The sequence below is a fragment of the Rhea pennata genome, chromosome 3 (genome assembly GCF_028389875.1).
Source record: "Rhea pennata isolate bPtePen1 chromosome 3, bPtePen1.pri, whole genome shotgun sequence".
In the NCBI taxonomy this organism is placed as follows: domain Eukaryota; kingdom Metazoa; phylum Chordata; class Aves; order Rheiformes; family Rheidae; genus Rhea; species Rhea pennata.
Window position 1 is genome coordinate 111,243,944 of NC_084665.1, and position 72,089 is coordinate 111,316,032.

Consider the following 72,089-nt stretch of genomic DNA (forward strand, 5'->3'; position numbering starts at 1 on the left):
TCTGGGGAGAGTGGCTGCAGCCTGTGCTCCACCATTGCTGAGCTCAGCTGCGGTTTCACTGAGCTATGACAGAGCAGATATCATCTTTTGAGAGTTTATGCTCCACCTTGGGGAGTGGGGTATGAAGAAAAGTTAGAGCTCATCAAAATCAAGCATTGGCGAGTATGTATTTTGACAAAGAAAAAATGGGTTCTGCATATGTATTTCATTTTTCTGTAAACAAGTGATGGCCGGGAAAGGGCTGTTAGTTCATTGTGCCGTAGAAGAAAGATCCCGTGCCTTGAACATCCTTGTCCCTAGGTTCCTAGGTACCCTAGGTGTCCTTCTCTTCAGGTATCTACTTTTGTCCACTGAAGGCAAGAGCTCATGAATTTCCCCAGTCAAAGAGGACTGTTATGTGCTTTTATATAGGGTACATATAGGAAGAACTGAGACAGATTTCTGGCCTCTCTGCATGTGCATTATGTCAGCCAGGATCTCTGCGATGGTGGGCAACAGACCAATGGTACAAAATTAGAATAAAGTTAATGAATTTGATTTTTTTCCCTTTACTGAGTGGTATACATCATATTTGTCACATTTGCCTTTTTGATTTTAATGAAGAAATAGAACTCTGTGAATAGCGTGATAGTAGACTTCTATTTGGAGCTTGGTACAATGTAAATCAGCTCTTATTCCAATAATTTGATTCAGCACAAAAACTCAGATGCATGAAGAAATCTGCCTAAAACCTGAATTCTACGGCATCATTAGGAAGAGTTGTTATGTCCAAAATAGTTACAATTGTAATACTTATCTCTTTCTTCCTAAACTCCTACCGATCATTAACTTCCAGCATGCAATTATTCAGAACATGTTTTCTCTTGAGCTGTTAAAGTCATCTGAAAAATGAATCTATCTATCTATTTAATATAATATTCCAAGGTCACAACTTGAGAAAATGCTTTGTTTCTACCCTTATCTATGAAAATCTCAAAATGATATAGATTATCATAAAATTCATGAAACTTATTATCATTTTTTGTAGACCAGTAGTCACAGCATTGTCTTCTAATTCAATTTTGAAGGTAGCCTATGCCACCTCCCTTTATTCTAATGAAAGAAGACATTAATCTTCCACTTTTATATCCCTGCGCTCAGCATATGCGATCATTTCAGCTATACTACTTCATGCAACTCTGCATGGAGGCTTGGACATTCATTTACATTGAACTTATTCCACTGGGACATCGGAGAGTGAGAAATCCTGCTGTTCTCTACTGTTGCTGGTTTCTTATGAGCATTTAGGGGAAAAAAAGCTAACTGCTGCTGTAGACACACTGGTGAAAACTCTGCTCAACAGATAAAAGTGTTTAAAAATCTAGCACACAAACAACCGTAGTGTACAGCAGTGGTATAGTGGGGCAAATGCATCCCGAAAGGGGTTTGGGAGAAGGGAGGAGAGTGAAGGGAGGAGGGACCATACATAGACATCTGCATGGCCACAGTAAGAGCACAGGCGGCCAGCCTGTAGCTGCTTTGTTCCCTTTGGTTAATTGCAAAAGGGAATTTCCCAACAAAATGGGAGGAAGAATGGATCATAAATGGTATGAAACAGAAATCATTATCAACAGACAAAAAGAAAGAAACTATGAAATCCACAGTGAGAAAATGAATTATGTACGATAACAATACTATATTTAATGGTGCCATTATTTCTATCTACCCACATAAACATGAGGAAACTGATGGCCAACTCATATGAAAGTAAATAAAGGATTTTGATTTTCTTACGTTACATGTAATTGTCCAGTGGAACTCACTGCCACATTGTCTTTGCCTAAGATCTAAGAGTATAGGGTTATATATATATATGTATATATGTATAATCGATTAGGTATCTAAAATATGGTGTAAATCTACATATTTACATTATAAGGCTTAGAACTGTGCAAAAGATGTAGGCCTGAGGCATACATATAATTGATTAAAAAAATAACTTTAGTCTAAATGTTACTTATAATTGATGATTATACGAAGGGGATTAAACAAGGATGCGCTGTCCCCTGAAGCATCTGGTGCTGGTCACCTTTGGAGAAAGAACACTAGACCAGATGAATCATTGCTCTGATCTACTGTGACAATTTCTGTGTTTCTAGTTAAAGTCCAAAGTAGTTGAGGGGAGAGCAGTGGACGTTGTATATCTTGACTTCGGCAAGGCTTTTGATACTGTCTCCCATAACATCCTCATAGGCAAGCTCAGGAAGTGTGGGTTAGACAAGTGGACAGTGAGGTGGATTGAGAACTGGCTGAAAGGCAGAGCTCAGAGGGTCGTCATCGGTGGAGTGGGGTCTAGTTGGAGGCCTGTGGCTAGTGGCGTCCCCCAGGGCTCAGGACTGGGTCCTATCCTGTTCAACTGATTCATCAATGACCTGGGTGAGGGGACAGAGTGCCTCCTCAGCAAGTTTGCTGATGATCCCAAGCTGGGAGGAGTGGCTGGCACACCTGAGGGCTGTGCTGCCATTCAGAGAGACCTGGACAGGCTGGAGAGCTGGGCGGAGAGGAACCTCCTGAGGTTCAACAAGGGCAAGTGCAGAGTCCTGCACCTAGGGAAGAATAACCGTAGGCACCAGTATAGGCTGGGGGCTGACCTGCTGAAGAACAGCTCTGCAGAGAAGGACCTGGGAGTGCTGGTGGATGACAGGTTGACCATGAGCCAGCAATGTGCCCTTGTGGCCAAGAAGGCCAATGGTCTCCTGGGGTGCATTAGGAAGAGTGTTGCCAGGAGGTTGAGGGAGGTGATCCTGCCCCTCTACTCAGCCCTGGTGAGGCCTCATCTCGAGTTGCCTGTGTCCAGTTCTGGGCTCCCCAGGACAAGAGAGACATGGAGCTACTGCAGAGAGGCCAGCATAGGGCTACAAAGATGATCAGAGGGCCGGAGCATCTGCCCTATGAGGAACAGCTGCGAGAGCTGGGCCTCTTCAGCCTGGGGAAGAGAAGACTGAGGGGGGATCTTATCAGTGTGTACGAGTACCTGAAGGGAGGGTGTCAAGGGGACGGGGACAAACTCTTTTCAGTTGTCCCATGTGACAGGAGAAAAGGCAATGGGCAGAAATTGAAGCACAGGAAGTTCTGCCTGAACGTGAGGGGGAATTTCTTCCCTGTGAGAGTGACGAGCACTGGCACAGGTTGCCCAGAGAGGTTGTGGAGTCTCCTTGTCTGGAGCTCTTCAAGGCCCGCCTGGATGCAACCCTGTCTACCATGCTGTAGGTGACCCTGCTGAGCAGGGAGGTTGGACTAGATGATCTCCAGAGGTCCCTTCCAACCTTACTGATTCTATGATTCTATGAAAGTACACTTGTAGTCCCCATTTTGTTATCACTGCAGGGTTAAAGCCCAGCACATTCTTCTTACACAGAAATGAATATGGTATCATTTCAGATTCCATATGTGTTAAGTAGATTTCGTACTTGAAATGCAACAGAATCATTTTCAGAGATGAACAGGGATTTTTCTGAAGCATTTCATTTCCAGAGAGGTCTGTTTATAAGACCCTAATCCAGAATATCCTGGAAAGTAGTTTTGCATAGTTAATGTACTGCACGTGAATACATCTGCAAAGTCTGAATGCATATATAAATCCTACAAAGTAAGACTCTGAAATTGCCTAGGTGACAGAATAAATCCATCCTGTACAAAAAAAAGTTAAAATTTAGCCTCCAGCTGCTTAACCTTAGTTACTGCATCTTGGTTACTGTGTGCATTCCTGACTTTTATAACTTTTTTTTTCTAGATAGGAAGACCACTTGAGTTTATTTTTATTGGCCATCAATTTTCTCAGAGGATCAAAATATCACCAGTTGATTAGGTATTAATGAGCGTTCATTAATATTAAGTTTCTGTCTCCAGAACTCTGAACATCTGTGATCTTGTAACTTAGTGAATTTTGAGCACTGATAAAATCTTTCTTTCCAATGAAGTTTATTAATAAATGATTGAGCAATGTAATTTATCACTGACTGTATTATTATTTCTTAGAGCTAAGGTTGCATTGTAAATTGACTCTTCAGAAAAAACGTAAAATGATTCGCTTACTTCAGGTCTTGCCTTGCATTCTAACATATGGTTCTGCTTAAATGTGTCCATGTTTGCAACCTACAGTTGACATTTTTGGCACTCAGAATAGTGTCTTGTAATTATGCTAAGTCTAGAAAGGAGGATTAGCTTTTATAGCTGATTTCATAAAATAATAATAAAAAAAAATTTTTAGTCAAATTTATTGGCTGCAATGAGCCCTCCAGAATGCAGACGTCTGGTCTGGTGGAACTCAATAGATTTCTGTTCGCTGCTTGTGTACACACACACACACACACACACACAAACGACTACTGTATAAAAGAGTTTGGTGCAATAAAATGCTAAATATTTTCACACTTAAAATCAGCTTCACCACCTGCAGTGATTATTATCAAACAAGCTTCATTTGATATGTTTTGAAAGCCTTTTTCTCCCTCTCCCCTACCCCTTCTTTGTCTCTTAAAATTCACAGTATTGGTTGAATTTGTTACTCAGCAAAGCCAGTCTTTTCAATGCTATTCAGCATTTTCCCTAATTCTCACCTCGATGCAGTTTTGTGGGGCAGTTGTGGTGCTTTGTTATGGATTTAAAAACACAAGAGTAGGTCAAACTGCGCGCTCATGCTGTATGCTGCTTGTAGAAACCATCACTTATCAGTTGTGAAAGGCACATTCCTGATAGCTGAGTGTTGGTATGAAACTCTGACTTTTATCTATTCACTGAAAGGGAAAGGTTTCGTTTGGGTTAGCAAACACCAGGCACCTATTTTCTTTGCTACAGCCTGCCTCCAAGTGCACATTAATTCTTGGTGATTCCTCTAGAAGATCAGACTCACACATATATCAAACAAATCTCATCACCCTCAAGCCTCCTCACCCCTTTTTGAACTCTCTCCTAGAAAAAAAAATATCCAACAGCTATTCAGCTGCCATTCCTACCCTTCCTTGTACGTTTTGAATATAAACACCTGTATTTTGCACTGGCAGAGGGACAGATTATGTTCTGTGGTACTATTCATTTTTTTTCTTCCATCTATTTACAATTCCAACTGTCCCTATTAGACACTGTAGGACAAAATCAGCATGATTACCTTCTGTAATCATAGTCAAGCATGAACCACCATCTTTCCCTTTGGGAAACAGTTAATCCACTGTTCATAGACAGAATTTAGAGGAGGGTTTGATTCTTTCAAGGATTAAAATCCTTCTGTCACTGCCTCCGTGCATTAGAGTAGGCTTTCAGAAGAGCACGAGTTCTGGTTATTGCCAGCAGCTGACACTTTAGCCCAAATTTTCCTATTTAACCTCAATTACCTGCTGCCCCTGAGCTAGGAAGTGACTGGCTTTGGGATGCTGCAGCAGCCTGTAAGGAGCAGACAGTACTTCCAGGTTGCCCTCTGAGTTTGAGTGTGTCTCTTCCTTTTGATGATCTACGCAGGAAGCAAGGGCAGTTAGGGTCCATGATTTAGATACCTCACTTAAACGTCTATGATGAGGTGGGAGTCATCTAGCCTATGGGTTCTAGCTGGAAATGAATGTGACGACTTGAAAAAGGAGGAGAAAAATATATCAAGAAATGGAGCACAAGAAGCAGGATCTCCTGCTATCTTATTTCTGACAAGGGAATTCTGGTCTCCTTTGCACTAATTGTGCAATATCTGGTAATCATCCTGGACAGTGCTGTAAAATGAGGTAGGATTGCTTAGATTTCAGACAAATTTAGTCATCTAAATTGTGGGTGTTTGGTCCAATTTAGAGGCTTAGGCTTTGTCAGTAATCAAAGAAGAGAAACAGACACCTCCCAGAGGTGATCTTCTCCTTTTGAAGGTAGGTGTTTCAGAAAGAGCGGGCAAATAAACTCCTTTGAGATAACTTTCTCTCTCCACTGATAACGAAGGGATCTTATACAACTACTTCAGACTACTCAGCTAAATTTTAGATTTCTAAAGTTAAGAAAGTTAATTTCTTTCTAGGTCTGTGAGTCCTGTATCTCTGGAAGCACAGGAAACTAAATGCAGGGCTTCGCAGCCCTAAATGAACATCCTGTCAATAAAACTATTTCTAACATAAGTTTTATACTGGAAGCTAATAAATTTTACCAGTATCTTTTTAAACTTTTAACCGTGTATTACAAGTGTTTTTTTTTTTTTTTTTTTTTTTTTTTCCCTTCCCCCTGTAAAACAGCTAAGCATATGCTTAGCCATCTGGTAGGAAACAATCAAAATCAAGCAAACAAGGTGTTTGAAAGTTCAAATGCACAATCACTCATACCTTTTAACAGTTTTTTTATATGCAAGCCTGAATAATAGTGCAGTAATATATAACAAAATAACAATGTAAAAATTAATTAACATGCTACACTGGGAAGTTTATCACTCCCATTTAAAATAAAGAAAATCTAAGGGAAAAAGGATTCTCTCTTTCTGCCCTTCCCTGATATTATGGCTGCACTGTTTTTGTTGTTGTTGTTGTTGTTGTTGTTTGTTTTGTTTTTCTTTTGTTTTTCTTTCTTTTTTTTTTAGGTCATTCAGTTTTTCTAGTTATATACAACCCATGTCTCCCTTGTCTCTCCTTTCTTCCAGTCTCCTACTTTTCCATAACACTATAGTAACTATCTTAATTTTCAAAGCTTTTTACTACCTGTCACCTCCTTATCTTTCATCATTTTGGTTTAGCTAGCTTCCCAAGTGCTCTGTCTCCTAAACTGGCCAATGTTCCTTACTTGCTTATGAAGGTCTCGAACAAACACCTTGAAGTCTTTCCCCACACATTCTTATACATGGAAGAATTTCCCCATAAATGTCTGGGTAGTCATGAATTTGTCCATTGAGTCAGGGTTTCTCTTTTTGCTCTAAGTTTTTATTGAAGAAAACGGAATGGCAGTGGAATCCTACTGGGGAGTCCAGGCACCATAGGCACCAGGCAGATAGTTAAATAGTAGAAGAGCAATAAAAGTAATATACTAATATGTGTTCTGATTTTCTATACACTGTGACTGTTAGGATTGGAAAGGATTTTAAAGCAAGCCATTTCATCAGAGTTTTGTTGGGTCCAGTTTTCTTTCACTAAGATTTTGGCAAACTCCTAGTCAGGTAGTTGTAATAAAATAAGAATAGCTTCTTTTGAGGGTTAGGACATGAAATGGGTGGTTAGGACATGAAATGAGTGTGTGTGTGTGTGTGTGTGCAAGAATTTGAAATTTTCTGGTTATGTAAAAGGAAAGAACAAGGAAACCAGTGCAGGAAGGTGTGCAGTGTGGGACAGATGTTCACTGCTGTTCACAAGAACAGCAGATTTGGTTTAAGGGGCATGTTGTAAAAAAAACATAGACTTTGAATAAAGAGTATTAAAACTGAAACAGAGCCAGGCCCATTAAAGATATTAGAGTGCAATGCAACACTAGGAAAGCTATATTCTTATTGTGAAAAATGAAATGTATACCAATAATTATACACCTTACTTTGAACCTGCAGAATCCAGACCATTTTCCCCCTAGAGTAGTTCAGCTCTGTGATATTTGGTTTCCTGGATTTACTGATGTGAGCAAAATCATCTAAGCAAGGTCTTTATAGGAGGAGATCCATGCTCAGCTTCAGAAACTGCCAAGAACAAAGGTAATGTTTTCTCTGACACATTTTAGCTTTGACTTCAAAATTGATGCTCTTCCTAAACTTGCCAGTACGACTCCTTACTGTGCCCATCTTCCTCTCCCACTCCTGGGGCAGGAGCTGCCTGCCCAGGAGCTATTGCTGCAGTGGTGCCCAGACCTCCGTGCTCCCCTCAGACAGTGCTCTGCTCGTGGCAGCCCTGCCAACCTGCCCTGTCCCCTGCCATTTCTGACAGCAGGCTGCAGAGGACACTGCACTTGGGTAGCATATACTCTCTGCTCGTATATACCCATATACAGCTGCCAAAATGAAGCATTTGCTAAAAGACAGAGTATGATAGCCTCAGACCCCCTTTCTCTACCATTGGTCAGGTGCTACAGTCTTTGTGGATGACAGATGTTTCCATCTGTCTGTCTGTCTGTCTGCACTGGCAGAGCCACAACCTGTGCAGCTTCCAGTGGAAAGGGTGTAAAAAAAAAATCTGCATTTCTGTGATTTATCACCCTGCTTGGCACTGGCAACTCAGGTCAGAGCAAATTCGTCTGGTACAGGTGCTGCACACATATGCAGAGTTTGCAGCAGGGCGACAAGCGCAGTACAAGCTGGGTCTCTGCTGTGGGGGAGATCACTGCATCTTCCACGAGTCATGGCTTAGTCTGAACTTACCTGTGACGGGGCCCCTTTGTGCGCTGGACCAAAATGCAGGTTTCACAGGGTCCAGCACAGTACAGACTGCGACAGGAGACTAGCCAATTTTTGTGGTCAAAGACATAGAGTGTTAAAAAATCACCCTAATAAGCTGTCATTCTCCTTCACTTTACAAAAGATATTGCAATGATAAAGCTGGATAAAATGATTTCTAGTAATCACCTTCTGGGGTGTAACTGGAAGTTTTCTTTGTTTTGCTTTTCACTCGTGAAAATGATACAAAAAAGGTATTCTTCTTCTCTGAAAAAAATAAAAAATCCTGAGTCAGATTGCCTTTTGGGGGGGGGTCTTTTTTTTTTCCCCCCTTTAAAAAAAAAGAAAGTTGATGCTCTGCACTGCTACATGTAGCAACTGTATCAGTTGCTACTTCTTTGCCCTCTTAAAATAAATAAATAAATAAACAAAGCAGAAAACAGACAGATGGCAAAATAGTAGTAACATGATTTAGAGAAGTCTGATCTTACAAATGGCATGAGATTAAATGAAGCATTATTTATTTATTGCCTTTTCTGGTCCACTTACCATGATTTGCATATGATACTAGTATTACGGAAACATTTTGAGACCCCAGGTGGATTCTTCCTTTTGCTAAATGTTGTATCTACATGATCTACACACATGATCCCTCTCCCCAAAAGCTTATCTGAGAAACAGACTCCAAATACCTTGCTAACACTAGTATTTTTTTCTCCTCTCAGCATCCCTGCAAGACAGGAGAGAATTATAGCCCGATTTACCTGTGGGAAAACAAGAATAAATAATTGACTCTCAGTCAAGAAGAAGTCAGTATCTGAGCTGTGACTAGCACCCAGATATCCTGACTCACAGTCTAGTGTCGTAACCGCCAGCCAGTTCTGTCGCTGGCGGCCTTTTCTTGATAGCAAGCTCACATTTCTGGACTGCATTCCCTGCAAAAATGCAATTAAGTGTGTGCTTGGCTGCTTGGAAGAGAGCTGCAAACCGCACCCCTGTGCCCAGGCCTTCCTCTTTTAAATTCCTGTTTCTTAGTTTACTAGGCACCCAAGAGGAAAAACGGAAAGTGTCTTGGTTTTTTTTGGTGGTTCCGTCTCACTTCAGCCCAGCATACAAATTCATTTTTACAAACAAACACATTCAATTAAAAAAAAAGAAAGAAAGAAAGATAGAAAGAAAAAAGCCCACATGTTGATCGCAGATGATCCTGCTGCTGCTGTGAGGGCTAACCCGCTCTGGTGGCATGTCCGGGGTGCAGAGCCCCTGCAGATGTGCCTAGGAGGTGTAGTGGCCAGCAGACACTTTCTCGCATGATAAAATCCAAGGTGTGCTTTTGTATTCATAGGTGTCAAGGTAGCTGTTGTCATTAGTTCAGTTGGTTTGAGCGTGGTGCTGCTAATAACATTACTTAATTTTGAAAGGATATGTTTCGTGGAGGACTGTTTTAGCCCATTTTGATATTTGATAAAATGATAACGTGTAGAAAATGGAATGTTTATAAGGTTTCATTCCTCTGCATCATAGCCTATTCTTTTTACAAGAGAATGAGGTAATATGTTATATTAAATGTATTTGTCTTCCTGCAAGAGCTGAAGTGTTAATTTTTACCTGTGTGTACAAGGAATTAGATACATTGCTCCAGTTGTTGTCCAGTCAACCCTTCCCATGCTGCCCTGAACATAATAGCACCTTGAAAAGAATATTTATTGTTACTAAGCCCCTTTAGACATGGAAGGTAATGCAATATCTTTTCGGTAACTGTTGTTCAAAATATCTGAAGCTCGTCGTCACACTGATCAGAGAACATTTTGGTGCTGATCGGAGCAGCATTTAGTTATAATTAACCCTGTACTTTATCTCTACTATACCTTTTAAAAATTTCTTATGCACATTTCATGTACTTAAATCCAGAATTTTAATTGTTTATTTTTTAAATTATCTCCACATAGCTAAATAATTTTAAGGGGCTGCCAGATCCTCCAATTATCCTTACTGTAAGTGCTTTTCTCAAGAATCCAATTTTATAAAGACAGGCAAAGCTAAAATGTCATTAAAGATGGCAAGCGTATACACACATATTACATGCTTCATGCATGCACTGCAGATATAATCATATAAACATGCATACACATGCTAACTACATGCAATACATCTGCAAAGGCAAACACACAGAAAACAATATATATTTAGCACGTAATGAGTAGCCTTCCTTTGCAGATAGCATAGCAATTTCCATCTGTGGTGAATTAGCAAATATTCTAAGAAGAGATCCTGCCTGCATGAGTTTTGTCAGAAGAAATTAGCTCAGTGCGCTGTGAAATCAAAACCAGAATGACACACGGTTGTTGTGAGTGCCTGGGTCATGCCTCACGGTGCCTCGATTCCCACAGACATGAAAATGAGCTCTGAAAAAAGAGGCATCACAGTTCAGTGCAACTGTGCTCTTTCCACTGTCATAAAATGATATTAATCAGCGTAAGCCTGAGCCCGCTTAGCCCAGGTCAAGAGAGGGCAGAGCAGCACAGCCAGCTCTGCGAGCTGCCCCAAGGCAAGCGGACCCTTCGTTCATACGCCAGGGAAGTCCTGGCCCCAGAGTAGTGCTCACTGGTGCTAGAGCACATTAAATTGTGGTGCTAAGAGTTTACATGAAACTCACATTTTTTAAAAAAAAATCCTCTATTGGATATTAAACCCAATATTTCTTTAAACTATACACAAATCACATAACATTGCTTTGGCTGTATTTCTGTAATGATATATGTGTTCTGTCATTTGCTCAACACCCATTTGCTTTGTAGTCTAGAAACAAAGGGCTTTCAGCCAACATAAAATATGAATATTATAACTGTTACTCATATCCAGAGCTGAGGTAATGTACAGTCATGACATTTACTGTAGATTGGAGATTTAACTACTCTGAAAATACATAATCTGCTTATGCCAGGCTGGAATGATCTTCCGGAGTTTACAAAGAGCTCAAGAAGAGTTCTCTGAGTAGCGTATCTCTACAGACCTCCAGGCCTGAAATCAAAATATACTAGTTTTATTGCTGACCGTATAAACAAAATTCTCCAGACCGTGTGCTTACCTCAACATCCTAAAGTGCTTCATCCATCTCTTTATCTGATAGACTGCAAAATTCCTCAGCAAAGCCTAGAATTTCTGCTTTAATTCCTGCAAATCTGCATGAAGCAGCTAAGAACTACAATACATGTGTCAAATGTGGAAGACTACAGAAAATACTTTGATTTCAGTACTAAATTAAACAATGCAAGAGAACCAGTGCATTCTTGACACAAAGTATATTATTCATTTTTGGGTTTAATTCAAATATATTTCCATGAACAAAGCAGTGGTAAGCTCAGATGCACAGAAAATATCGAATTCAAATATTTTAAATGAAAAGGATGCATTACATAGCATTAGAGGAGTGACTGTCGGAAGGAATGGTGTGTGAATTTATCCTGTGAGCTGTGATGAATTTCGAGCCCTGCCACAGAAATATTATGTGACCGTGGCCGTGCCACTCAATCTCCCTCTTCATCGCTTCCCTGTCTGGGAATCGAACACCTCTCTAGCCTTTAGTAGGCCAGCTTTCTGGAACAGCCATAGTCTTATGAGGAATATTGGTCCTGTATTTCAAACTGAAAGAACAATAACAAATAAAATAGAAAAATATATGAATGAATGTATGAAAATATATTCATAAAATAGATAAAACGTATTTCAAATAAAAAGGCATTTTTGACCTTTGTTTAAAAAATAGAGATATCTACATTTTTCTTCCCCTCTCTCTGTTTTCTTTTCTTTTGCATGTAATTACGGATTTAGCCTCCTGGCTCCTCTTTCACAGGACGTTGTAAGTCTGTGTGCCTTACCCAGTAAACATTAGAGATGTAAGGGAAGGGTAAGAAAGAGAAAAACTATTGTTTAAATATTTTTGCTAATGAATTTTTACGATAGTTCAGCATGTTGAAATCCTGAGATTTTTCTAATTGCATATTTACACTTGATAAGAAAACTGTGAGGATCAATTTGCTGATATGTGAACAGTGATTTGAAAATATAAAATTTGTTAAAGTATAGTTGTAGAATCTAAAATTGCTCCTTTATGTATTATATAAGGTTTTTGCAGAAGTGTCAACCTTCCTAAAGATAAAGAGTATGGTAATATCAGTTCGAATATGGCATGAGGATGAAAGGTTTTATTGAAATCCTTCTTAGCTGTTTGTTTCAGCAAGGTCTCTGTGGCAGTATCTCACTGAGCAGGCAGAATCATGACTGAAGCAGGGTAGATACACCTCTGGTGTGGACTATAATGAAGACACCACTTGGGCTTCTGAAATGTATTCAGGATCCCAAGAGACCTTAAAATGCCTATAGAAAACCCCTACTGCCATTGCAGCATTAGTAACTGCAACAAACCTGATTCTGGTGTATTTATGCATGATGAATTTGCACCTTTGCAATGTGAACATACTGCGTTCATTTGAAATTTCACCTGAACAGGAGATAATACTTGTATCTGAAATGTTCCTCACTGCCCTGAATTGCCCAATCATTTCTTTTACCGAGAAAAAAAGGGGAAAAGAAAGAAAAAGAAAAAAAGCAGAGTAAGATGTTTCTCAGTGGCCTGTTTGAAGACCCACAAATGCATGCGGTTAACTTTAGACGTGTGCTTGAGTTTCCAGCATGTGTTTTAAGTTAAGGGCTTTTCTCAGCTGAATTCAATATGAGTCAGGAAGGTAAAACTTGGCCTAGAGGAATCAAGCCAGGTTGTCTTCCAGCATGATATCAGAAGGGATAGAGTTAAAATCTTCATGTGAAGGCAGCCAGCAACCAAATACAGGCTACATCCTAATGGTGTCAGGTCAGCATTTTGGATTTCAAGTTAAGATGTGGTTTCCCACACCCAGCACTGCCAAGCACCACTGTTTTTATGGGAAAAGCCTAGCCAGACGTCTTTCCTAGACTATTATAGCACTTGAAAAATATGTTTGCTAACTGTGTGTGTGTGTGTATATATATACACACACACATATATAACCCTAAATATATAACCCTAACCCTGACTATATTTATATCATTTGCAAATATACACATACACATATATTTCTATTTATGTATATATTTCTTTATACAAGAAGCAATAAATAACCTTCTTGGGCCCTGAGTCAGCATTTAATTTATCAGAAAGTAACTGCCCCTAAAACAGGGAACCACCAGAAATAAAGCTGAGGTTTCTGAAAGTATGTTTGTCTAAAGACTGTTATCAGGTGGTAGAAAGCATCTAGAAATTGCCTCGTTCAGCATCTCGCGTTTAACCATGACTTCGGAAGTTTCTGTTCACCGCGGTCCGAGGAATGGGCCCTCCTCAGAAATCAAGAAACCACTTACGGCTGTGCAATCAAACACAACCAGCGACTTGATGGGAGGGCTGAGATTCAAACTCTGCCGCGGTTTACGCCCCACGCGAAGGCAGAGCGCTCCCGCCGCGGCGCCCCGGGCTGCCCGGGGCAGGGCTCCCGCCGCTGCGGCCAGCGGCGTCTCCGGCCGCCTCCTTCGCTCGGGGCGCGCCGAGCCCCCGGGCGACGCGCCGAGCCCGACTGCTCGAGGCGTGCCAGTTCCCCTTGCGCAGGAAGCTGTCTGACATTTTTAACTGCTTTCTGGACTGCGGGCCGGGACGAGGAGTCAAAGTGCAGAGATTTCTCACAGCGGAAAATATTCTATAAGTTTCAATTTAGAAATGTCAAATAATGTATTTGAAATGAAAATCACCAGCCATTTGAACTAATATTACAAACTTTTTTTTTTTTTTCCGTTCACTTCAAATAGATGCTTTGAAGTATATAAAGGTCATTCCAAAACAAGGCTTTGGAAAAAAAAAAAAAAACACATTTTTAAAATGAAATTTTGTTATGAAATATTTGCAAGATTTTATTTTGACTCTCCTCATCAGTAAATAGAAACTTTTCATCCACACATACATTTTTATCCAGGGGAAAAAAATATTGAAACATTATATTCTAAAGGGGAAATGTTCATGAGTTTATTCAGAGCAGTTCTAATATGACAAATCTTTAGTTACGTGAAATATAAGTTTCATGTATCATGAGATAAAATGGAACCCTTAAAGTATAATTTGGCAGTTTTAGAACACTGTACAACATTCGAGGAGTGAATGAAAATGTTTCTCTTTATTCAACTTTATCAAACTTTCTGTAGTGTGATTTGTTTATAACCTGTAACAATACTTTTATTAGGTGACTTCTCTGTTATCATTTGTTGGGACCTGAAGTGGCTGAATGTCCATAACGAGCATCATCTTGCCTAGCACAGAAAGGCTCCTAGAAACCTTATTGTTAGTGGAAACATGGAAGTGCATCTTGATCATGGTAGTCAGAGGCACAGTTTGATCCGTCTCACCTAGTTTTATCAGAGGAAGTGTGATGTCCAGTCTAAATGACCGTCTAGGCTCCCTGTAAAATTAATGAGCAGAAACGAGTACCTGCAATGGGGTATTTGTGCCATCCAAAGACATGTCAAAGACGGCTGGGATAAACTGTGCTCTAGTGATGCCTGTCTCCTTTGATTATAAGGCATGAAATTAGAAGTCTAATTTCCACATGGTTAAAATTAGGGGAGATAAAAGCTGTCCTCAGTCCCTAGTCATAAAGTGTAAACACTGGGGTGGGGGTGGGGGATAAGAGGCCAGGCACAGCAGATTTTCTGCAGGATGTTTTCCCTGTGGTGAATTTGTACCAACAAAGAGTGTTTTTTCCACACTCATTACATCAGTATGTTCAGACCTTGTTGAAAGGATTGTGTGTTTGGAGCCCTGGAAGCACATGTAAGTGGTGGCTACCGGGGAGGACAGTTTTGATCGTCTTTGTATCACCCCATGACTGTACCCTATGGCCTCTGCCATTCAAAGACTTCTTCCTTCCATGGTTCACTTCGCCGCAGCAGATTCCACTTCCCTAATAAACTGAGATTGGTAATTTCTTTCTGCTTACGCTCAGAAAGAATCAAATTCTCAGGACAACTCTCTAACATGTCTTTTTTCTCAATTCGCTTTCAGACTGTCATAGAAAATCTCCAAGGTCTTAGCCTCAACCGCATTAAGTGGTAACAAAAACTGCAAGTTAACAGCCCTTTGTGTCAAGGGGAGAAACAGTTCTTTCATTGGTTTTGGATGTGCCACCTGTAAATTTCATTTGAATATCTTCTTGTTTCTGTGACAAATGAAAGTAAAAGGTCTCTGTTTCACTGTTTATTTCTATTTTTCTCTTTTATTTTTTATTGTATAGTTCCAAAAGTTGTATTTGAATGCTTTCCATGTCCAGCTTATTAAGAATAATGGAGTCCCTAGAGGGTTTCTGTAGTTTCTCTCTTTTGAGAGTGAAATCTGAATTTTAGGTAAACTTTTAGTTTTTTTTTTTTTTTTTTTTAAGTTTTTTGATTTGTGGTAGATTCAGATTTGGGTGAAAAAAATGCTTTACATTTCTAATTATTTTATAGGATTAAATATAAAATTAGAGCAAAATGTTGGGGCTTTTAGGTAGATCAAAGTCACAAGAATTAAAGATGAGAACATTATGTTTACTTTGCTTTGTTTTTAATCAGATACTTCTCTTTTTCTGTACACCGTATTTCAGGCCTTAACTGTCTATTGCCATATCCAAGAATTTTTAACCCTAGAAATTTTTTTTTCAGGTTTTTAGCCTCTGTTGCTAAATTCAATCCAGCAGCTTCAATTCAAATTTCAGAGAAAGTTTTATCTAATTTCTAGTGCAAGATACACCACAGGGAGGAAAGGAAAAAGTCAGAAAGGTGAGAAGGAATATTTTCACCTACCACCATATATAACTTTTCCCCAACATTGTCCTTGGATTTGCATCTTCTGTTTCTTCAAACATAATACTTAAACTATAAAACCTCCTAGAGACTTCCTTCAACCCTGCTTTTCTGCTCTGCCTAACGCATGCTGTCCCTGACCTTTCATTAGAGCTTCTTGGTCCTCAGATGAAATCATTTCCACTGCCAAACTGAGTCCTGCAGGTGTCTTTACAGTGATTTCGACTTCTCCATAATAAATAGAGTGGATGAGGGCTTAAGCCACTGGGTTCTTCCATCTTCCTTATGCGGCTGAGAAATTAGTGGAGTTTAGATTTTCTTTAATCACTGGACATTTTGGACAGGTTAAAGAGTGGAGGCCAGTTATTTTTACTGAGACAGGAGGAAAAGGAATAATGATAAAGTAATTGAAAACATTTATGAGTAAAATGATGGATATATAACTGGTTACTAGCAAACTAAAAAAAAGAAAAGGTAACAACAAAATAATGAAGTACACAACACTGCAAATGACTATTCTGAGTAGCAAAGAGAAAAATAAACTTCAGGAAGTTGATTAATGCTGGGTTTTAAGGAATTATGCTGGTTTTCTGGCTAAGGAACTGGACCTCTGCATTCACAGCAAATGATGAGTCAGGAATTTGGCTTGCACAAGGGGAAGGTTATGTGGAAGACAGGGAAAATGATTCAGTGAAGTGACACACTACCTAATGAAAGAGCTAAACAAATACCTACTTGTCAGTGGGTAATTCTTGCAAACCTCCAAGGACAGAAGTTAGCCTCCTGGAATTCGTTTCCTCATGGAATGTGTACAGCAGCACATGGGGAAACCACTTACATTAGTGCCTGATGGTATATTTGGCATCGCAGATCACATGCATGTTAATATGATTGTTGTTTATGAGGCATCAATCCTTTCTTTGAGGGTAATTGAGCAGATGTAAGGATATATAGTTGACATTTTCCAGCAGAGCTGGCCAGTTGGCTACGTTTAGGTCATTCCAGTGCTCCTTCCTATTGTTTCTGCATTGACTTCATGAGAAATAATATGCATGTAGATTAGTTTTCTTCAAAAAACAAACATAGCGTTGATGATTTATTGCAGCAACTGCTCTCAGGCTAACTTGTTCCTGCGGTGATTCCAGTACCAGTTTGGCCGGATGCTGCAGCAAGAGAAGCAGATGCAGGGGGCAGGGATTTAACAGTGGAAGCAAAGCTTTGCTCCTTTTGAACTCTCAGGGGAATATCTGCAATATATCAGAGGCAGCACACAGATCGCCCTTGACGCTAGCTCTTCTGACAGCACTCTGCAAATCCCTGCTGCAGCTGCAGGTAGTAAGCAATTTGTCCAGTTGTCAGCTCAAGCAAGAGGCCACAACTGGACATTATGGTGCAGTCCGAGGCTCCTGCAACAGTGACGAGCAGCATGTGAAAACGCTGAGCTGCATGGGATGGCAAAGGCCACCACACTCCTTACCTCCTCCCACTTAAATCCCTTTGCCAGCATGCACATCCTTCTCTTTCCTCTTGAAATGGTTACTCCATGCCAGAACAAGTGTTGTCATTTAGCAGGTATCTACACCTCTAGCTTTTTAGCATATAAAGTGTTTGGTTTGGGGGATTGTTATTATTATTATTGTTGTTATTGTTATTAAAAGAAAGGTATCTTCAGGAAAAAAAAAAAAGAACCTTGCAGCAACTCAAAGGTACTTGCTTTCTATAGCCTATAGAAGCCTGTTTGAAAGACATGTGTACATTGGCTCTGATGCCCAACGCATATCACAAGGGCAGAAAACCTGCTTTGGCTCCATACTGACAGGCTGCAGATTGTTGGAAGGTTGTTTTCATAAGCAGAAGGCTTCAGGCAGTAGCAATATCTCTCTCCTTTCTCAGTTTCTTTTAATTTTTTCCTAGGCTTCCAGCCATCGAAGTAAATCTCATGAAATAGAAGGTGCTTATATTCCTAAACATTTCAGAATACCAGAGTCTAATGACAGAGTAACAACTAAATTGGCATGCATGCTGCTTGCAATAGCAGCTGCCAAAGCCTCTTCATCTCTTCCAATGGGGACACAAATTTATTAAATTTCAGGTAAAATTAAGACTCTTTAAATTGTTGAGGATTAAAATGTATCATGCTAAGATAAAATAAGCTTATAAGTTAGTTGCTATAAGGATGAAGTCAGTCATCCAAAAGTCAGAAAATCACTACTGTGGTTTATTACAAAGCAATCTGAATTATGGGAAAAAAATACAGAAATTTGTACAAAGTTCGCTAAAAAAGCCTTGAATCTGTTAACCTCAATGCCAGTATTATATTTCTATGCCCATTTTTACTCATTTTGTCTATACTGACTCTATAGTTATATGGTCCAAAAGTTACAGTGATCTAAACTAAGATGGTAAACCAAAATGCTCAAGTTATATAAGGATACATCACCACTAAGTTGTAAAATGTGATTTGTTTTCTTGAGGGTTTCTCTTTATTTTTTTAAGATTATGACTATGCTGCTCTGAAAAAAAATGAAACTTAAAAGCCCTTCTCGTCCCCAAATAAGAATTTCCACATAGAGTTTTAGCAATGTAATTAAACAGGTATCAGTTGCCCAATTTTTCCATGTAAGCAAGTCTTCATTTTAGGATCCAGGACTTTTTGGAAGCCTTTTCAGAGGTCCATAAGAATGGCTATAGCTGAAATAAATTCTGCAGATGTCTTTTACCACAGCCATCAACTCAGTTGCTTGTGCTTGCAAAATTCACTCTGTAGATTTAATGAGGATTAAATGAACTAAGTTATGTGGGGTAAGATCCCTCTCACTTATCTGTGATTATTTAAAAGTGAGGTGTCTAGTCTAGCTAGTTGTCTAAGTGCTCTCTGCCGTTGATGGAGGAGGATGAGCACTCTTCCCGCCAATGACTCATCCTGTTGGCCTAGGACGCCTACTTTAGGGAGGTGAAACATCGTTTGGATGTGCATGTCTCCTCTGACTACAGACTGAAACTGCATGCAGGGCTTAGCTAGATGCCTGAGATTTAAGTGACTGAATACAGGTAAGAAAAATGTTACTCTAGATCTGGTTTTTAGATAGCTGGGCAGATGAATCTCTCTGAAGGTTACAAAATAATTAATAAATGTTTATATGCATAATATATAATACATATAACAATATGCAGTAATTAATTACATAATTAAGGATGCCCCCATGAATAGAGACAGTTATCTCAAGGTTTGTGATTTTTCCCAGAAGACAGTTTGAAGGTGCACTGTATAGCCATAGTTTTCTGTATTTTAGGTATTTGGATCTTCAGAGCACTCTTTTCTTTTTGGATTCCATAGGACTGAATTCTTATTCAGACTTGTTGAAGTGAGCAAGTATGTCTATCTTTGAGCTACAACAGAGAAAGAAAGCTATAAGGGAAGAGACAAATACTAGAAATCAAGCAGATTTATTTCTAGTCTATGAAATTGCAAAGTCTGTACTGTGAACCCCACCTATTCTCTAGGTCCACTTTCATTACACTTCCAGAAGTTAACTCTGATCTGTCCTGGGATCTATGCCATTCAACATATAAATGAGCTGGAAAAGAGGGTATATATTGAGCTAATAAAGCTTGTAATTGATACAAACTCACTTGTAATGGTCAAATATGAAGCTGATTGCAAAACGCTGCACAGTAGTGTTGAGATACTGGATAATCAAGTAATGAAACAGCAGGTGAATTCGTACGTATACGTGTGCAGGAGAAAGGAATAACCCTTCTTATAGATATACAATGACTGCTGTAAATTAGCCTGGTGTAGGGATGCATAAATCTCTGAAAGCATTGACCTAGTGTTCAGCTGTAGTTGGAAAGGCAAATAGAAACTCTATTTTAATAGCAAAATAAAACAGCAAATGAAACAGAAAACATCATTATACTGCCATACATCCTTCTGCCTACATCTCACACACTGCAAGGACTCCCAGTGATTCTTTTTCAGAAAGCTTATTGGAGCACTAGGAAATGCCACAAAGATGATCAAAGGTATAGAGCGATTTCTATATGAGAAAAGACTAGACGGAGTAAGAGATAGGTGACTAGAAGACATATGTATGGTAGCTAAATAAAAACATGACGTTATCAAAAATGTGAAAGGAGAACAAGGATACAGGAAATTAAGGGGCTCCTAGGTAGCAGATTAAAAACAAATGAAAAAAACAAATAAAAAATCCAAACAAAAGGAGTTATGGAACTCACTTGCAGGATATTACGGGAGTAAATCCCAAACAGAGAGGAAAAAGGATTAGAAAATGTCAGAGGATAGCTCTTCTGGGGACTCATTAAAGGAGGGTCTAGCTACAGCTTCTAGTTCAAAAATTCCCTGTCATGTCAACAAGCAAAAGCTAATTTGCTAAGAATTAGTCTATAGCTCCTCTTAATACTTTTTCCTTTATACGTATATAGACAGCATATTGGGTTAGATGCACTTTTGCTCTTACCTAGTACCGCAGTCCTTAATTTTCACTCATTCTCACAGGCCACATAAAAACAAACTTCTGATTTTGCCAGTCTCTAGACTTAACTGATTTATACGATTACAGGTCCATGGAAAGAACTAGCTTTAGGCCTCACACAGAACTGTGAATATTTTTTTTCTCAGTTGCAAAACCAAAGGTGTCTGAAGGCTTAAGGAAAGGACTGTAACAGAGAGATCCTTCCCTCAGACAAATTCTAGCTGTGGAAAGAGGAAGCTAGAGAAGATCCAAGGCAGAAATGCTTGTTTAACAGATGTAGCTTCCATAAAGCCCACCTGCTCCTCCTATGCCATTTCTTGAAGAAATAATTAAACTCATTTTTTTTGGTATTTTACCTTAAAAGTCATGGACTGTGTCAGATCTGTAACTTTTAAAAACTTCATCTAGTATCTTTGGGGCATGATCTATAGGTATCAAACAGGGAAAACATAGATTTCAGCATCTGCATTTTTTATTCCTTTCAGAAGTGAATTTTCTGAGTCAACCTTGAATTGACCCAGACACAAACACAGTCAAGCTGCCCCTAAAAACTGACTCACATTTTCAATTCCAGCCATTTTATCTGGAAGAGTAGCTACAGGGCACTGCTACTATCTGCTGTATCATGAATTCCTGAGTAGGGGCTATTGTAGTGCTGGATCTGGTGAGAGAAATATATCCAGAGTATCTTATCACCTTTTTATGAAAAATGACCTCATGTTGCTTATGACTATTGACATTTATCAGAGATAGTCAGTATATTAAGACCTGCACAGACCTAAAGAAAAGTCAGTCCCTCCTTAACAGAGGAAATATATTTCAATTTCAGTGTTAGCACAAAAACCAGATGATTTATGACAGAAGGGTATTGTAGAAGAAGTGTGTGATCTGCTGGACAAACCTTCCTTCAAGTACGTGCTGTTCTTCAAGCATGGGAGAGCTGTCAGCTCTGCGCTCAGCTGAGTTCTTGGGCAAGGTATGAAACGGGACCCTCTTGAAGGTGTTCATAATCTTCAGGACAAAGCTGCCTTAAGTCCAGAGATACATTTCATAAGAGCTGCATTACACTACATAAGTAAGTCAAACAGAACTGTATAGTAGCATTTTGTTTAAATATTAAGAAATCCTTTAAGATAACTATATAAACATAGGGCTCTATTTATGTAGTTTGTATTTGGATGGGGCACTCAAATATAGGCATCTCCACTCTCATACAGAGGATGTATATGTTAAATATGTTCTGTTTGTACATGATCAAGTTATGGACTTTTGAAAAACACCATATCAGCAAATTTTATGTATACCCATGTAATACAGGAACCACACAACACATAAGTAATGGTGTGTGTGTGTGCATTGAAATATCTATATTTACCTGTACACTTTAATTCCAGAAATACTTATTACTTCCTAGAGATTTTTAGGAAAGAGAGGTTAAAGATTTCTGGAATGAGTTTACTTTTCAGAGATTTATAAATTCTCATAGCTCACAAGAAATTATAAATTAAAATTAGGGATATGAATGCATGTAAATGAATATTTTGTTCAGGAATAGTTGGATAAAAATTGAAGCATGTAATTGGCACTGTGGAGTCCCAAACATGACAGAGAAGGAACCTGTTGCTTGCCTTAAATTTTGACCAGGGCCTGACTCTGTTAATCGAGTTTCTTCATTGCAACCCAAAGGGGTTTTCAGAGGCCGATTTTCTAAAGGAAGGGAAAAAGCAAGTTGCAAAAAATGTTTCATTCACCCTCTACTAGGCCCTGTCAATCCAGTGCCATACGACGTGGCCACAGCTAAGAAAATATACAACCTCTGCAGTCAGACTGTGGCCATGTCTGTGCTGAGTTTTCTTCAGTGCACCCTACCAAACAATTCCCTAAACCACTGATATACTTCAAAGCATCTACAGATCATTGGGTTGATTCTTGTAAACATTTAAGAAGTACAACCATATCTTTTTCTACATCTTGTAGATAAGCAGACTTTCCTCCTTTTCGATTGAACTTGTAGCTTGTATACTATATAATTTTTTGGCAATTAGTTTATTCCACCCCCAGTGTGTACTACTCTTCTGAGCTAGATTAATTATGCAAACACGGATCTCGTCCTTTCTTACTCATACATATATATGATAAATCAGTTCTACTTTTATATGAATAAGTTACATGCTCAAAATCCCACAAGAACTCTTGTCTGTGTATGTATCTGCACATCCATAGCTATATCTCTGTCTCTGTCTGTCTCCAAAAATATTAGTGAATATATATGTATTTATGTACATACATATATATGGGCATGTGTGAGTATATACAATTATGTGTGTTTACATTGAGCTACAGATGTCTCATGTGATTACATAAACACAATACATGATTTTTCAAAATCTCATAGTGTGGTTGTGTCATAAAGAAATTTCATTCACACCATAAAAGAAGTTTGTTTTATTACAGTTGAGACTTTATTTTGAGATACTTCCAGATTAAGACCTACTTGTTGAGGAAAAGGTTTAGAAGGTAGTGAACATTCAGGTCATCCTCTAAAGCAGAGTGGAACATCTTTATTCAAACCTCTCCAAAGAGTCAATCCTTAATAAAATTGCAGACTAAAAAATAAACGAAGTTATAAATATATTTTGGTGGTTGGCATAAAAATAACACCAGTACTCATTCTAGCTTTGACGATAATTATTATTTATAAAGCCTATTTGCAAACATCAAAGCATTTTCTATATATACAGACTGAAAGTACTACTGAAATGCAGCCAAGTCTGTGGTGGAACATAGCACCTGTTGTAACAGTGCATTGTATGATGTTACACAGAGATCTGTGTGTGTGTGTATGTGTTTGTGGAGGGTATGTGCATATGCGTGTGTACGCATATAGATATACACACACACCTATATAGGTCTGATTTTATTTTATTCTTAATATTACATGCACATTTTCTACACGTATGTAATGTTATTAGAATTGAAAGCCCCAATTATACTGAAGTGAAAGCCTGCTTATTAATTGACAATAGGCCTCAGCTAAGTAGCAACAAAAGAAGTGCTTTGTTTGGCAACCTTTGTTTAAAAGGTCCTTTGAAAACTCTTTAAGAATACTATGAATAGAAATTGAACAAACCTTTAATCCTCTTCAGGTCACACATGTGCTAAAGCGAATAATAGTGTGAGGTCTTTTTCACCTTTTTAGTTCCTTTAAACCAGTAACCTAACTTGAAATGAGATAAATAAAAGGCCAAAGAAAGCTTAAAAAAATCTAACATGTAGGTTTCTGCTTTACTTATTCTGCTACTATAAGCCCAAAGATGCATTTCATGTAGAAGAAATGTATAAACACTAAATATTTATAATTCCATTCATAATTCGTTCAAACTCTGAAAGTTATTTCCCCTTTATTCACTTCAAATGCATTTAGAACCTTAGAACATTTTTTTTCATTTAATGCTCCTGTTCCTTTGTGAGTATCAGTGTGAAAATCTTTCCTTCGTGCTACAGTCCCTTTTTCCTATTCAACACTAGACTGCACACGATAATTAAACCTTGGGGGCTTGGAGATTTTAGACTAAAGCTTAAAGAAATGCAGTGGTGAGGCCTCTTCTCCCCCTATCTTCCACCGCTTGCTGTGGGGATTTTCTTTAGTTACACATGGCTTCACAGGTAAACAAGCTTGAAAAAAAAAATCACAAGCAGGAATTGAATTAACACCTTAGTGTTGCTTATAATGAACCAGTTTCCTTAATTAGATGATTGAAAAAAAATTATGTTCTAAAACATGACAGGCCGCAGACTGAAGTCTTTATTCAGGCAAATGCCCATAAAGTTATACTGGAGTGCTTGCAAGAGGAGCAACCTCACAGAAAGGACTAAAATGGTAATGTTAAAACATTGAGTTTCAACCCAGATTAAAGCATATTCTTAATCAAATGAAAAGAAAATTATAGTCTCTTTCTTACACTTTGATTAGAAATGAAGCATTTTCAGTATCTCCTTGTTTCTGAAGCTTATGAGCACCTTTTCTGAATTATAGGTTGGTAAATATGGAGCAATATATTCGCCATTGAATTTGGTGGTGGGGGGGGAAGACTAATTAACTCAATGACCAAAGGAAGGAGAGGCCTTAGAGCTTGTGCCTGAGCCAAGGGTAAGCCTGAGACAGGAGCGTGGCTGGAGGAACCCAGAGAGCTGGGGAGAAGGTTTGAGGAGTTAAGACCCCGCAGACGAGCTGGGGATGCCAGAGACGTCAGGGAAGATGCAGGATGCAAGGCCTTCCGATCCCAGTTTCCATCACTTTGGTTGCTCAGGGCTCAACTTGTTTCTGAATGGCAGCTGGTGTGTTTGTGAACCGAGCTGCCTTGTGTTGTTCCTGGGATCTTCCTCCAGCTGTCCTGCTGTTCCCATGCATGTGACCACACTTCTGAGCAGAGAGAAAAAGGAACGCCCAGAGAAGGATATCTGCTCCAAATACTTGCAAGTCTCCAAGCCTTTTCCCTTCTTGTATCATGTATGAAGACATTCTGCAATATGAAAGACTTTTTAAGTACACACAAGTCTGTATAGTTAACTGCTGCTAACATCATTCCTAAATCATATTTTCTTTCTCAGCACTGAAATCAGTATAACAGTGAAACACCAGCTGCTTCCAAAGACAAATACATTGTTTAAATCCGAGCAAAACATTCACAAATAGGCTTCAATAACCAGGATCTGAATTTTGCAGCATATGTGCAAGTTTCTCTGCAGATCTATCAGCTGTGTATGCACTCAACCTCTTATGCCAAGCATATTAGGCATCAAGGAATTGGTATTTCTCTAATTTATTGATCTGATCAGCTATAATCATTTCTGGAGCTCCATGAGAAAATCCTACATATTTTTAGCTTCACACTAAAAGAAGTTTTAAGCATATATTATTTCTTTTTTCTTTGTTTTCCCGTTTCAATAGCCACTAGGAGACTGCATTCTACTGGGAGAATACTAGGAGGCTGCATTCTTCTACAGATACTTATCTCTTAAGGTGTTTGTATACACCATTGCCTGCTATGATCTCTGCAGAGACAACCACCAGAGCCATGAATGATTATCTCCAGTAAATGTAAAAGTTGTCTGTTGGCTTAACAGCGAACATTTAGTTTTAAAAGGGACAGTTGCTTAGCTGGGCTCTTCTCTTAAGGAAATTAACTTTTTATCTCAAAGACAGCTAATTTAGCTCTCACCACCTTTGCTTCCACTCCCAAGTACCTTCTTATCTCGGGTAATCAGGATGCAGGGATTCCCAATCTATCCCTCTTTATAGCTCTCTTTCCGTGGTGTTACTGTTTGAACTTCATATCCCTGGATAAAAGGGCTAGCACACCAGCTCAGGAAGCAGTTTTAAGTATGAGGTAAATATGCAAGTTACTTAACAGCCCATATATGAACTCAATTACATCCTTCATCTCTCAAGATATGAATAAAAAAGGTTTGGCTTTGATCTAGAATTAAGCAATCCCTACTCATAAATCAATGTACCATGGGATTTTATTAGTAGCAATAATTAGTGGTTAACATTGCAATGAATAGAAGGTTGGGAAGCTTTAAAAACCAGTGCCAAGTTGGGACATATTTTTCACATACATTATCTGAATTACACAGAGGAAGCTTGGATTTTTAATTGGAAAGGTACAGCATGGATATACTAAAGGTATTTCATTAAATGAGTTACATTAAAGTATTTAAAAAATAAAAGCATACACCTGAGTATTTTTTCACTTTTTTTTACATCCTTTTTTTTAGTCTAGATTCAAAATTAAATTTAGAGTAAAAGTTATACTCCTTGTGTACTAAAATCTTAAGGCACGTCTATACATTTGGAAAGAAATACAAGTAAGCATCAGAAGTTATTTTTACTATAAACACTTTTCATATGTTCCCATGTAGAATGTAATGTCTGTATAACAACTTCTCAAATGTCCACATTCCCTCTTACTCACATACTGTGGACAGATGTTGTCCTGCTTTTTGTTACTTTAATTTATGAATCATACACATGCTGAATTATGAAATTAAAGTGATAGAAAATGTTATTCAAATTTTGATTCTATTTCTGTATCTTTAAAACATTTTCCTGTTTTTGGTGAAATGCTAATTTGGGTTATTTTCTCCTCAGATACAAGGTGAGATTCCCATCTGCAGGTTAAAATGTAGCTGATCCAAAATAATTCACATGTACAAAGAGCTAACTTAGAGCAAGACCTGTGCATCTTCCCAGAAACTCAAGATCCATAAATTCAACCATGCTGGAGAGAGCTTTTTGTTTAAACAATCAAGCTAAACAAAATGCAATTAAGGCTAACAGGACAAAAAGCATCCCTCTTAGGATTCATAAATGCTCCCATGGGAGACTGGAAGTAAAGAGAAGAGACTAATATAATTCTAATAGTGTCTTGTCTAAGCTGACCATTTAAACAAGCAACTTTTTCCCAAGTAAATGAGTTGGAGCCAGTTCATGCTTTTTTTTTTCACCCTTACAAAGCCAAGCAAAGTCAGTGGGAATTTTCCATGAATAAACAAGGAATTGGGTGCAAAACTGATTCTACTTTGAAGATAAATTGTGATCTGAGTTTTTACCTGTATTAAAAATACTTCAGTTTCTGAATGAGTTTCATAAAATCTCACAGAACTTTTGCAGAACACTGCTTCTCACCTTGCGTAAATAAGACTGGAGAAATTTAGAAGATGTTGACACAGTGCATATACAAGAACATATACAAAACTATACTTGAGGATTACTGTCTCTTCTATGCTCTTAATTTTTTACTTGTGAAATCTTTTGGGACATTCATGTACTTTGCTATTGATTTCTTTGCCTAGTTGTCACTTGGATTATTTCACCTCAACATATGATATCATACATTATTTGATTTTTAAAAGTGTTTTAGTAATAACCCTATCAAACCACTAACTCATATGAACTAAATTTATTCTGATTTTTAAATACGTTAGTGCCATCAAGGTCCATAATGACAGCTCTTAACAGTGAAATAACCGCCAGGAGAGGAATTTGAAATGACAAAAATAGAAATGCTCTCCCCTCAAGCTTGAAAGAGAAGATGGAACAAATCAGCTAGAAACTGGGAAGTGCTGACTGGGTCAGAGCCAGAGTGTCTGATTTAGTGCATTTCCACAAGGGTAACACTGAGTGAGAATTTTCCAGTGCAGGGTTTTTCATCAGGAAGGGCCAATTCAACAAAATCCGAACTTACCCATTTCAAGTTAACTTTCACTAGCATGATTTCTGGCTCAGGGATGGGGTTTTGTATTTAAAATGTGAGAGTGACAGCACACTCTTATCCAAACAGTGGGGCTTGCCCCCAGTGCGTCTTGGTTTAAACGAAGAAAAGCAATAACTTGAAACAGGGGATTTTCTTCAGTCCAGAAGGTACTCTATTTTTTTTTTCTTTTTCCAGAATAATGACATTCTGTAATGGGATGATTTCCTGTGAAAAAGTAATGTACATCTTCTTGGGTTCATCCAATATGGACAGAAAATAAACTATCTATCTTTTGTATAAAAATGTTTCTTTCCTTATTCCACTCGCTAGCACATATGAGATGCTAAAATGGGACACAAGAAACCCAGAACTATTCTCAGCTTTACCTCCAAGTTCTTATACAGGATTAGGGGACTCACTTTTTTTTGCCTCATGCATCTGTAAAATAGAAGGGATACTTTCCCACTCCCTAGGCTATTGTGGCAGCAAGATTCTGCCATGCATTTGAAATTCTTAAATAAAATAATATAAGCCACAGATATACCCTGACCACTCTTGATGAGACCCAGAAAGGAGGATACCAGGCTGCTTCTCAGGATGCATCCCCTGAGATCTGGGAAGCCCCTATGGGTATCGAAGGGCATATGCTATTCCTCCAATTCAATGAAACTGCTTCTACCTGCCACCTAGTATTCTGCAGTTCTGTCGAGCCCACCGTGTCTGTCCCCAGCGTGCAGCCTGGCACACCAGCGTGGCTCTGCTGTCTTGCATAGGCCAAACAGTAAAGTTTATGGATCGATGCAGCTGTGCCTGTTCCTGCCTTTTCTCTCCACAGGTTTGTTCAGTGTGGATATTAGGCAAGAAGACATTTCATAACTTTCTGGATTTTTGCCCCGGGTAGATTCATGAATTTATAACTGTAAATATTTGTGTCTTTGAGCTATATATACTCAGAGTATTATTATATTTAAAAATTAATTTATTATGCTTACTGTGAAAGTAGCAGGTAATATGAAGCAATCTATTTCTAAAGGGGAGAATCTATTGGAAAGTCAATGGCACAACTGAAATATAATTATTGTTTTAATCGGAATACTGTCTTCATTTACGACAATGTAACCCCATTCATTACTTTGAATTGCACAAATATAAGTTTGAGATGAACTTAGTTTTATATTTTTGAAATTTACAGCAAAATGTTTTTATCTATCTACTGGATTTCTAAACTCATTTTCTCTCCTGCAGTAGTGTGTTATATCCTCAGGTTACGTAGCACAAGATGCATCCAAGAATTGAATCATAAATCTCATTTTCCAAATTCCCACATTTATGTTTTCTTTTTCTTTCTCATCACTTTCTCCATGTATATCTCTTTTCCACTTTCCTGATGGATCAGCATTTCCATTATATATTTATTAGGAAAATAAGTATCACTAGGAGAAATTTAGAGGGGAGTGAAGGTTCTTTTATTTCATCTGAATATTGTCACTTAGCTCCAGCCACTATATCGACTTAAGCAAACTTTCATTTACCTAATTCAGTGGTGTTGTATCAGGGCTGGGATCCAGATGTGTGAGCTTCCCCGCAAGTTATCAGACCATTACAACACACAAGTGGGTGGATTACCAAATTCGCCAACTATTTTCCAAAAAATCAAGTCTTATCTTATATTTCTGTTTCGGCTGCTGCTTCAGACAAATGAACTACTTTTAATTTTAGACTGCTGGTCTACAGAAGCACATGTCCCACGCAGTGACCAGGTTTGCAGAAATACTATTGACAGGGGACAGGAACAGCAAGCAGAGTCTTGGGTGTCTGCGTAAAACACCGACTGCACGTCCTGTTCTTCTCATTCAGATCAAGTCCACATATAAGGCTTAATTCTCGAAATGCCATTTAGCATTCAGGTTTTCTCATTGACTCACCTGTAAACAAAAGCCAAATCTTACTTTTACGCCAAAAGGCTCTAATCTCCTTAAAAAGGCAGTACATAATCCCTGCAGAATTTATTACTCACTTATGTTCATATGCACATGTAATTCCTACTAAAGCTGATTGTTCACGCAAACAACCAAGGTGAAGCACATAAACCTGTGGCTGTAACACACACACACACACTCAAACACACACACACACACATCCCCGCACACGTGCACACTACCAAATTAACGCCTGCTGCACTTGTGTTTCTCCTGCTCTCTCCTTTATCTCTCCTTGCCTGTAATTTCTGCTAAACTATTTTGTGATTGCTAAAAGATTTTACTAATGACTCACGAGTACACAGTAAGGAAAAAGTGTGTCTGATCTCTCAAACACACGTATGTTCACTAGTACACACGTGTGCACACAGAGGCACAAACAAGTGAAAAAAACAGGAGAAGCTCCCCTCGCAATTTCTTGCACCTAGAGGAAATACACTATCTACACAAAAATTAAGAAAAGTTACTTTTATTTGGTAGGAGCGTTCTTGGGAGGAGACGAGGGAGAAGAGAGGATATGTACCCAGAGGCCTAAGCTAAAAAGGCTGCGCGTTTTTTTCAGAATAAATCAGAATGAGAGAAGGAATTGGATGAAGAGCTAGAAATACCCAGAAAGATCTTCAAATATACAAAAGGTAAATTAAATATAAACTAAATATATGCAATTAAAAGTTGTATATATCCCATGGTGATACATAAAAATTGTCTTAAATCTGAATTAGTAATAAGCAGTGATTGACTTTCATTATCATATGTGCTTCATCTGTTTAATTTTCCACAGTGGACATAGCTTATATAAACAGATTATTTCAGCTTCCCATGCAAGTAGTGTAATGGAAGACCAACACTTGTCATTTTGATTTTGGAGAAATATTTTTTATCAGCACAATGCAAATTAAATAACCCTCAAAAGCTGGCAGTAAGGAAAATTGAAAAATTTCCTACAGCGTTAAGATTCATCTAGATTTCACACAACCTTTTCAACCTATTTTCCTCCATTTCTAGATTCATTTGAAAAATGGCAAAAAAAAAAAAAAAAAAAAAAAAAAGAAAAGAAAAAGAAAAAGAAAAGGGATAATTAAAAGCAGGATAATTAAAACATATTAACTATTTGTCTATGAAATCCCAAGGGAGACACAGGCAGGATGAGGTGATCAGTAAGCTCACTCATTAGCAGTCAGCTTCGGTATTCACTGGAGCCACAGCGTGAATGCCAGGGCTCTGTAACCTAATGTCTGCTACCATGTGCACAGCAATTTCAGAAAAAAAATGCAGATCTGCTTCCAGGTCAGTCTAGTCCTACTGATGGCTGCAGTGCTGAGGCTCAGTGGTGGTAGCTAGTGTCAAACTTTGGAGGTCCATTTTGCCAGGCTTTGCCTAAACTTCTTGTAAAAGTGCTGTCCTCACATCAAAAATTCTGCTACAGTTTTGATTAACGAAAATATATAGTGATGGAAGAATCAGGTAGCAGTAGTCTGTAAATGGCTTCACACGAGCAGTTAGCACAGCGTTTGAACACAGTCTGGACATTATTTTGCTTTTACTGCCCTGTGATCATTTAGGTAAATATTTCAGACCTTTATCTTAGTTCTTTTCATCTACAAATCAAGATAAGAATTTCTGTATATGTCTGGCAATTGCTGGCAGCTGTTTAGTCTGATATGACATTATTTAAACTAAGTTATTATTGGCCTTAGTCTTCATCTTAGTCCATATAAAGGTCTGCATCACAGAAAAACAGAATCACAATTGTCTTCCTTGGCCAAGAGGCCACAAATTCAGCAGAGGTTTGAACTTTTCCTCTCTGAAGGGCTGGCTGTTCCAGGATTTAGGAAAGGGTCAGGTCTGTTTCCCCATGGTTAGCTCAGTGAATAGCCTAATGGGAATGATCTCCTTGTATACAATTAAATATCTTTCAATTCAGTTCACATTTTGGTTTAAAAGGAAGTTATAATCTGACTAGACCAAAATCAGTAATGACCATTGGAAGACAAATGAACTCTCCAAACTCCCTTGTTAGTGTAGATCTGGTGGGTTACAAATTTAAAGATTCCTCTCTCCAATAAGGGGAAATCAGGACTGAAGCACAGTGGTGGTGGGCGAGGCGGAGGGCATAGCGCTAACCTGACATGCTAGAGTAACGATGGCAGTGAAGAAATAGTGGCATGGATTTCAGGTCTGGCTAGTAATGCGAGTACACGCCTCATTTTCCATGATGTCCCAACTGAGCAGTATGTGCTGACATGTCTTCTCTGCTGTGGCTCAGTATGTTAGCATGTAGGTCTAGGTCTGCCTCTCTGACATATGTAGACCTTTGATCGTGGTGTAGATACGTGTCTGAAGGACAGTGTCCTGCTGTACAGGGTGGGATTCATCTGCCTGAACTGGAGACACCCTCATGTTACTTGTCTAAACTAGCAGCCTAAGGTTTCTCTAGTTGTCAACACCTCATCCCCACAATAGGTGACAGAGACAGGTGAAGTGAATCAGCCTTCAGTCCAATGACTATGAGGGGACCATAGGTGATTGGTATAGAGTTGCACAAGTGGCTTTAGATATTTAAAGTTCTGTGGCATAAATTTCATTTCTGATATGCCTCAAGCCTCACTTCTCTATCTCTTGGTTCCCTTGGCAGCTGGTTGCCTGCTAGAATCCTACTTTATATATTATTTCAAAGTCTATGATATATTTTCTAGAGTTCAGTTTGTCAAGAAACATATGAAGGGTTTCTTGAGTTTCAAAACAGCACCAGTCAACAGGTCAGTGACAGGGCAATTAGATAAATAAACAGACCTGCCTTCAGTCTCTAATGCAATCTTCTGTTTAAAGATATGCTATCTTCTCTGAATCAGCTTGACCTGTTCTTCTATTAATAAACTTATCAGTAAAACATCCATTAACTGATTTAGTTGGTATGCAGGAGTTTAATTAGGCAACAAGACATGACAAGACTGTGTTACAATGAGATAATGCACACCTCCCATGTGGTGTGAAACATCAAGTGGAACTAAATAACTTCAAAAGCCTGAAAAGTATGTTGAGTTGTAATATTGCATAGTCAGAGCCTGGGCATCACTATAATTCTGCAATACACTGAAAAGATGATCATTTGAAAAGCATTTAATGGACATTTAAGAAAACTTGTCTGTATAAAGGCACTACTTGTCTGTTTACTGAGTTATTTAGTAGCTAACTCATGAACTGCAATAATAAATATATTTTTAATATTAGATGCATATAAGCTATAACATGAAGAATATTTTACTCAGTTTTGTACTTCTCAATGGTAACTTCAAGCCTAGAGAGTGAAGTATCACAAACCTCACTGATATTGTCTTGGAACGACATGTCCGTCCACATGAAAGATGTTCTTCTGTGGCTTGTCTTCATTAATGAAACGTGACACTCCAGGCATACATTAAATGAAGCACATGCAGTCAAATCTCAAAAACTCATACAAATGTTTCACTTCCCTTCAAAAGAGACATAAGGAAAAAAAACCACATACAAAAGACATGTGATAGACAGGTAACAATGTTGATAGGAATCAAATCAAATTGAACTGAATCAAATCAAATTCCATTGAACTGAATCAAAACAAAACAACCTCTGCATCTGAGTGAGAACAAAACCTTTGTAATTGCTTTTACACTCCTAAAATGGTAAGCTGATTTTATGCACAAGTGTCAAAATACTTTTCCAAAAATAAATGAGTCAATTTTTGCAAAATCACTTTGAATTATGATTTCTACCATTTTACTCATAATGGACAGAGCCTGCAGAGACTCAAAGTCATGAAGAAAGCCTGATGTATTGCCAGGATTAGAACTGAACTCTCCTGAGTCCTAGACCTGGGAGGATAGGCTACAAGACCATTTAAATTCCTGCTGCCCTGTTAACAGAAAACTGATTTCACTCTTTGCTATTTTTTTCTAATTTAATAGCTAGAGGTCATATGTGTTAAAAAGAAAAAATCCTAATAGCTTGTGTTCTACCCACTTACTGTGAAATTCCCTATTCAAGTAGTTACACAAGTTAATGCAGCTTTCCTGTAAAATCTCCTCATTCTAGACACTAGTCACTGTCACCCTTAGTGGAAATGTGAGGGTGCTTAGCGACTCTGACAAACAATCCTGGAGGACAACAGTAAGGGGAAAGAGAAATACATTTTGTTTTTTATAATAGTGGTAATATTTTCATTTATTCTTCCATGATGTGCAGCATGCAGGACCTTCAGAGAAACAGTTGACGTACAGCATCCTGCTTCAGTGAGTAAGGGGCACTGGAGGGATGTCTTCCTGGTGAAGAGGAGGATGACCCTTTGACCTTAACTGTTCCCACTCACATACAGATATAGAAATGTAAGCTACTCAGCATGGTGCCAGTTAATTTAAATTACCTAACATCCCAAAGGGCAGCTCCCTGCTGAGGAGCCTTTTCTTTTCTTTTTCTTTTGACCTTCTAATGCAGAGTAACTTTTCACAAGGATAAGTCAGATGGTCAGCTGAAGTATTCAGTTTCTGAGGCCTTTGGAGGTTCATGCAAAAGGTCACTTCAAACTGTATTCTGCTGAATAAGGGATCGGAAAATTGATAAATTGCACTGAATGGCCAGATCCTCAGCCTGTGTAAGTCGGTGTACCTGCACCAACGTAGCCATTCCACTCCCCCTCAGAGCGTTAAGCAATAACCAGAACTGGATGACAGATTTTCTTCTTCATGATTGCAATTCATTTAATTAGTTTTCATCCAAGCAACTAAGGTCCTGTCAACCCACAAGAGTTGTACCATTTTAACCAAATCTCTCTGTTGTTTCCAGCTTCCTTGTGTTTGATCATGCTGTGCTGGCTTCTGTGACAGCACTGAATATGACTCTTTGGGTCACAGGATGGGGCAGGACCTCTGGGGCCCTGATGGGTGGCACCCCACCAGGCTGCCATGCTGCACCACAGCTTCTGCCTTGCTCTGTGAGTCCCTGCACCAAGCTGCTGCTTGGCAGATTAAGGAGTCCCAAGACCAGGAATATGCTGCAAATGTAGAAGTTATGACCACAATAACAGGGAAGTATTAGATGGGAAACATTACAAAGATTTCATGTTCAGTGAAGACTTCATATATCTGTTTGGATGGTGTACAAACAACGAAAGCAGTGCAAACTAAAGAGTTTATAGCAAGTTATATTTGCCATGGCATATTTGCCTAGAAATGATCATGTACACACTGCAAGAAGTACTAATGCTTTGCTTGTGTAAGTAAAAAGTAAATTAATCAATTAATAAATCAAATATCTCATCTGCAACAAAGGCCTTAGTCTGGCTTTCTAGATCCTCCCAGCTCTGGGATTTTCTCCTGTTCTGCTTATTTTTGCCATTTACTTACACTTTTGTTTATCTCCTATTTTCCCTGAATTTCATTCAAGACACTGGGTGGCTTCAGCTTCACCTTCAGAGATGACCTCCATTTTCTTGATTCTCAGCAACCTGTAGGTCTCTCTGCTTGACATTAATTTGCTGAAACAAGATGATTTGTTCAGTGTTAGTCACTGTCTGTCTCTGAACTCTGAGCAAGTGTCGTTGGAGGGCTTCATGAAGTTGTTCCCTGCAAACCCACAGTTGCTGCTGCTGAATGTCTCTCTCAGCCCTGGCGCAGCCTGAGCCACCAGGGGAGGCTGTGTGAAGGCTGTTTGAAGTTGGTTTTCTCCTGCTGAATTCTCTAAGGGAGCCTATGTTCATTGCAGCTGACATACAGAACAGAACTTTACTTGTTTTTCTAAGGTTTCTGCTGCTTAAAACATTATTATCTTTGTTTAAGAAAAGTTCTCTCTCTTTTTCGGTTAGATTACACAACAGTCCTGTATTGTCTTAGCTGGGCCTCCAGAAGGTGTTAGTTAGCATTTGGAGCTCCTACATAAACAAATCCTCAGGGGCTTCAGTCAGAGAGTAATGCTATCTTTTGTGTTAAAGATCCATGCAATGATTTCCACTCACTGGGCTGGTGGGAACTGATAGGAGGATTTACATACATACAGTATTGAATATATGTATATCATTTTTCTACAAAAAAAGGATTCTTCTTCTAGTATCACTTTTCTGCTAGAAAGGAATCCTTCTTCCAGTATCCCATGAACCCTGTGAACAAATCTGTTAAAATCATATTCTGATTAGTAATATGGAAATGTTTTTGCTGACAATTACAACCTAAATCATAACCGTCTACCCTTGGGCTTCAGTGAAGAAGGCAGATGTGCACTCAGCAAGATAGAAAAGGAAAATTTTAAAAGAAGACCGCAAAATCAGGCCCAGAATACCCAACTTGAAATTCTATACAAAGATCAGTCAGAAAATTCTGCTAGTTTCACTTCCATGGAAGTTAATTACTGGCATCATAAGCAAATAAGTTTGCATTTTTCCCTCCTGTACCCATGATCTTCTATCAAATGATATTTTTCAGCTCAGTGTCTCTCCCTGACTTTATCTCATATAAATAAGGCCTCTTGCCTTAAAAGGACCAGATATGGCTTTCAGATTGGCTGACAAGGAAAGACTGAACATGGGGCATCCATAGGAAAAACCGAGGAACCAAGCCTCACAACAATATGCATTCCCTATGGATTATCAGTGCACTCTGAATATATCTAATGCTAAAGGCCCTCTCCCTGGAAAGGGACCTCCAGCCTCCTGGCCACAGGGCCCTGAGCCTGCTCTGCCCGTGGCTGCCTTGTTGAGGTTGGACTGGCTGCATGTCCGGCACATATCACTTGACCCAGAGCACTTTGCAGTGCCATTTGGCACCCATATGTTTCCTCAGTTCAAAGTGCTTGAAGTAAGGTGAAGACTGCATTACAGCCCCCCGGGCAATAATCTATATAATCACAGCCAGTTTCCTCTCAGAAGGAGCTAGCTGACTTATTCCTAACTATAGTGCAGGAGGAAGATGAATCAATACGCACACGGGATGGACGCTCAGAGAACCAGTACTCATGGGGTAGAATGCAAGGAGAGAAAAATGCCACTACACACATACCTGTGTATTTCTCATACTCAAAGAAATTTAATTTGATTGATGGAGGCTCACACACAGTTGACCTAACACTTATGCAGTAGGTGTTATTTATCAAGGCTCAACCAAGAAGAGGCAGAAGTAGAAGCATAAGCTACTGCAGCATGAACTGAAGACACAAGCAGCTGTGGTCAGAGACTACAGAAACCCCCACGTCCCATTGGTCTGCACGGGGGGGGGGGGGGGGGGGGCCTGTCACACTCACTCACCAGTGGATTACACCACCTTGCTACACAAATTTACATGCTATATCAGAACCCAAAGTCTGCTCTGAAGTAAAGTTAAAGTTGAGTTCAAAGCAACCCAGCTGCTTCCAGGAGCTGCCAAGCATAGGGCAGGACTGGCAGGGGAAATAGTGATTTCTCTTTGAAGTCCTGCTGCTAGATGGATGCTGATTGTCTCATGTTACTGTAAGCATCAAGTAACTTAAAAGCGAGCTCTCAATTTACTGAGTAGAGGACAAGAGTCAATGGAAAAATATTTGTCAAGTATGCTAATGACTCCTATGTGAGGCACATGTATCTAAAAAGCCAAAGAATTGCAAATAAAATGAATTTCTAGAAATCATTTTCCAAAAAAAAAAAAAAAAAAAAAAAAAAGCTGTTAGCTACACTGACACTAGATATCAGTCAAATTATTGGCAAGAAAATAAACAGAACATCTAGGTCAATTAATTTCTCATCAAGTAGATATAAAATATTTGGGTTTGGGTTTTGTAAGCCATACAAAAATCACTAATCTGATTTTATTAGTATAGCACTGAAAATTTAACACATTAATGGAAATAAAAGATTTAACAGATGCAAGGCATGAGTTTTTAACCAGGTTTCTGTCTGTTTTCCTCTCTGCAACATGGACATACAGCAATATTAGATATACTTTAGACAGAGTGGTTTGGGATTTAAGTTCTGCAGTTCAACTGTGGTCCTAGAAATTGAGAAAATCCATTGCTACTTGAGCCATTTCGTAGTAAGTTTGGCAATTTGGGAAAGTACAGAAGAAATAAGAGCAATAGTCCAAGAAAGTCTGAGGTCACTCACATGACAGATAAGGTCCTTATCTGACTTCTCTTTCCAGACTGGATGGTACCACTTGTCCATATATTAGCTCCACTTTATCAATATCCATCACACTAATAAGGTTCAAAAATTTATTAGTGGTTCAGCTCTCTATCTCCATCTCTGAGGCTTCTGAGACTGGCCTTCTGAGTACACATCATAACATGGTAATATACACACTATGTAAAGGCATACAATTTGTTACATATTTTGAGTGTATCTCTAACTAAAATTGCATAATACAACTTTGTTCCAAAATTGCATTAACCTCTCTAATTTAGTAGTCTGTAAATAGATATAACATAGTAACATAGTTTATGATACTCGTTTTAAGGGTCCTTCTCAGAAATGTGATTTGCTGTGAATCCTTATTACATGTTGGTCATGCACGTTATCTTCTTTCCCCAAAAATATTTGACAAGAAATAAGTTCTTTCTCTGTCAGTTTTACTAAAATACAGAACTGTTAGCATATTCACTCAGATTGTATAAGCAATGACCAAAGTGATCACTCTGGGAAGCTCTATTGTCATCACTTTGAACCAAAGTGACTCTCTGTCTACATGTCATTCTTTCACGCTATAAAACTAATCTAATTTTTGTGCCTCACCTTCAGAATGGTGTCTTAGCAAGCAAATTTTTCATTATGAAAAAGTCCCAAAGAAATCAATAAATACCTGAAAATCAATAGTACTCTTGAACAGAAAGAAATTATTTTAAAAGTTTATATAAATAGAAAATGATATTGAATTCTAAACTATCTTCAGAGAGTTTTTTTGATTGCCATTTTATACCATTCTATAGATACATATGACAGTTGTATAATGTAGTTGCATAGTATTATGAAACAAGGATGGTATAAGAATCGGTATAACGGGACTGAATCACAAAACAAAGCTTTCTATGAGAGACAAGCCATAAGCACCTTGTGTTTACGAAAAAACCATGATCAGTAAAGAATAATCTTGAATGAGGAACATAACTTTTTAATTTAAAAAGTCATCAAGAATTAAATCTTATTATAGTAATACTTTTTTTGATTCTACGTAATTTGTACAGTGATCTCAGTAATGGCCATCTTGAACACAATGTCATATGCTTAAGTAACAGGAAGTTATTTTTCTCTTCAAAATAGACCATATTTTAATACAAAATCAAAAAGGAAATAAATTAAGCACTAAGCATCCTCATGATCAGGGCTTTACTTTCTTTCAGGTTTCAAGGAAGTTTTTAAGTTTTATATACAGCATTGATTTCAGTGGAACAAGAATTTCTCATAGTACTAGTATTTATTACTTCCTAAAATATTATTTTTTGCTACACAATAGTGTGCTATAATTAGATTATAGTTATATTATAATTATATAATAATTAGATTATTTTGGAATTTACTTAAATGCAAAGGGACACTTTTTCTTCTATTTTAAGACCTGAGAGTAGTGATATCTACCAGTGAATTTAGTTATGGTCCTTTATATATTTTGAAATAAAAATTTCTGAGTTCACCCTTGTTCTTTATTAACACTGATCTTTATCATGTTGGATAGAATCTCTTCCCAATATATGTATACCTTCCAAGGACATGCACTTACTACCCATGAAAAAACCTCACACCTCCATCTAGGAAAAAAAAATCACATCTCCAAGTAATATTGAAGTTGCTAGCTGCTGAAACTTTATAGCATTGTTTCTCTCTGACAAACACGTTCTCATCATGCAAAGGTGCAGTTCACCTTCTGAGATGATGTAGGAGCAAATATAGCACAAAATGATCTCTCACTCTGCTATAATGGCCTTTGAAGACTGCCGTGAAGAAGTACTTTTAATACTGCTATAGAATGGCTTAAATTTAATTGAAAGCATCTTCACTACCTTTCATTTCACTAAGTTCCTTTATGATGCAGGCAGCTGATATACCCGCATTTTTAAAATCTGAAGTATCGACTAAGATTTTTATTTTTACTTCAGAAAGAGAAAAAAGAAAAGAGAAGAGAAGAGAAGAGAAGAGAAGAGAAGAGAAGAGAAGAGAAGAGAAGAGAAGAGAAGAGAAGAGAAGAGAAGAGAAGAGACACGGTACTTTTCAGGGATTTTAAATTCTCTGGTAAGATGACATCTGAATGTTCCTTAAGGAAAGAATGGACATGCATGTGTATGTGTATGTGTAAGAGAGAAAAATCAAGCTGAAAATCTCAGAAATAAACTGAAGAGGAAACACTAATGTATCCTGTATAAGCACAATAACATAACCCTTAGGAATGACCCAGAAAGAGTCTTTGGAGAGTTCTGGCAGAGGAGAGGTTTGATATTATTAGCAAGGAAATGACCTCTAGTTGTTTGAAACTGCCCATTCTCAAAGAAACAGGTCTGTGTACATTTTTGTTGATAGACAGAACAGCATCAATATCTCACCCTAACAGGAATAACCTGCACGACCCTCAAACTTCTGGCCAGCTACTCAGGTCACAGAGGGAAGGAAAACTTTACGCAGGGTTTTCCACTTCACTTGTGTGATACGAACAAGGATATTTACTGTGTGTTTTGAAGACATACTGATCTGCCACATATTTGTGGTTGTAGCATGGTTGTTACTGAATTTTGTTCTTGATTCTTATTCATCATGTCATTGTTTGTCTAATAACATTATCTACAACTTCATCTGAGTAATCTTAAAAGCAAAGCAACAGAACACTTCAAATATTACAGCAAATACACTTTTTATCTCTGGACACAGCAGTGATAGTATTTGTCTTTTATGGAATTTGATATTAACTTTCATATATGATTACAGAAGTAACTATAACAGTAATAACAATAACCTTTGCTGCTACTTCTTTTTCATCTTCTACTACTACTACTACCACCACCACCACCATCGCCACCAACAATAAAACCATTTCCACACATCCCTGTGAATTGCATGCCTGGGTAAAGACAGAAGAATGACAAACAAACTCTGTCACAAGCATAAGGAAATAAGAAATTGCAGAGAAAAATCACATATATGTCATGTGAATATTTGTATTTGTATATGCACAAACATACATATTTGCATATACATAATCTCAGTAGTTCTTCTGAAATCAAAAGTAATTCTAGTCTCTTCTGACTTCAGTAGATCTTGGATAAAGTCATGAACTACCTATACTGGCTGCGTAGGAGGGATACATAGGAGGTCAATTGTTTCTCCAGAATCTAGGATCAACCTAGAGTTGGTTCCCTGGAAGTGTAACATTAGTGTTGTGGTGTTTCTCCCTCTTATTTTACAGCCTACAGCACTTGCCCAGAAGGCTGGAACCACTGCAAGACCTGGTGTGCTGGAGGGAGGGGACATGCACACCCTGGGAGGACACTGAGGGTCTGCTGCCTCCCTGCCGTGCTGGTGGGAAAATGGCCCATGGTACCTGTAGGACTGATCACATGCCATAACAGATCAAGATACCTAGCAATAAGGTTACCTCACTTACCTAGAAAGATTAAAGATTAGGTATCCAAATCCAGGCCGAGCTCTCCCAACAGTCAAGTAAGATAGACAGACATCTTTGGACTATGACTAATCTTACTTGTCCTAGGCACCTACTTAAGTATAAAACAAACCAGCCTTTTGTCATATTTATTTATTTCTTTTCCAGTTGAAGTGATGAAATTCCTAATTTTTAGATGTCTGGTCCTTAAATCTGAACTGAAACCCAGTATGAAGCACCTGGACTGCCTATTTACTGCTTTGAGACAGTCTGTACTCCAGAGACTACCAGCAACTGGTCTGTCCTACAGAAGGACTACTTTTATTGTAAGCAGTCATTGGAAAGAAAATGGAGGAACAGATAGGATGTACACGCTGAAAATGCGGACTCCCCCTCTACCCTTGGGTGACAGCTCTTACTGCTAGGCAGTAGAGCCATGCTTTCCTTTTGCCATCTTCCTTTGGTAACATGACTCTTGCCAATCAACCGGAGAGTGAAATGTAATTTGTAGAGAAGCCTAGGACACAGAAGAGAGGTCAGATACTCAGCAGAAAACAAACCTAAAGTGCATCAGTGCATTCACTGAAAGAACTTACATTTCCAAATACATTTTTTTAATTTCCATTTTGTGAAAAAAAATGTGGGTATATAAAGAACCCTTCAGATAGAAGCAATTTCTGTGGGATGGTATTTTCAGCTTTTAGCAGCTCTCGTTTCTACTGTGTGTCCTCTGAAGATCTGGGCTAACCTAAGTGTTTCCCCAGATCTTGAAAGATTCATAAGATTTATAATATCATTTTTTGTAAGTAATGATTTCTATAGGAACTCACACTCTCTGCAATAATGTGTCATCCAATTGTCCAGCTGCTGGTAGCTATTCGATCTTAGACCAAAACACACTATTTATTTGAGTTACGACTTGGTAGTTCCATAACACATGATGACATCTTAAAAATGAGGTTAGAAAGGAGACTCTGGAGGCTACACTGCATTAGGTATGCTAGCCTCATTAAATTCTATAGTCTTTTTAATTATCCTTAAAATTTCTTGGAAAGATGAAATTACTTCAAGGACAGCTCTATTTCTTTTTATAAAGAAAGGGTCCAGTCGTCATGATTTTGAATGCTAGCTTGATATAAAGCTTTCAAATTCTCACAGGTTATTCAGCATTCCAGGAAAGTGATCCAGGCCCAAATTGGAAACACATTATGTAACTGTATCTGGCAAGAGAAGAAATTAGATTTATTGATTAAGGTTTTTATCAAATAATACCTCACACGGAAGTGTGAAACTGTCTATGGGGCACGCCTGATTGTAATCATGGACCATTAACAAAGGAATAAACTGGCTTAAGCACATTAAAGCATTTACAGGATATACTGAGCAGTGTTAAAATAAAGGATGTCATAAATTGTGTGCTGCAGCACTTTTCAAACAGGCAGTCACCTCTGCTGTGAACCTTACTGTATTTTAATTGTCTGAATTGTGCTGTTATCGCAGTCTCCTTCTCTAAGAGCAAACTCAAGTTTACCCTGAGGTTATTGGAATGGTTGATAATTTTTTTAACATGCTTACCATTGCCTCAGCTTAGATAACCTGCAGTCTGGCTAACTAGAAAATGCTAAAATCCCTGCACATTTGCCTAATGAGAGGTTTTTTTTCAAGCAGCCATTTCATGCTGAAACTTGTTTTTTCCATTAGTGGAGAGAGTGAGAACAAACCCTATCTAATTATTGTTCAGCGAACGTTTTATCAAGTTCCTTTTATTGGATTTTGTTGAATAAGCCATTCAGTATACTCTCTCCTCCTTGCACCCCATGCCACTCAATTAGGTGACATCTATGTTATTGGATTGCATATGTTCTTGTTCCCAACTACAGATGGAAATTTTTATTTTATGAAGCAATTTTATTTCTTTACTGTATTCAAGCAAAAGCCTCACACTTCTGTATGAAAAAATCTCAGTACTATTCTAACACTGTTAATGTGTTAAAAGGTGTTAAAATGACTGGACATTTATAAAAACGCCTACAAACAGAACTACACAGTTGTTTCTCTTCAGGAAAAAAAAATAAAATAAACTGCCCATCGTTTCACCCGTTGCAACTGCGAGATGAGCCTAGCACACAGGGGCAAATCAACCAGCGCAGGTTTTGATAGTAATAAATTCATTAGAGATGTCAGGGTTATTGAAGGACGTCAGTAGTGCCAATGGCCACAGCAGTTAGGTAAAACCAAGCTCGAATGTGCCTGCCCCCGTTGCAGCGACAGTGCCCCCGCAGACCCAGCCTGACTGCAAACAACCCAATAGTTTGCAATGCACGAGCTGGCACCAGCTCGGGTTTTTACGGAAAGCGTTCCGCTCCCAGCTGCCTTGGAATATGGACGTGATAATTCACCTGCTACCACTGTGCTCTGCGGACAGTTTGCAAGCTCTCCTTGAGCATGTTATGCAGCTGCGCTGAGGAAGAGGGGAACTTTCCAGTCCTATAGGGCCTTCCTCGCCAGAGGTTTGGGGCTGATATTGTACCTGGCATTTCAAAAGGGCTGATTTTTGCTGCTTCAAGATATAAATGTGCATGTTGAAGGATCTACATTGCTTACAGGTAACTAGATTGCCTCTTATTGAAAGGAGAACTACAAGTAATAATAATAATAATAATAATTAAAAGACATAAAATAATATATAAAAATAATACTAATATATTAATACATTAATTTATAATAAAATTATATAGTAAGTAGTAATATCTAATTAGTACATAATAACATATTAGTATATGATATTTTAATTTATGCTAGTATGTGACAATAAAGTTAATATAAAAACCAAAATGAACTGCTTTTGAATATACATGTTTCAGAAGCTAGAATATTAAATTAAGAAGTTACGTAGTTCGTCATCTATTCAATATGTGAGAGCTTAGGAAACGCCATGACTACTAAAAAGCAGTAATAATATATTCAGTTGCTGAATAATAAATACAGTACAAAAGAAATGCATATGAATATTTGCATCTAATTAAAACTATGAACTGAAATTATACTAACACATTAATGTAGTTTTAGAATAATTGTATGTATGCTTTGGTATAGGTACAAAGCAGAATTTTAGTTCTTTCCCTGAAAGCTTCTTTTCTACTACATTTCTTTACTTTTATAAGAAAAAAATAATATGATTATGTGCTCTTGACTGAGTACCAAAACTAAAATTGTTGAAATGAGTTATGGGATTTCATTTTGGAGCCAAGAGATTAAACACGGTTACTTATCAGTCACCCAGCAGCTTATTTAGTTTGTCACTCATCTGCACTGAACTCAGTAGTCCAAAATCAATATACTGCAGCTGCAGAATAAATACAATATATGGCCTTGGAAGAGGAAAGCATGTGGTATGTAAAATGATGGGTATGATGATCAAAGTGAAAATGAACCATAGATTTTTATTTTCTTCCTTCACATCCAGATTCTAATAAAGAGGAAGGAGTTAGCACTGTAAAATGCAAAGTGTTTTCACCTGCACATGTCCATTCTTCATTTCTCTCCTTGTTTCTGTAAATGTGAAAAAATAAATGATGGAAACTCTTGGTTTTCTAAGAAAATTATTCTCAGTTCTCTCCTAATAGGGATACTGTGCAAGTGTGTAGACTTCTGTCTTCTGCATATTTTCTTACTCCCATATACACACATGTACAGACAGACAAATACACCCACCCACAGACACACATCCTCTGCATATATTGAGGAGGAAAGGAAAAAGATTATAGACATAAATTAAGTTTTTGCTTGCTTATTTCACTGATAAAATGTAAAATTTTTATAGCAAGCTTTTGTTTTGTTAGATGAAATAATGTTTCATTAAGTGAAACTATGCAAAGAAGTACTCATATTCCAAGAGCCTTATGAAGATTATCTAATTAATCCCTATAACTTCTCCAGGTCCCTTTGTAATATTTCTCTATTAAGATGCTATTTACTCCCACTTCTAGCTAATTAATGTGAATGCAAAATAAGAACAGACCAGTCCCTTTGGTCACAGCACATCCACCTCCCACAGCTCATTTTTTCTGCCATCTATCATCAGTCTTTATTTATAGACCAGAGATGATTTTAAATCCACATGACTTTGGGCCAATTTATGAAAGGTATTTAGATAACTAAAGATGCAGATAGGTGGGACTTTGAAAAGGGCCTTCACATATGTCAGAGGTCAGCGCCTGCTTTTAAACACAGAAAAATGCAACATATAAAAGTAAACTCTGTTCCAAAGAGTTGAGTCTCAGTTGACAAAATCTTATCACCTCCTGTTTTTATGGCTTGATATATTTTTCTCTCCTTTATGTTCCTGCTACATGTTTGCAAAACTATCTCTCTTTCCCTCCTCTCCCCCTCCAACGTTTAAGTTAGCTTAGAGAGCTGCCTGCCCCTCTATTTTCAGTGCTAGCCTTTAATGCCTGAATACTCTCAAGTCACTGTTCTCCTACTGATGCCAGATGAATTTAAATTTGCAGAGCTTCACGTGTCCTGCACAAGCAACTAAATGTAAAACATGTTTTATTTGTTTTGTTTTTTTTCTCTGCGGTAATACTCAGTAATGAATCATTGTAATTCTTCAGTCACAGAGAAAACTTCATAAAACCATTCTACATAGTCAGCAAAAAGTATCAGTCAGGAGAAGAATAGTTGAAATAGGCAGTATTACTTACTAAAAACTAACTCAAGAAAAGTTCCTTGTTCATACAAAAATGGCAAAGAAAAGAGCTCTGTGAGAAACTAGGCCTGTATCTGCACTGATATTTGCTGCTGCTCTGGTCACTTCTGACCCGTCCTTTTGCATCTACGTGAGATCCCACAGTATGAACGACAGCCAGCTATGTTATACATCTTACCTCTCCGGTGTAACTCTGAAGCACAAGCATCCCAGGAACTAGCCTGTGGACTACTTGTCTATCCTTCCCAGAGCTGCCTTTTACTCCTCTGAAGGAAAAAGGATTCCACATTAATTCCTAGAAATAAAAGAAACACTTGAAAGAAGACCAGGCCCTTTTCAAGGGACAGATAAACCTGTGAAAGAAACTTAAAAGTAAGAAAGTAAAAAAAATATAATAAATTTCTCCATCTTAGATTGCTGTGGGAAGACACAGCATTGCAGAAGAGGTTGGGGTTAAACTCCAAATCATATTAAAATAGAAATCCTGGAGCTCCATCATGCCTCTCCTCCAACTGCGATTTCTCCCCACTTACCTCTACTGCCCAGCTGCAGCTTGTTTCCCTTGGAAGTGTGTTGCTACATTTCTCCTCAGCTCACACCACAGAGGTGTCTCCTTCAAAGAGGTTGCAGAGAGGCCATTGCACAAAAATGACGGTAGTTTCAGGCTTCATTAACCTTTTGTGGATTTACTACTGATGGCCTGGTAGGCTCTCTGCTTACTCACTTCATTTATCAGATGGTATACCTGCTAACACAATGAAGTATGTCACTGTGAGCCCCTCAGAAAAACACACTCCAGGAGAGAAGAATGAAGAACTGGTAGAACAAATTCAAAATACTTCTACATGAATCTTAAGGCCTGAGGAAAAAAAAAAGTTGCTGCCTTTATGGCATCTTTCTGTCTCTTTCTCAATAGCTGCTAGTGTCCAAAACAACAAAAATAACCTTGAGTGGATTTGGAAAATACGTAAAGAAAAGGAGATGCTCCTGCAACAAAATCTAATGAAAGTAGCTTTGCACCTCTCCAGCTCCCAGTCTCAGAGTAACTGGACTGTCTAGGTGTACAGATCTACCATACGCTGGCATTGCAGCAACCTCAGCCCCACCTTGCCGCTCGAGTCTGTTTCTTTTCTCCAGTCTGCTCGGGAACAGCTTTTGCAAGCTGTCAACAGAATAAAAGCCTTCAGCTACTTCCATATGTTTAATTAATGAGGGACTGAGAGTCAGCTCTCAGAGATTTTAATTTTAGTGAATGACCTGCCCAAGTCACTGGCACCAGTTGCTGGGACGTAGAGGTGCTCCGTCTGGATGCATCTCGCACTAACACTGATTCAGCCAGCAAAGGGAACTGCAGCCAAACACATGCTTGTGTCAAAAATAGAAATTTGTCTGAGCAGTGTGTTGGCACCACTCTGACAGATTTATAAACTATTCCCTGAGGGGAAAAGGAAGGCAAATTGTTTAAACAAAAGTGTCGGTACTTTCATCACCCTCTTTCTTGGGCAATGTTTTCTGACCTGTGACTGCATTCCAGTGGTCTCTAATACTGAGGAATCATTGAGAAGTTTCTGTCTCTGAACAAGTTGGGGACTATGTTACTGGAAGTTAAAAAATAGCCATAACTTTGATGAGAATTGAAACACTCTGGGCTGATAAAATAGTATGCCACAACAAAAAGCGAAAGGTGAAGCTATGCTTTGGGGTGAGTTTCTCAGATTTTGTTTGCTTGCACACTCTCAGCAGAGGCTGTGTGCCCCAAACAGTGAAAGCTGTTATGCTGGTAGGGTGGCCACTCTTGAGAAGGTATGTCTTCATCCACTCTTCCCACACAACATTACCCTGGTGTGGGTAGCATCTGCATTCAGGCTGTGACTAGACACTAGTAACAGCCCCCTGGGATCATCATTTCACCCTTCAGGAAAGTGTTTTCATAGAGGGGTCAGGAGCTGCCTACATATTTGTTGCAGCTTATTTTTCACTTGAGAGTTTTCTCTGGATGAAAACGTAGCAGCTGGGTTAAAATGAACAATAAGGACTTCCTTCTAACAGAGTGGAAGGAACGGGGAGCTGGAAGACATCACATATTTCCAAAAAAAAAAAAAAAGTGTGGCTGCACTTTTCTCAGCAACCCTGAAACTTGGCAGTCAGGCAGCAAGTCACAGTCTTTGGCTGAATTCCAGTTTGGCCTTAGGACTCTCATTTCAGGAGCCAGCTTGCAGACTGTTTCTGGCATGGTGCTTGAACATACTCTGTTTTTGCCTCTTTCACATCTCTGGTATCTTCCAAGCAATGCAAGACAATATCTTAGTGGCAAGAAGAGGGATTGGCCTTACTGTCCACAGAATACACTGCTGCCTCACAGAGCCTGTTTGTCCCCTTGGAGAGCACACAGGCATAGCTATTGGGAATATGTAAAATAAAGCCATGCATATTCTTGCAAAAGCTTGGGCCTGTGCTAATAACGAGTAAATAGGGCTTCCCTGGAGAAGCAGAATTAACGTAAATCACCCTATCTTTCACCTCTCTCTACAGCCAGCTGGAACTAAAAAAATCTGCAGTAGTGCTTTGGGACACTTTTTCTCTAAGGTAAAATGGATACCTTGGAGATAAGCAACATTATGTTTCATCTAGCCAGCAACACATCTAAACAGCAATACATTGTAAACATTAACTTCTATTGTCAGGGTTGCCTACTGTAATTCCAATTGCCATCAAAGAGCTTTTGACGTTTTATCTCAGTCAATAGAGATAAACATTTTGTGCCGATTAACTCAATTAAAATGTTGTGCATTACAATAACAATTAACAGCTCCAGTCTCTGCAAAATCCTGTTTACAAAAGCAATTTGTGCTAATCTATGACTATTCTGAGGCTTGAAGCTTGTCACCTTGTGCTGCACTGCCCTCTTTGGCCTCTCTTACAGTGGAAAGCTAGTTTGTTTTAGAAAACATATCAACTTGGCATACCTTCTGTTTCAAACATGCAGCTGGAGATAGCCACAGAAGTCTACAGGATGTGTAGTGTATAATTTTCCAAAGCATCTAAGAAATTTAAGAGTCTTTCATCAAGACTTAGACTCCTAGATAACTTAGATGCTTTGGCAAATCATGTCCTTACACAGAGAACTCAATTTAACCCTAATAGCAGTGTTGCACCTTGGTCCATCAGCTGCCTTAAAGGCCTCCAGTCATGTTTAGCACTGTGTCATATGTGTCAGTCCCTTGACTTCAGGAATATTCATGACAGGCGACATGATATGAAGCAAAACTAACTTAATCTACCCTGAACTTGGACGTGTTTCAAATAGGAGAAGAATATTTAATGTGATCTAGCCCAGGCAGATCTTTCTAAATTGCATAAACCCAATATGAAGACCTTCCCTTATGGGTAAAATCTTTGCTAATCTATAATTCCATTAATTACAATGTGAGATTATGCAAGAACTATGATATAAGGAAATCTCTGTGACTACATTTGATTCTAATAGAGTAAATTCTTAAAACCCAAATAGTCATTATAAAGCTTTGGCCCTTGATCCTGAAATTTGCTCGGAAGGGATTTACATCATGTTCATGCAGATGGCTCCCTCCACTTCAGTGGTACTCTACACAGATCAAAGTATGTAAGAGGAACTTTTCAGTTCAAAAGTCATTTTATCATTTGGACCAAAAGTCCTGTATGTGATTCATAAATACAGTGTACCACTTGCAGGACATAATTTTATTTACATGTGGAAAGTATAAAACTCCAAGGAAAAATCTGAAAAATAAGAAGGTGATAAAACTGTCCTGATGGGAAGAAGTGAAGAAACTGAAGTCTACCACTTGGTTTAAATACACATTTTTAAACTCTGAGCAAGTTAACATATTTATTTATACATGTGTATAATCAACAACAGGAAATTACAAATTACAGCTATTTAGGAAGTAGTTGATAGTAACAGGAAGTTAAAAAGCAGTGACATGAATAGTGCTCCTGTGTCTTTGCTTTAGTGGTTTAGTAGACCATTCCGACATAGTCAGTTCCAAAAGGTCTGAAGTGTAATTCAGACATAGTTAATTCCCTTGGATCACCTTAAAAAACCTTATTTATTTGCATCTTCTAAATGTGTTACCATACATAAAATTCAGCGTGCAGTACTTTACTGTGTACCATCTCATCTACAACCATAGTAATTTTCTACTGGCAAAGAGAAATACCTCCACAGAGCCTTGTTTTGATTTTTACTTGCAGTTATGTTTTCCTCAAAGCTCCTGCCATCATATTGCTGTAGTAAGTCCTTCATAGTTACCACACTGTTGCCATATTATCTTCTATATCCCATGCAGCCGCAAGGGGAAATGATCCTCATTGGCTGCAGATCTGCAAGATCACATGTGCTTAACAGTAATGTAAAATCAAGGACATGAATAATGTCGCACCTAATTTAATGAAAACATGCATTCAGTTTGCAATGTATGCTGATACTATAGTGCCTAACTTTTGCTATATTTTATGTGTGTGTGTGTGTGTGTGTGTGTATCTGCATATCTGCACATGTATTTGGACATAAACATGATGACAAAGATTTATACAGCTAGTTGAAAGCATGTACATATACGGGTATGTGCCTGCATAAGTACAAAGTGAGGCTATAGAACTTTAGTAAGGGTCTCTCAATGCACTGTATTTTCAAGTATTTTGCCAAACTCAGCTATTATACTTTAGAAGAACGCAAAAGACTGAGCATTTTAAGGGGAAAGGTTGGAAAAGTAGTTAAGGCCAATTCTGAATGAAGGAATGCCTCAGGGTATGAGATTCATTTGTCTTTGTACTAATGGGTTTATGGCTTTCTTTTTAAACAGCCAGCTGGGGCCGGGGAAGGATCGGTAGGTATGGCTGGGGGACTGGCTAATCCTCCCTTCCTCCCTGCCCATCTGCTGCCAAGCCACGGCTCCCGGCTTGCGCCGCCTCCTTGCAGCACCACAATGCTCCGCACTGAACCGCTGGCCACGGTAAAGTCATAGGTCAGCACACTCCACAGGACAAAAGAGTAAATGCAAGACGAACATCTATCTTGTGATTTGTGGTCTAGGGAGAAATATTTGAAATGCTAATGCCTATCAGGTCACCAGCGATGTGGCATACCCTAGCTCTGCCCTCATTTTGCTTTAACACCATGCAACTCGACTGCCTTCAGCAGAGTTTTCCTGGCTCAGTGCTAGAGTATTATCCTCTGATTTTTATGATGTTTTCCTTCCCTACATGTGCAGAAAGCCAAATTCACCCCATTCTTAGCATTGCGCTGGGTATGTAAGTTATATGCATACTGTCTTGTTAATCTGCATGAAAGTGCTTGGCTATGGAAGTGAAACAGCAAGATGTCTTATCTTCGAAGAGATCTCCAGGCCTTTTGAGTTTACTGTTGTCGCAGTCATTATTGTTTAGCATATCCTTGAAGGTTTGGTCTGAGGGACAGCTGGTGGGAATGCAATTTAGTGTGTTAAAATATAGCAATTATTTAAATGTACACCAAGAAGGAAAGCAGAGGCAGAGTGAGTTTCCTCCGTTAAAGCGTTACAATATGGATCCTTGGGGGGGGGGGGGAAGCAGTACAATTTGCAGAAAGAACATTATAAAAGGGAATTCAAGTACTTTCAGGCCTAGGAGCAAATTTTTATGTTGTCATCTGCAGTTGTTCAGCTACAACGTAAACCTAGTTTATTCTTAAAAGTTTTATGTGTCAGTATCAAGTGGAAAAAAAAAGTCAACCCCTATTTGTCATAGGTATGCTAGCAAAAGCTCCAGTCTAAACACAGATGCTCCCGTAATAATGCTTTCACATTTTGGGAGATTTCTTGCATTCTCTCTTACACATGCTTGTATAAACCTGATCTTTACTAGAATGACTTTTCAATATTATTACACTTGCAAATGCTGTTTCAATATGAACAAACCATATCCTGCACAGATGGAGCCTTGGAGAGACCTTATTAGTTACGAGTTAGAAATGAGGATGCCACAAACACCACGAATATCTATATGGACGAGTGGAGAGAGTGGTGCAAGGCAGCTACAGTCCAGCGACTACTAATCATTAAGTCACACTCGGCTGGTAAAGCTCAGTGCAGATGCCCAGTGAAGGGGCTGGGCCGAGCTCCTGCGGCTCCGTGCAGAGCTCAGTTGGATGCTCCTCTGCCCACGATACATGGTGCAGAAACAAGCAAGGACTTTGGATGCAGTCCCTTGAGTTTATTAGCTCCACGGGGTGCAGCACAGTTGGAGTGGGCAGCTAACTGGCTGCAGGAGTGTGAACGAGATGGCAGCAGCCCAGAGGGAGCAAGCACGGATGACATGTGAAACAGCGTTATTTTTCTGACGTAAGCCTCACAGCCAGGGTACAAAACACGACACTCAGCCCATGCACAGTCGTGTTGCTCACACTTGGAGGAGCTGGAAACAAATTCTTCCCTGGGTGCAATCTCTCTGCTGTAGTGGGATTAGGAAGAGTGCAGAAGAGCTGCCTTGGCACAGAAAGGCGAGTAAGTTGCAATAGGGCCTGATGGAGCCAGCTTAGAGGCAATCCTTCCCCAAACCCTTCCTGATGGCCAGTAGCTCTATTTGCTTCCTTTTACTGGCCAGGAGCCAAATGCCACAATTTGGTTCAAAGTATCAAGGAAGACCTCCTGTGGGGCTGGTTACTGAAACCCAGAAATATCACATTATTGAGGGGAGAGGGGTAGCTGCTACCAGATCAGCAGTGTATATCTGCCAACTCTGCACATTTCTCTGCATCAGGCATCACTGACATTTTATACTCTGGGTTCTAATAACTCTTTCAGTGCTGCAGGCCTGCCACAATTGCTTCAGTAGCACCTCCCCTGAAAAAAACCAAGTGCAGAAGCAAAGGCCTACTCGTCACAGCCAACGATTCCTTTCCAGTCCTTGTGGCATTGCTGGTATATAAAGCATTGCTATCTGCTGCTTTCCACTGACATTCTCATTAAATTGCAGCCCAGACAGCTTGCCATGAAGGGGTTAATGCTGTAGCAGCCTTGCTCCTGGATCAAATTCTTGCAAGAGCTCCCTCTCCTTGCTTTGTTCGTTAGGGGGATGCATTCAGCAGAGAGACTGGGGGAAGCCGTAAGGCTGCCGGTTCTGTTGTGCATTTTGCACCAGAGGATTTTCTCTGACTTCAAGTCAGTGGGGCTTCAGCATGTTCCCTGCTTGCACTTCAGCCGGGCAGGAGAAATCGCACCCTTTCAAATGGTCACAGCCGCAGCTCTGCAGCACTGGGCTCTGCCCCTGCCTGGGCCCCAGCGTGGGGACAGCGGCAGCTGCCACTTGCGCGCCTATCCGGCAGGACAGGGAGAATGTGCATTGCCTTGTCACAGGAGAGGAAAGCCTGTATTAGGCAAGACATCTCAACAGATGCCACTTAGCTGGTGCAGAAATGATTTTTCAGTTGCTTCTTATTGCCCAGACAGTCTGTCAAAGGGTTCAGCTCTCCTCACAGCTCACTTCCATACTGAGGGCTTTGCTACAACTACTTATGCTGTGGAAAGGACAGTGCCTTTTGTGATGAGTACACATGCATCCTTATTTAAGTCCTAATTAAATTAATATACAAAAAAATACTCTGGATCATTCTCTGGTGCTGAGGCTTGTAGCTGTGCTATTAAACTCCCTTGGTCTCCAAAACTGGATGGTCACATAAAAGCTCCTTGCTGACAGTAGTCTCTTTATCATGCTTTAGCTTCCTGACACTCTTAAATTTGCTAGTAAAACCCTAACTAGAGATTCCCATGTTTGCATTAGTCAAAAGGTTTCTAACGTTCATGACTCAGAATAAATTACCTTAGGAGGTAGAAAACTCCCTGTCTGATGAGTATGTCTTTGAGAGTTTAAGAGCTAAACAATAACTTTGCCAGATGCAGGATGCTGTCAGTAGAGCGGCTGCCTGGGAGCTGAGGGTGTTGCTGAGGGCAGAAGGTACCTGGGACATGCAGAGACCCATCAGTGCGCGGGCCAGCACACGGCCACAGCGCCCGCCCGCAGGTGCTCCCAGGCCCCTGGGCTGGAGGCAGCTCAGGGAGGGCACTGAGCCCTGCTCTGCTTGCGCAGCCATGAGCAGAGCACTGGGCTGAGCACTTCCAAAACAAATAAAAACCTGAAATACATTCAAGTCACCATCCAGCCAACCGTGTGAGAGTGTCACAAAGGAGAGCGCTCGATATTTTAAAGCACACGGAGGTTGGCAAGGTTGAAGAGGTTCTGGGAGCACTCTTTGAGAAAGCAGCCCACCAGAAGACTTTCACATTTATGTCCCCAGCATAACAAAATTTGCCTAGAGCCACTGGGGGAAATAAAAAAGTAACTTTGGCTGATAAAATAGCCCCCATCCTCCCAACTAAGGACCGTCCTCCGAGAAATGCAAGCAAGCATGTGCAGCCCTGTGACGCCCATTGAAACGAGCCTTGGTCTCACTGATTGTGCAGCAGGATCCTGCTGCTGGAGCTGCTGCCAGGAGGTGATGGTGCCTCATGCTACAGGCTGGTCACCTGTGCCACATTCAGAGGGCAGGATTACATACTCTGCTGGGCCTACTCCATCTTCAGGAGCCCATTCCCAGGTGTCAGAACCACAAGTATTTCAAACCGGTGTCTTTGTTCTCTGCCACTCTGCAGACATGTGCAGAGGTTGGCGGCACTCTAACACTGTCCTGGGAGAAGCACTGAGGACAACATCTTGGGGACAGATCAGAAGTCAGATGTCTGAAATGTTTTTAGCAAGGAAATCAATTTTAAAGAGATGAGACAGTATCATACTTGTTTCATTAACATTCATTTGAATGTCTAAATTCATTTCTTTTGGATGCTGTTGCATCCTTCTTATAAGTAGTCTTTTTCCATGAGTCTGTTTTCCATGAGTTAGTGGGTGAGTTTATTGTCAGAAACAATTTGCAAGTTGGTTAATTTTAAGTAAATACTTGAGAATATTAATTTGGTGCTCATTCTGAACTTAAATTAAAAGTATTTGTTCCACACAATCCTGACTGAAAGAATTCATATAGACCATGGATAGGAGGGTTCCCCGTGATCTCTCTGACCAGTCAAAGAGTGTCCTTAATCCGAGCAACAAAATGCCTATGCACAAGCTGTAGGTTATAAGGAATTGGCTGCAGAATGCTCTGACATATAATTTGTATGCTTGAACAGTTTAATGATACACACATCTCATTTGTGTTTAAATTCAAATTTCTACAAAGCTAAAGCATTCCGACTGGATACAAGTAGAAAATAAATCAATTTTAACAGGAAATTCCAAGGTTTCCAACAAAAACCTGCTAACCATTTTTGCAGCTGATGTCAAGAGAAAGACACAGTGTTGTCAGAGTCTAAATCACTGTCTCAACTACCACTCACCAGCACATTTTTCAACCAAAACCCTTCTTTGGGGTAAAGAGGAAGGAACTCTTATGTTTCAGCAAAAATAGTAGGTCATGGAATGATCTAAACACAGAAGTGTAAACATCTAATTTTTCAGAGTTTTCCCTAACAAACAGCCCAAGGCATCCTTAAGGCGCATCAGCTGAATACACCTTCTAGTCTCAGGGATGATCAGCTATGCACCACGGAAGCATATAGTGGAAGCTCAGAGGGATTATATACCATACAATACCTTTGGTGTTGGCCTCTTTGTGTTATAGCTTTGTGTCTATTGGCTCTGCAGCATTTTTTAACTCCTTTTCATCTATTGCTCTTGATGAATTTAAGATTTTCTATCATACAGACTACAGATTTAGAACAAATAACCCTTTCATTTAGTTAATACCAGCAGCATAGCTATAAAGCTGTAATAGTTTACAGCTTTCAGGACATAACCTGCAACCACAGACAATACAAATTATATTACATTGTGTTTTATTGCTCTTTGAGGCCCACTAAGAGGCTCAGTGCTGTTTCATAGTCCAGAGTAGTAGTTCTTTATTCTTTTTAACATATAACTGAAAAATATTTTAATTCTGTCACAAACCAGTGTATTTGTTTTTGCAAATCTTCTGTCAAAATGGCATTTAGTTCACTTATTATGCAATGAAAATTACACTTCTGTAAAATTAAAAGAGAACGTGCATTTGCAAACGTAATTCCTTCTTCACGCACACCCTGGCTACTGCACAAAGAGGAGCTCCATTTTGGAAAAACAAAACAAAGCAAAGCAAAAAACACACTTTGACAATCATTTGCACAGACATTATATATGAGAGAGGAAAAACCTTAGAAACTGCAGTTCTTTCCTAAAATGCCACTTATTTATTTAAGCTTTGTATTCAGGTGCTGAAGAAATCGCAACAAACAGCTTCTTAATCCTACCTCTCATTCTCTTGGCCTAGGGATTGGGCCTGGGAAGGAGCATAAAGGAGCAGCCATGCTCCTTTAAATGGAAGGTCTAAATAAAAAATGAAGGTAATAGAGCTTCAAGAATTGCAAAGGACCAGAGGGAGAAGGAGCGCAAAGCAGGCCTGGCTTTTAAAACGCGGCGAGGCCATGTACTTTGCTGCTGCACCTGCTGCCGGAGCAGCCTTGTATTATTGAAGAGGGCTGCCGGCCGATCTGCATATCAAATAGCTGATTTGTAGATGAGGTCATTCATTTTGTGGTCGTATGTTTGCTGTGCTGGGGATGGGCTGTTGCCTAGCAGTGGGCCACAAAGTCCCAGCAGGTTTCTTGAGTCAGCAGCCATCCTCCGCTCCCCTTACCACTCCCCTGCCCTCATTTGGGATTCAAATCCAGTCTTGACCTTAATAAATAAGACTCTGAAATGTTCGACTCATCTCTGAGTTCAAAGCACAAGTGATGTATTATGAATTGACGGTTTCCTTTGATGATTCGCAGCCATGGGTTCGGTTACTCCGTAAGCAAAATACAAATCGAGAAACGTTTGTACCACGTGAAGGAAGGAATGATAGTTAGACAGCGCTCCGCCGCATTAGCACCCTCGTAGGGACTTTGATTGCCTTCGCATGTGGATATGCTGCTTTGCTGTTAAAACATGCAAGAGAGGATTAAAAGATCAACACCACATTTAAGTATTTAAACATGTCAGAAGCAGTTCTGTAAAATTTAAGCTAGTTTTCATGTATGACTCTCAGGGAATCAATTATGCCATTCCTGTTAATTTTGACAGCCACTTCACAGTGGGCAATGCTCATTTGAAACACTTTTTAAGAGGTATTTTCTTCTTTCAAAAGCAGCTAAAGCTACTTACTTGTTAAGTACAGCACATCAAGCTGGTGGAAACAGAAAAAGAAATCAGTCACCGTTTCAAATTAAAAAGAAAAAAAAACAGGACAAAGAAGATGAAAACACTGAAGTACAAAGCTGCCTTTAGGAACTGCAATACATATATGTTGTCACCAATTGGTGTCTGATAAGTTGGCAGAAAGTGCAGTTTAAGTGCTTTTATTTTAGGAGTGATCTGCTGACAAAGGACACATGTGCCACATAGATGAAGGAGTCATACTCACTTTTTGCAAAGTACAATTTATTTATTTTTTCCAGATTATGATGTTTTTGAGGAAGAAAGGAGTACAAAGACCCCTCAGCCCTAAAACAAAACCAAACATCTCAGCGCAAATTGGAGCCTTGATAGCTCAAAGCAAAAGCCTCACAAACATCTATTAGAAGCAGGAAATGTCTAATGGAAAACTTACAAACATCTGATACATGAAAGAGAAGGCACAAAACAGGAAAGCAGAGGCATGAACAGCTAATTGCTGTAGATTCCTCCCAACATTAGATGAAACACAGCAAGACACGTCAGTGGGCTCCAGAGCTCACTGGTATACAACCACCATTAAAATGTTAGTAAGGACACGTAGAAAAAGGATGTTTAAAAAAATGCTGATAACTTTGGACAAAATGGAATCGATTCTACTTGGGACTGAATTTACAGGGGTGTTTTGAAGGTGGCCACAGGCATCCTGGCATGCTGGTTCTCAGCTAATCCATGTTAGGAAAGATCTCTAGCAGTAATTTTTACAAGTATGCTCACTACAGGACTCGCACAGAAAGCTAGGTATACAAGCAAGATATATATCTTGCCTGCTACTGGATGTATGCTAAAATCACCACTGAAACTTGTATTTACTTTTGAAAAGCTTTGGTCCACCTAAGGAAAAAGTGAAGTTTTGAGCAACAGAAATGCATTACACTGGAACATGGACACCCGGCAAGTACACAGCACCTATTCTCCCCCGCTTGTAAATGCCTGCTGCCTCTCTGATTTGAATGAAGTTATGCCTGCTACCGTCAGAACTGAATTTGGCTCATGGTCTTCATGCAAATTGCTGCTCGCCTGAATGTGTGCACCATATTAAGAATGCAAATATGTTTGGACTCGATGGTTGTTCCTTTATTTGTTGTGCACCCTAATTCACAACGAGCTGAATCGGGGCAGTTTTGGTGTGTGCAAGAAGGCAGACTCAAAAAAAAAAAAAAATACACAAAACTGTTTGCAAATAAGTTAATTATGTCAACAGATCGGATCTTAACAGTAACCCTTTCTGATGTTATGTATATGGTTCCTTGGACATAGTCAACAGACAAAGAAAGGAAACTTATATTAGGACAAATAGGCACTTATCAGGAGGTAGAGTGAAATACCTTTTCTGCCCCAAATAAGCTTACTTTCAAAATTCCAGAATTTCCTATCTCTGGTGCCTTGAGCTGTTAAGGCCAGATTGTACCATTTTATCTTTGTCTGAATTTCAATCTACAAACATTCTGTGAAGTTAATCTTTTGTGTTTGTCTAGTAGAAAGGCGTCCAGTGTTGACCTGTAGACATCTGGAAAAGTGAAAAACAATCCTTCCTTTATAAGTGATAACCATATCCATTAAAAATGCATATCCTATTTCTCATTTGAATTTCTATGATATACTTTTTCATTCTTTCTCACTTCCAGTTGTTATTCTGGCACTTTTCCAACATTCTGTGAGGATCTTAGAAAAAATGTAAAAATTAAAGTCCAAGAAAAAAGAAATTAAAAAATTGTAGTATTTCTAGATTTAAAAAAGAAAACAAAAAATTATCAAAAAATTAATTCTTTTTTTGTTTTATTTTCATTTTTTTGTGCATATGCACTAAAAACCATTTAAAATTATTTAAAAGGACGTGACCTGAAGATTAATTATACTGTATTACCTGAGGAAAACCACAATCAAAACAAGGAAACAAACAAAATCTTTTGGCCATATTTTAAGAGCATGCTATTCTTTCCTGTGGGAAAATTCACACGTTCTTTACACCGAGATATTAAGTTTGAACTTTCAGTCATTTAATTAGTTCCCAGTTCAACAAAGCATTTAAGCATGTTTTCTAAGCACAAAGCACTTAAGCGCATTCTTATTCCATTCCTCAATAGGGGTGGAGTGTTGAATCAGATCGAAAACTCTCGCTGAGGCCATGGCAGCCCGGTAGGCCACAAAGCCTGCAGAGTTTTCCGTGTTTTTATTCTACAGCAAGAAGTGTTATGGCAGTGATTACATCGCATCAGGAATTAAAACCGAGCCTAGTTTGAAAATGCAAAGCTTTTTTGCAATCAGATATAATGTCACAAATTTATAATGTAAAATTGGAAATGCACAACTGCCATACAACAAAAATGTGGTGGGGATTTATGTTTGCTCAGTTTTGACAGGTACAGATGTTACATTACAATTGTGCAACCGTTATTCAGTCTTTTTTTATATATGACATGTGAAAGTATGTGTAAATATAATTACATACACAGTCAGACTGTAAGATTACACATTTTAGGCATCCAAAATACTCTAGCTGCAAGGTACCTGGAGGATATATGCCCACACAAATATACATACATCCCCACACACATGCAATACACAGGTGAATGGCAGTGTTGCTGAGAATCAAAGAGCTGATGCCATCTATCAAGCAGATGATATCACAAATTTTCCATGAATTAAGGCCAAGATTACATTATAAGTAATAATTTCTCTCTTTTATATTTAAGTTTATTCTGTAGAGCTTGTCGTTTGAAGCTATGTTTTTCCTTTTTCCTTTGTCTCCATGGGTGTTCTGCAATATTATGCTAAAATAGTAATATTGCCATTTCTGGTTATTTTGTAGGATGTTTGTGCCTGCAATAAGCCTGCTTGAATTTAAATACTCAGCCTTTCACATCCAAGATTTCTGTGCTATCTGCGAGGAATGCAGGCTTGAGCCCATTTCTTGGTAGCCTTGTAAACAAATACATTTAGCAATGCTAGAGGAAGCAGTCAGTTCTCTATAGAGACCAGCACTTAGCAAAGGAAGAAAGCAGAGAATTAATGGGAGCCTCAAGAACTGCAGACCTGAGTCAGTACCACAGTGCCACACTGGCTCCAGAGTAACAAAACTGGGCTGCTTAGTTCACTTTCCGTGCGGTAATCCTTTAACTGTATTCCTTTGCATCATTTCTGTGCGAAGCTTTAGGAATTGCAATTCTGATTGACTGTCTATATATTGTTTCTAAATTTCAAGAGCCAAATTCTGAAAAGCATGGGTGATACCCATAGCATAAGGCAGTATTCAGGTTGAGCAGGGAGGTCAGAAGGCAGATAAACGTTGCTTTATATTTTATATTTCACTTTAAAATAATTTTGCAGCGGCATTAAAAGTATACATAGAAACAGTGTTTCCGGCTCAAAAAAGGGATTTTTTTAATGTGTCCCAATCAAAAAAAAAAAAAAAAGTCTATTTTTCCAGCTAAAAATTATTGCTGTCATTTTAACAAAATGGTGAAACAAATAAAAATAAATAAATAAATCTTTCGAAAGGTTGAGAAATTCTCCTGCAAAGTGGGTTTCAGCAGGGAAAAAGGACTCCGCACACACGGCCTCCCCGCGGGGCTGGTAAAGCCCACGGTGAGCTGGGCTCGCCGCCGCGCGGGGGAAGGCGCCCGTGGCGCGTCCCCCGGCGCGGGGACGCCGGCCGTCTTCACGCAGGCTCTACCCGCGGGGCCGAGGGGAGCCGCAGCCCCGCAGCGCGCCGCTCCCCGGGAGCCCCTCCGCCTCCCTGCGGGCACGCTGGAAAAAAAATGTTTCCTTTAGAGAAGAAAAAGAGGCAAAAAGAAAAAAAAAAAAAAAAAGAGAAAGAGAGAGGGGAAAAAAAAAGAGAAATGGTATTTTGCCAAGGCGGTAGCGAAACGCGAGGCGGGCTCTGGCGGCGCGGCGTTCGCAGGCTGCTCTGCGTGCGGGGGTTGGCCCCGGTGGAGAATGATGCTGAGGTCTCACAAAAGACTCATGTCGAGCTGCAGCTTTGATTACAGGACAAGTGCCCGTGTTAGGCCCCTTGTTGCGCTCACATTCTGCTCCTGCGATTTGTACAAAATTTCTGAGTGATCTCTTTGTGAATATGGACCCCAACTGAATCAAAGACGAGCTCCCTTTCTTCGGGCCCCCTTATTTTTGCACAAGCACCCTTTTTCTCTTTCCCTGTTCCTTCTCCTTCTGACCCTCCTCTCCCTCTTTCCTTTTAGGCTGTGCACCAGGCAACTGGAGATTAGGAAAAGTGAATGCTAGCTACAAAAACCTAATGAATGGTAAACCCCAGAACTAGGTGTAGATTTGGCTTTTGATATCTTTTTAAGGTGTCTCCTGAAATTCTCTGATGTTTCCTACATAAATGGTGCGTAACCTTGTGCTTTTCTTAATAGGATTTATGCTTGTCAGCTTTCTATATACCCTGCCACATTAGATAAAGAGAACTCCAGAGCTCCTGCTGTAACCATGGCCACTCTTAATTCTCAACCGTTGGCAAATTCCTCCTGGTGTAAAAGGCAGCGCACACGGAAGATGCACCAGCAGATGCGCAAACACGATAGCTCTGCATATCTGCAAGCAAACGAACCTTTGCCCAAACCTGCTGAATTTGTAGGTATTATTTGGGAATACTCTTTTAGTAAAATCACCTAAAGCTCAACATCTGCAATGTTAAAGCAAATATATAATCAAGCTAGATTAAAATCCAGCTTCAGTCAAATGTCTCATGGGCTTCATGCAGGCTCTGGAAGCTGGATTTTTTATGCATCTGCCCAAATTGAAAAGGTTATTTCACTGTCTTCAAGATGACTCTCGAGCTGAAGGCAGAGCTAAGGGTTGCAGCCCTGAAAGAAGGGGAGTTGCTAGGAGATAAGTCCAAGATTTCAGACAGCATTGGTTGGAGTTATCTCTAATTGACAGCTGCTTACCCTAAGGGTCTAATTCTAACCTTGAGACCAAAACCATAATGAGAGGGCAGCTTTCCTTCACCCCTGTTTTCTAGCCAGGGCAAGGAGATTACTGCAGGCCTGTTCTTCTCTGGTTTTTGTTATGCTTCTTTTAGTGGGGCAGCCCTGGGAGACTCAGAGCCTGCTGTGCTTTCTGAGGCTCTAGTTTGCATCAGTGAGCCCCGTCTGATTCATACCACCTGAATAAACTTGCTGTTACAGTTAAGACGGTCTCAATCTTTTTTCTTTTTCTTTTCTTCTTTTTTTTTTTTTTTTTTTTTTTGAAAGGGGGAAGTGTGCAAGGAAAATCTCTTAAACATAAAATGATTTAAAGACTTTTTTTTTAAGCAGATACTTCAGTATATGTTCTATGGTTAACTCTTTTCAGGGGACTTGAAGCTGCCACTGTTAGTTTTAAATCAAGCCCGTGCTGCAGCAAGTTGCTGTTATTTAGGACTCAAAAACAAACAAAGAGAAACATTCAAAGAACAGAGAATAAAAGAACCAGGAAAATAAGTATTTTTTTAAGTGACTAGACTTGCTAGGGTATTGATTTATGTAGAAAATCTCTTGGAAAAGCTCAGCTTGTATTTTGATCAGGACTTTCCAACAAACAGCTGAACAGTGTACCACAGACTCAAGTCAAATTTTGCTCTTATGCTGATATAAATCTGAACTCCTTCCTCTGAACTCACTGCAGCTCACTTTGGATTTATACTAGGGTGACTGAAAGCATAATTTAGCAATATATTTTCAGGAGGAGCATTAAAAATAGGCAATGTGGCACTTTCTCCATCTTCTTTGGAAACACAAAAGAGAAAAAAAAAACACACAAAGATTATAGATGAACATTTTTTTGTTAGAAAGTAATCTCATTAATACTTGAATCTCAGATATTTTCTTGTCCAGTAATGAAAATGATTTGTTCTGCAAAGTTATTAAGTAGGCAAGATCAATTGTAAAATGTGTATCTTCAGCTGCATCCAAGATCTGCATGCTCTGCAAGGCTTGTCCTTTCGAGGGAGGAGGCAAACAGGAGCCGGCGCGTAAAGGCGGCTGTTCCTGCGGGAATCGCTCCTGACAGGCGTTGCTGGGCTGACAGCCCCCGTGGCTGAAACCATCTCCCATTGCTCTGCCTAAGAGCAGGTACCAAATGGGGAGCAGAAGTGAAATGCTTCACAATTTCCTTCTCTGGCAGGAGGAGAGGGTAGTACTAACTCCTTCAGGGTGAGTCTCAAAAGCCTGCCAGTTTTGGGTGGTGTTTTGGGTGTGTAAATTCCCAAACCCTTGAGAAATGCACCGAGACTGCAAGCTCATCCGCTCCGCTAAGGCTGACTGCTAGCGCTGATGTTTTCAAAGTTAGCAGCGGGATCGGTTGGATTGCGTTTTAATCTTGTTCTGGAAGCGAAGTCCGTTGGGTAAATTAATTTCTGAAGGAATAGCTGGATGCCTGCCTGCCAACGTGGATAATGAGTGTATCGCCAGCGAGTCAGAGGGGAGTCGGGAAGAGAGGCCGGACAGTGATAGAGCGGTGTAGAGGGAAGCTCAGACCTTGGCATCATTCTCCTCTTTTCTCTTGAGAGAGTATATAAAAAAGACAACATCGAAGCCCTTAGAAAAATAGTCTTTAACGAGTCCATTTCTACAGAGGCAGAAGGAATTTGGCAATGCAGGAACGACCAATCCAGTGGTGTGTACATGCATGTCCATAGCTGCTGGAGACCAGTGAATCCCATCTTCAGCTTCAGTTTTTGCTGTTTAATTTATTGACTGTATTTTCTTAATGTAATAAGCTGTCTTATGTACTGTGTATGACTATAGCCTGACTATTTTATCTCACCTAGCACTCAGATGGAAATTGTGTATCTTTAAGGGCTTAAAATAAAAAGAAAAATATGGCATATTTCAAATACTATTTCTGTAGAAATTTTACTTGTCATTTAATAAATTGTAAGTATTTGGAAGCTAATGTTTGCACTGATGTCTGATGTACAATGCAAATCTGTGCAGAAATAGCTGTAAGTTAATAAATTCAGAACAAAAGTTAAGGCTCATCAGAGCAAGTCTCTTTTCTTAGCACTACCTTGGTCAAGTCACCTAAAATATTTGTTTCTCCATCTGGAACAACAAGAATAATGATATTTAACTGCTCCCGTGGAAAAAAAAAAAGTGTGATCTTCACAGTAGAAAGCAAAAAAAGATACAGTGCCAAAAAAGAGACACGATCTTCTCAACTTACAGAACTGCAGCATAAAATTAGAAGAACTACCTTGCAGTTTCACAAGGACGTAAAGGGTGTCAGGCGCCTGAGTTTTCTGCCTCTGTTGCTGTAATATAACTTTCACTGTGAGCTAGGAAAGCGGCTTCTTTAATTTTTATCTCACTGTGCAGTCCACTTTCCTGGCCAGGGTAGCCAGTCTACCTTAGAGAGGTAGATAAGATGTACCACGTATGAGGCTTGTGAAAGCTCCTGAACTCAGGGCTGAGAAGGGGAGACTGAACATACCAGGGGGCTGCGACCACGTCGTGGTCCTGCGAGTCGCGGGCGCAGACGTTAGAGCGAAGCCGGTGTCAGGTGGTACTAGAGGTTCGTCGCTGGTGAGTTATCTCCAACCAGCCAATTTTTCCTTTTATTTGTAAGCTTCTGATTTCTTGTACGTATTTTTCCTAGTTCTATAAGAAACATTTCAAAAACAAAAAGTGTACTTGAAAAGTAAAAGCGGTCAGAGAGGGTTTGGTTCTGCTCCCGCTGAAATCAGGGAAACTACTGCACGGCTCCTGATTTACAGCTGCGAAGGGTCCCTGCTGCTGTTTCAAGAAGCAGACATCTGTTGCAATATGTGGATACTGAGGCAACTATTTTTTAAATTTAATAAAGGAAGATATATACTTTAGTAAGCACATACATATAAATAAATCCGTGCTTGTTCAAACCACAAAAAGTATGTGCTTTTTTATATGGTGTCTAACTACATTCTAAGTAAAAATTTCCCTCTGTACAAGTTACCAAGTATCCAGTGTCTTCACCTGTTCCTTTCAAAACCATTTCAGAGTTATGAGATACGTGACTGCAGAGCAAAATAAAAAGAATACACAAGTTCTGTGCTGGCACCAACAACTGTTCCCCTTAGACTATGAGCAGAGCTAAACCTGACCGGAGAATGTAATACTTAATTTTAATATCATCATCTTTAATGGTGACTGAAATACTTGAATACCATTTTCTTTACATAATAGGCTAAAGCTAATGTACAGAATATACATTAATGTACATCCTAATGTACAGAAAGAATCCTTTTTTTTTTTTTTCCTATCAGATGCTGGAAAATGGTTTATATCTTCCACTGTATTCCGTGTATTACTATATTCACTCTTTTTTTCAGTTCCTAGAAGTCATCCTTGACGTACAACACTCTTGTGTTTTGAAAACTAGCATCTTAATTCCTGCCAGAACTGGTAGATATGCCAGCCAGTATTAGCTGGTTTCGATTTTTTTTTTCTTTATGCTGGGACGGGGGAAAGAAAATAATGTTCTGACTTTAGATCTTAGCCTATCAGACGGAGACTTACTGGAGCATTAGAGGCCTATTCAGGACGGGGCTTTTCTTGCAAGGGGAGCCCTTAACAATTGGTAATGAGGACAGATCCCGAATTGTTTGCGAGCAGCTGCTTAGTAGGTAAGAGCTTGTTTGGATTCAATTGAACAGTGTTTTTAGAAGCAGTTACTGACCCCTGACCCTTCCTACAGACTGGGTTGATGGGATTAGGGAAAGCTAGCGTTCAGCTTACACTTGGCTATAACAAGCTGGCAAGAGATAACATACTTTTTAATTATCAAGTTACACCTCTGCCAAAGTTTGTCTGTGAATTTACTGAATGGGTCAATGCACTATAAGAAATCAAGCTAGGCTATGGGGTAATAGTTACATAATAAAACAGTCTTGTGGAAGATATAATTAATATACTTATGCATTTTTTTTTCTTTGTGAATATTTCAAAATTTCAAATTTTATTCTGTGTTCCTTTCGTACTCATTATACAGGCATACGTTATATTTGCTGTTTATGTCAATGCATTTTACAAGTTAAAATGGACCTGAATTACTTCTGAGAGTTGCCATAAATGTAATCAAAGAAAAAAAATCCAATGTATGAAATTTTAATTGAAACAACAAACGAAATAACAAATAACCCCAAAATTTGAAGCTTGATTTGCTTTACCACTCTGAGACTGTGGTAACATAGAAATACTCGCTATTGGCCTGAATCCAATTTTCCTAGCAGTCTATAACCATAAGAAAAGGAGACAATTGTGGTATTATTCACCTGGAACAATTAAAGATAATTTCTGACATAATAATAAAACAATCTTCAAAAGCCTTAGGGATTTTATGTCTTCATTTTAATTAATTAAAAATAACCCCAAATTATAAAGCTTAATTATTTTGAAGAATGCTTTCTCTTTTTTCTCCCGGTGCTGAAGTGTGAAAAATTCTCCAGTTAGAGTCCTTTAAGACCCACAGTTTCCTTTTTTCAGCGTACCCTTTGTACACGTTGTGTCTTTTGCAGGACCATCCACTTCTGGGAACTGCTTAGTACAATATCTGCAAAACAGATGGGCACCCAAGCTGAGGCCGGCAGCCAAAGTCCGGGTGGGAAGCTCAGGTGGATTTGCCCCTATAGTGTAAATCTGCTCCCCGTTTCTGTGGAGCACCACAGACCCAGCATGGCTATCGACAACATCCGTTGTGATATGTGGGATTTATTGCGCTTGCTCATTCGTTCAGGTCTTCCTATCTCAGGGAAAGAAGAATTTCAAGGGAAAGAAGAATTTCAAGCCCAGGCTCCACTTCTGGTTAGGCCAAATTTCCCTTCTGAGCTGAAGCAAGGCCCATAGTCTCTTTAAAACCGAGGTAAATCTCCAGGAGTGAACCATAAATCTGGGCTAGGAGAGGCAGCCCGCATGCTGGGTCCAGCCCCTTATCATCGCCAGAACTGCAAATTACAATTACTCCAAAACCTGGTCAGCTATCCTCTTAAAAACAGCTGTATATTTTCTTTCCACTGCTCCTTATCAGAATTCTGCTTTTGAATTCTCAGTGCTCTAACGGTCAGATACCTTTTAATTTTCATCTCAAAGTTATTAATGTCAAGTCTATTCACATTAGTTCCTTTGCAAGCAATATCTCTTAGCTTCAACAGTTCCTTCCCTTCCCTGCTGTTTACTTCCCTAACATATTTATATGTGGCAATCATTTCTTGCCTCAACTTTTTTTTTGCTAGGCTGAATAAGCCAGACTTTTTTGATTACTTCTTTGTCTTCTGGATCTTCTCATATGCCAGTCTTAGACTGTTTCTATTAAATCTATTCTTTCTTAATTTGAGTGCCCAGAATTGTGTGCAGTATCTTGGAGAACATCTCATAAGTGTCTGCTTCTATGTAAATATTCCTGCTATACATCTTAAGTTTATATCTGCTATACTGTCTTCCTGCTGGCCCCCAGGATCTCCTTTCCTTGGTTGTTTTAAAGTGGCCTCCCAGTTTATAAAAGCAATGCAGCTATTGAATTTTGCGCTATTGAATTTCATCCTATTCCTATTACTTCAGGCTTCAAGGTCATCTTGTTTTTCCTGTATAATAATCTAATAATGTAGTGACAGTGCAAACAGAGGGCACAGAGGGAAAGTGTAGTAACAAAGGAGGTGTCCACAAAGACCAGCTTTGGTCTGTCAGGGTCAGTCGTCCAGGCTGTCTCTAGTCAATGGAGGGAGATGAGCTCATCTAGAAGGCAAGTCAGAATAAAAGCTGAATTACCTGGTCTGAACTGTACTCTGGAGGAGCCTATCTTCCATTTATTATAGAAAGACTCTAGAACTATTATAGAAAAACCCTAGGGAACTTAGTTCCACTGGAGTGAAGTCAGCCTTTGTGAATACCCCCAATGTCTCTTTAATTTACTCTTCACATTAGTATATATGTATCATTTGTTTCACAGTCATTCTGAAAATATTAAGCAGAATTAAATCTCCCCCATACACACACACCTCACAGCTTTAGGAGAATCTGCAGTAACTTCCCTGTAGCCCCACATTTGCTGAAAGGAGCCCACCACTGGTTACCTTTCAGCCAGTTCTTTGTACCAGTCAAGCCAGTACCATACTGTTCTACTGATCCCAGTCTCTCCCATAAATCTTGCCATTTCTAAGGTGGCAGTATACTGACCTCTGTACTAAGGGTCACGTTATCTCTATCCAAAAAAAATGTCCAAGACTTTGGACAATATCAATATCCAGTGTGGCATAAATCTGCCTCTGACTAAATAGTTGTATTCTGTTCTAGCTCTTCAATTCTAATTTCACTAAAATTGGCACTGCTGAGCTCAGGCTAAAGGATCCTGTCGATGCCAAGTGGACTTTTTATCCTTTTCTTAACGTAGATACAACATATATGTTTTCCAGTTATGAAGCTCATCACTAGTTTGGAAAGTTTATCCCAACCACTTGCTATGGGTGTTTGAATTTAATGCATTTTTTTTTTAATTTCTGAGATTGTGGGTTATCTAACTACTTCCAATTTGTGTTTAATAAGGCCTTTGGGTATGATGTTCACTTTACTTGTGGTTATCTCCATTCCGACTTGCTTTCCATTCTTTAATACATGTTAAAAAATATGAGTCTGATTGAAAACAGAAATGAAGTTTAGATTTTGGACCAAATATAAATTGGCCCAAATTAAGTACAAATCTTTCATTTGTATCTCATCTTCCTTCCAAAACCTTTCTCCTACTTCTTGCCTTCTTCTTCATCCATTCACATACCTGAAGAACTTTTAACTCTTTAGTCTGACTTCCTGTATGAGATCAGATTCAGTTTGACTTTTAGCCAAAGTCTGCCAAGTCTCCCTTTAGACCTACATTTCTTGACTTAGAAGTCGCAGGGTTTTTTTAGTGATTGGTCCTTTTTTCAATTCCTTGTAGGTGCTCTACTTAGGCTTAATGTCATTTTCAAGATGGTTATTCTTCCAGTTAGGTCTGGAAAGATCTTGTACCTTTTTTCTCCTGGCCTGGCATACAGATTCCAGATAGCTTTAGCAGGTTTGACATGGAGAAATTCCAGGCTGCCTCCAAATCAAATCCCTGAGTTCCTTAGTTCAGTCAGCCTCCCTAAATAGTTACCTTGGGTTACATCCAAACTCAGCAGCTTGCGCGCACAGTGCAGTGCCTGCAGTCCTCGATTCCCCAGATAGTGCACTTTGTCAGAGTGCGCTGCCTCTCCCTTCTGACTCATGTGCCCAGATTTCCTTCTCGTGAAAACTAAAGTTCAGAGAGGGAAGGGAGTAGGCATGTGCCAAGGTTTTGCCCTCATATGCTTGGGATATAGCCAAGGCCTATTTCCAGATTCGGGAGCTCAGAAATACTCCAGGCTGTTCTTTAGATGAAGTTCTGTCCTTTTGAAATGAGGAATTTAAATGATTTTTTTTAACTGATTTTTAATTTTTTTTCATTTAAAATGAAGGAAATGACCAGCATTGGAGTCACTGCTAGTTTCTGTGATGAGTTCTCCTCAGATACTCCATTTATTTAATATTAATTCGTAACAACTATACTTCCTCAGTGGATATAGTGGTATCAGGGTTAGTAGCACTGTTTTTCCTCATGTATCTTTGTACTGACAGAATAAAAATCCCTATTAGTGTCCAAATCTGATTCTGGAATCAATAACAGACTTCTACCAATTTCCTAGTATACCTAGGACTTATTTTATCCTCTCTCCCACAGGTGATTTTACTTAAATAAGTATTGTTTCATTTGTATTGTCCCTTCTTGTTTCTTTACAGACTCTAATAAGACGAATAATGCATATCTAAAGCATCATATTCACTTTGTTGTTAACTTTCTTCAGCGTATTATTTCCTTCAGTACAGTAATTATGTTACTAAAGTTTCGTTTCATTCTTCAGAAGGTTCCTCTATTTTGTTGCCCAAGTTTCTTGCATTTGTATAAGAGCATCTTACCAACTGCACCTAATTCTCCACCTGTATTGGACAAGGCACAGTTTTTCTACTGAGTGTGTATAATTGCTCTTGTTGATACTAATCTTTCCATTGACTAAAGAAGCTTTGGATAAGACTGCCAGTACTACATGTAACATGAAGAAAATAGCGCTTCGTCGCCTCATCAAGGTGAGTCTCAGTCTAGATTATTTTATTTTTGTGAGTTGTTGAGAGTTTGCAGGAATGAACACTTTAGAAATACCTATTTACAAATAATTACTGTTCAACATGCAAGGCCAGCCATGGCAAAATGATGAATTACATTTACATGAGATTAACAGATATGTTTCTTTTTGCTGCACAACATTGTACCCTCAAATTGTGGTGTGGATCTCTAAGTCTTTCTGTGCAACCAGGTGTGAAAAAGCCTGAAGTGTTAGCAGGAGTGTGTGGAGGGTCTGTATGACCTATTTTTGTGTGTATATACAAAGCGTGTATGTATATAAAGGTGAAAAGGAAGAAATGAGCTTCATAAACACATATATTAAGGAGGAAGCCATCCTGGTTGTGAGGCTAGAATATGCAGACTTTTTTTCTCCTCATTCACCTAATACTTTCCTTTTGGATTACACTACCACCAGACCCAGGCTTTAGGCTAGTGAGTTGTACTGGTTGATTTGAATCACTTAGTGTTAATTTAACATCCAAAGGGAAATATAGCTAGTAGCTAAAACACAGACCGTGCTAATATGGTGAAACAATTTGTTCCTCTAGGAAACAAAACAAAACCTAACAAGCCAAATTTTAAACAACATCCATAAAATTGAAATAACAGAGGACTTCTGTCGTAGTTCACAGGGAATTGCAGTTTCTGTGTTCCACGTTTGCTTTGTATAGGTTCATACGAATTAAAGCACTTGTCTCTATTCTATTTCTCTATGTTGATGCACACATAAAAACACATATATACATACACATGTATAAAAATAAGTACATACATAGCAAGGGGAACTTTAGCACCAAAATAAAAAGTTGTAGTACAATGCAACCAGACATGACACAATTAGTATGTCAATATATTTCAGGTCAATCAGTTCCACATAGTAGCTGCATATAAATTGAGTATTTCTTTTGGTTGCATTTAGTCATATTCATTTTATTATGTTATCTTAGTAAAGGCTTCATTTTTCCGTGAAAATCGGAAGAGGAATCCTGTTTCTCAAGTTCACAAATGCCGCTGGTGCCCATGGCATGGTGCGTGCTACAGTCATTGCAATCAGGAGAGGTTTTTTGGGACGTGAAGCTCCCGATGCTCCTGCTGTCCCTCCTGGCCGCCCCAGCATGGCTCTTCGGCAGCTGTGGGGGAGGCACCAGCCACCGGCCCCGCAGCAGCCCCCTCGCCTGCCCCGGTTAATGCTAATGCTGAGCCTCAAAATGTGTGTTGGTATTTTTCAGGAAGTTAATTTGTGGAGTTAATCCTGGCATGTCTTTTTATTTTTACAGGCACTCATGTGCACATGACTAGGTGAGATAGACAGACAGACAGACAGACTACTGAAAGCACAGTGTGAAAACAGCCCAGAATTAGTGCTCCAGATTAAAACAGCTGTCTGCAACTACTAAGTAAA

At 39.2% G+C, this 72,089-nt stretch overlaps 1 long non-coding RNA gene across 1 annotated transcript; it reads right to left on the minus strand.

Annotated features, from left to right (window-relative positions):
* Nucleotides 1–29,411: 29,411 nt before the first annotated feature.
* On the minus strand, nt 29,412–47,361 carry LOC134137967 (uncharacterized). The gene is made up of 4 exons (XR_009957788.1): nt 47,329–47,361; nt 46,756–46,970; nt 46,401–46,517; nt 29,412–29,881 (listed from the first exon to the last, which is right to left on the minus strand). It is a non-coding gene; the product is annotated as an uncharacterized LOC134137967 (long non-coding RNA).
* Between the last annotated feature and the right edge of the window lie 24,728 nt (nt 47,362–72,089).